The 72,089-nt window shown below is 45.2% G+C and overlaps 1 long non-coding RNA gene across 1 annotated transcript; it reads right to left on the minus strand.

Annotated features, from left to right (window-relative positions):
* Positions 1-41,979: 41,979 nt before the first annotated feature.
* LOC134074661 (uncharacterized) lies at positions 41,980-44,378 on the minus strand. The gene is made up of 5 exons (XR_009937873.1): positions 44,238-44,378; positions 44,014-44,104; positions 43,845-43,924; positions 43,541-43,636; positions 41,980-42,564 (listed from the first exon to the last, which is right to left on the minus strand). It is a non-coding gene; the product is annotated as an uncharacterized LOC134074661 (long non-coding RNA).
* Positions 44,379-72,089: the final 27,711 nt, after the last annotated feature.

Consider the following 72,089-nt stretch of genomic DNA (forward strand, 5'->3'; position numbering starts at 1 on the left):
TTCTAAGACCTTCCAATTTCAAGCTATGAAGGAAAAGTGAAGACACGTTTACTTTTCATATTTCATGACAGTTGGCTGAGACGGCCAAAACATGCGCTCGTGGAAACTTTTTTCAAAATCCACTTTGGGCTTGTAAGATGTTGTAAAGTGACTTTCTGTCACAATGCAGTACATGCACCTCAACACCCAACTTCATGAACACCACATCAGAGTGAATGATGCGACTGAACCGCGTGCGCTGGAGCCACCAGTGAGCGGCCAGTACTCATTGAGGCCCTTTGTGTTGTATGCGCTTGGTTTCAAGCTTCTAAGACCTTCCAATTTCAAGCTATGAAGGAAAAGTGAAGACACGTTTACTTTTCATATTTCATGACAGTTGGCTGAGACGGCCAAAACATGCGCTCGTGGAAACTTTTTTCAAAATCCACTTTGGGCTTGTAAGATGTTGTAAAGTGACTTTCTGTCACAATGCAGTACATGCACCTCAACACCCAACTTCATGAACACCACATCAGAGTGAATGATGCGACTGAACCGCGTGCGCTGGAGCCACCAGTGAGCGGCCAGTAGCTCATTGAGGCCCTTTGTGTTGTATGCGCTTGGTTTCAAGCTTCTAAGACCTTCCAATTTCAAGCTATGAAGGAAAAGTGAAGACACGTTTACTTTTCATATTTTGTGACAGTTGGCTGAGACGGCCAAAACATGCGCTCGTGGAAACTTTTTTCAAAATCCACTTTGGGCTTGTAAGATGTTGTAAAGTGACTTTCTGTCACAATGCAGTACATGCACCTCAACACCCAACTTCATGAACACCACATCAGAGTGAATGATGCGACTGAACCGCGTGCGCTGGAGCCACCAGTGAGCGGCCAGTAGCTCATTGAGGCCCTTTGTGTTGTATGCGCTTGGTTTCAAGCTTCTAAGACCTTCCAATTTCAAGCTATGAAGGAAAAGTGAAGACACGTTTACTTTTCATATTTCATGACAGTTGGCTGAGACGGCCAAAACATGCGCTCGTGGAAACTTTTTTCAAAATCCACTTTGGGCTTGTAAGATGTTGTAAAGTGACTTTCTGTCACAATGCAGTACATGCACCTCAACACCCAACTTCATGAACACCACATCAGAGTGAATGATGCGACTGAACCGCGTGCGCTGGAGCCACCAGTGAGCGGCCAGTAGCTCATTGAGGCCCTTTGTGTTGTATGCGCTTGGTTTCAAGCTTCTAAGACCTTCCAATTTCAAGCTATGAAGGAAAAGTGAAGACACGTTTACTTTTCATATTTCGTGACAGTTGGCTGAGACGGCCAAAACATGCGCTCGTGGAAACTTTTTTCAAAATCCACTTTGGGCTTGTAAGATGTTGTAAAGTGACTTTCTGTCACAATGCAGTACATGCACCTCAACACCCAACTTCATGAACACCACATCAGAGTGAATGATGCGACTGAACCGCGTGCGCTGGAGCCACCAGTGAGCGGCCAGTAGCTCATTGAGGCCCTTTGTGTTGTATGCGCTTGGTTTCAAGCTTCTAAGACCTTCCAATTTCAAGCTATGAAGGAAAAGTGAAGACACGTTTACTTTTCATATTTCGTGACAGTTGGCTGAGACGGCCAAAACATGCGCTCGTGGAAACTTTTTTCAAAATCCACTTTGGGCTTGTAAGATGTTGTAAAGTGACTTTCTGTCACAATGCAGTACATGCACCTCAACACCCAACTTCATGAACACCACATCAGAGTGAATGATGCGACTGAACCGCGTGCGCTGGAGCCACCAGTGAGCGGCCAGTAGCTCATTGAGGCCCTTTGTGTTGTATGCGCTTGGTTTCAAGCTTCTAAGACCTTCCAATTTCAAGCTATGAAGGAAAAGTGAAGACACGTTTACTTTTCATATTTCGTGACAGTTGGCTGAGACGGCCAAAACATGCGCTCGTGGAAACTTTTTTCAAAATCCACTTTGGGCTTGTAAGATGTTGTAAAGTGACTTTCTGTCACAATGCAGTACATGCACCTCAACACCCAACTTCATGAACACCACATCAGAGTGAATGATGCGACTGAACCGCGTGCGCTGGAGCCACCAGTGAGCGGCCAGTAGCTCATTGAGGCCCTTTGTGTTGTATGCGCTTGGTTTCAAGCTTCTAAGACCTTCCAATTTCAAGCTATGAAGGAAAAGTGAAGACACGTTTACTTTTCATATTTCGTGACAGTTGGCTGAGACGGCCAAAACATGCGCTCGTGGAAACTTTTTTCAAAATCCACTTTGGGCTTGTAAGATGTTGTAAAGTGACTTTCTGTCACAATGCAGTACATGCACCTCAACACCCAACTTCATGAACACCACATCAGAGTGAATGATGCGACTGAACCGCGTGCGCTGGAGCCACCAGTGAGCGGCCAGTAGCTCATTGAGGCCCTTTGTGTTGTATGCGCTTGGTTTCAAGCTTCTAAGACCTTCCAATTTCAAGCTATGAAGGAAAAGTGAAGACACGTTTACTTTTCATATTTCATGACAGTTGGCTGAGACGGCCAAAACATGCGCTCGTGGAAACTTTTTTCAAAATCCACTTTGGGCTTGTAAGATGTTGTAAAGTGACTTTCTGTCACAATGCAGTACATGCACCTCAACACCCAACTTCATGAACACCACATCAGAGTGAATGATGCGACTGAACCGCGTGCGCTGGAGCCACCAGTGAGCGGCCAGTAGCTCATTGAGGCCCTTTGTGTTGTATGCGCTTGGTTTCAAGCTTCTAAGACCTTCCAATTTCAAGCTATGAAGGAAAAGTGAAGACACGTTTACTTTTCATATTTCGTGACAGTTGGCTGAGACGGCCAAAACATGCGCTCGTGGAAACTTTTTTCAAAATCCACTTTGGGCTTGTAAGATGTTGTAAAGTGACTTTCTGTCACAATGCAGTACATGCACCTCAACACCCAACTTCATGAACACCACATCAGAGTGAATGATGCGACTGAACCGCGTGCGCTGGAGCCACCAGTGAGCGGCCAGTAGCTCATTGAGGCCCTTTGTGTTGTATGCGCTTGGTTTCAAGCTTCTAAGACCTTCCAATTTCAAGCTATGAAGGAAAAGTGAAGACACGTTTACTTTTCATATTTCATGACAGTTGGCTGAGACGGCCAAAACATGCGCTCGTGGAAACTTTTTTCAAAATCCACTTTGGGCTTGTAAGATGTTGTAAAGTGACTTTCTGTCACAATGCAGTACATGCACCTCAACACCCAACTTCATGAACACCACATCAGAGTGAATGATGCGACTGAACCGCGTGCGCTGGAGCCACCAGTGAGCGGCCAGTAGCTCATTGAGGCCCTTTGTGTTGTATGCGCTTGGTTTCAAGCTTCTAAGACCTTCCAATTTCAAGCTATGAAGGAAAAGTGAAGACACGTTTACTTTTCATATTTCGTGACAGTTGGCTGAGACGGCCAAAACATGCGCTCGTGGAAACTTTTTTCAAAATCCACTTTGGGCTTGTAAGATGTTGTAAAGTGACTTTCTGTCACAATGCAGTACATGCACCTCAACACCCAACTTCATGAACACCACATCAGAGTGAATGATGCGACTGAACCGCGTGCGCTGGAGCCACCAGTGAGCGGCCAGTAGCTCATTGAGGCCCTTTGTGTTGTATGCGCTTGGTTTCAAGCTTCTAAGACCTTCCAATTTCAAGCTATGAAGGAAAAGTGAAGACACGTTTACTTTTCATATTTCGTGACAGTTGGCTGAGACGGCCAAAACATGCGCTCGTGGAAACTTTTTTCAAAATCCACTTTGGGCTTGTAAGATGTTGTAAAGTGACTTTCTGTCACAATGCAGTACATGCACCTCAACACCCAACTTCATGAACACCACATCAGAGTGAATGATGCGACTGAACCGCGTGCGCTGGAGCCACCAGTGAGCGGCCAGTAGCTCATTGAGGCCCTTTGTGTTGTATGCGCTTGGTTTCAAGCTTCTAAGACCTTCCAATTTCAAGCTATGAAGGAAAAGTGAAGACACGTTTACTTTTCATATTTCGTGACAGTTGGCTGAGACGGCCAAAACATGCGCTCGTGGAAACTTTTTTCAAAATCCACTTTGGGCTTGTAAGATGTTGTAAAGTGACTTTCTGTCACAATGCAGTACATGCACCTCAACACCCAACTTCATGAACACCACATCAGAGTGAATGATGCGACTGAACCGCGTGCGCTGGAGCCACCAGTGAGCGGCCAGTAGCTCATTGAGGCCCTTTGTGTTGTATGCGCTTGGTTTCAAGCTTCTAAGACCTTCCAATTTCAAGCTATGAAGGAAAAGTGAAGACACGTTTACTTTTCATATTTCATGACAGTTGGCTGAGACGGCCAAAACATGCGCTCGTGGAAACTTTTTTCAAAATCCACTTTGGGCTTGTAAGATGTTGTAAAGTGACTTTCTGTCACAATGCAGTACATGCACCTCAACACCCAACTTCATGAACACCACATCAGAGTGAATGATGCGACTGAACCGCGTGCGCTGGAGCCACCAGTGAGCGGCCAGTAGCTCATTGAGGCCCTTTGTGTTGTATGCGCTTGGTTTCAAGCTTCTAAGACCTTCCAATTTCAAGCTATGAAGGAAAAGTGAAGACACGTTTACTTTTCATATTTCATGACAGTTGGCTGAGACGGCCAAAACATGCGCTCGTGGAAACTTTTTTCAAAATCCACTTTGGGCTTGTAAGATGTTGTAAAGTGACTTTCTGTCACAATGCAGTACATGCACCTCAACACCCAACTTCATGAACACCACATCAGAGTGAATGATGCGACTGAACCGCGTGCGCTGGAGCCACCAGTGAGCGGCCAGTAGCTCATTGAGGCCCTTTGTGTTGTATGCGCTTGGTTTCAAGCTTCTAAGACCTTCCAATTTCAAGCTATGAAGGAAAAGTGAAGACACGTTTACTTTTCATATTTCATGACAGTTGGCTGAGACGGCCAAAACATGCGCTCGTGGAAACTTTTTTCAAAATCCACTTTGGGCTTGTAAGATGTTGTAAAGTGACTTTCTGTCACAATGCAGTACATGCACCTCAACACCCAACTTCATGAACACCACATCAGATGTGAATGATGCGACTGAACCGCGTGCGCTGGAGCCACCAGTGAGCGGCCAGTAGCTCATTGAGGCCCTTTGTGTTGTATGCGCTTGGTTTCAAGCTTCTAAGACCTTCCAATTTCAAGCTATGAAGGAAAAGTGAAGACACGTTTACTTTTCATATTTCATGACAGTTGGCTGAGACGGCCAAAACATGCGCTCGTGGAAACTTTTTTCAAAATCCACTTTGGGCTTGTAAGATGTTGTAAAGTGACTTTCTGTCACAATGCAGTACATGCACCTCAACACCCAACTTCATGAACACCACATCAGAGTGAATGATGCGACTGAACCGCGTGCGCTGGAGCCACCAGTGAGCGGCCAGTAGCTCATTGAGGCCCTTTGTGTTGTATGCGCTTGGTTTCAAGCTTCTAAGACCTTCCAATTTCAAGCTATGAAGGAAAAGTGAAGACACGTTTACTTTTCATATTTCATGACAGTTGGCTGAGACGGCCAAAACATGCGCTCGTGGAAACTTTTTTCAAAATCCACTTTGGGCTTGTAAGATGTTGTAAAGTGACTTTCTGTCACAATGCAGTACATGCACCTCAACACCCAACTTCATGAACACCACATCAGAGTGAATGATGCGACTGAACCGCGTGCGCTGGAGCCACCAGTGAGCGGCCAGTAGCTCATTGAGGCCCTTTGTGTTGTATGCGCTTGGTTTCAAGCTTCTAAGACCTTCCAATTTCAAGCTATGAAGGAAAAGTGAAGACACGTTTACTTTTCATATTTCATGACAGTTGGCTGAGACGGCCAAAACATGCGCTCGTGGAAACTTTTTTCAAAATCCACTTTGGGCTTGTAAGATGTTGTAAAGTGACTTTCTGTCACAATGCAGTACATGCACCTCAACACCCAACTTCATGAACACCACATCAGAGTGAATGATGCGACTGAACCGCGTGCGCTGGAGCCACCAGTGAGCGGCCAGTAGCTCATTGAGGCCCTTTGTGTTGTATGCGCTTGGTTTCAAGCTTCTAAGACCTTCCAATTTCAAGCTATGAAGGAAAAGTGAAGACACGTTTACTTTTCATATTTCATGACAGTTGGCTGAGACGGCCAAAACATGCGCTCGTGGAAACTTTTTTCAAAATCCACTTTGGGCTTGTAAGATGTTGTAAAGTGACTTTCTGTCACAATGCAGTACATGCACCTCAACACCCAACTTCATGAACACCACATCAGAGTGAATGATGCGACTGAACCGCGTGCGCTGGAGCCACCAGTGAGCGGCCAGTAGCTCATTGAGGCCCTTTGTGTTGTATGCGCTTGGTTTCAAGCTTCTAAGACCTTCCAATTTCAAGCTATGAAGGAAAAGTGAAGACACGTTTACTTTTCATATTTCATGACAGTTGGCTGAGACGGCCAAAACATGCGCTCGTGGAAACTTTTTTCAAAATCCACTTTGGGCTTGTAAGATGTTGTAAAGTGACTTTCTGTCACAATGCAGTACATGCACCTCAACACCCAACTTCATGAACACCACATCAGAGTGAATGATGCGACTGAACCGCGTGCGCTGGAGCCACCAGTGAGCGGCCAGTAGCTCATTGAGGCCCTTTGTGTTGTATGCGCTTGGTTTCAAGCTTCTAAGACCTTCCAATTTCAAGCTATGAAGGAAAAGTGAAGACACGTTTACTTTTCATATTTCATGACAGTTGGCTGAGACGGCCAAAACATGCGCTCGTGGAAACTTTTTTCAAAATCCACTTTGGGCTTGTAAGATGTTGTAAAGTGACTTTCTGTCACAATGCAGTACATGCACCTCAACACCCAACTTCATGAACACCACATCAGAGTGAATGATGCGACTGAACCGCGTGCGCTGGAGCCACCAGTGAGCGGCCAGTAGCTCATTGAGGCCCTTTGTGTTGTATGCGCTTGGTTTCAAGCTTCTAAGACCTTCCAATTTCAAGCTATGAAGGAAAAGTGAAGACACGTTTACTTTTCATATTTCATGACAGTTGGCTGAGACGGCCAAAACATGCGCTCGTGGAAACTTTTTTCAAAATCCACTTTGGGCTTGTAAGATGTTGTAAAGTGACTTTCTGTCACAATGCAGTACATGCACCTCAACACCCAACTTCATGAACACCACATCAGAGTGAATGATGCGACTGAACCGCGTGCGCTGGAGCCACCAGTGAGCGGCCAGTAGCTCATTGAGGCCCTTTGTGTTGTATGCGCTTGGTTTCAAGCTTCTAAGACCTTCCAATTTCAAGCTATGAAGGAAAAGTGAAGACACGTTTACTTTTCATATTTCATGACAGTTGGCTGAGACGGCCAAAACATGCGCTCGTGGAAACTTTTTTCAAAATCCACTTTGGGCTTGTAAGATGTTGTAAAGTGACTTTCTGTCACAATGCAGTACATGCACCTCAACACCCAACTTCATGAACACCACATCAGAGTGAATGATGCGACTGAACCGCGTGCGCTGGAGCCACCAGTGAGCGGCCAGTAGCTCATTGAGGCCCTTTGTGTTGTATGCGCTTGGTTTCAAGCTTCTAAGACCTTCCAATTTCAAGCTATGAAGGAAAAGTGAAGACACGTTTACTTTTCATATTTCATGACAGTTGGCTGAGACGGCCAAAACATGCGCTCGTGGAAACTTTTTTCAAAATCCACTTTGGGCTTGTAAGATGTTGTAAAGTGACTTTCTGTCACAATGCAGTACATGCACCTCAACACCCAACTTCATGAACACCACATCAGAGTGAATGATGCGACTGAACCGCGTGCGCTGGAGCCACCAGTGAGCGGCCAGTAGCTCATTGAGGCCCTTTGTGTTGTATGCGCTTGGTTTCAAGCTTCTAAGACCTTCCAATTTCAAGCTATGAAGGAAAAGTGAAGACACGTTTACTTTTCATATTTCATGACAGTTGGCTGAGACGGCCAAAACATGCGCTCGTGGAAACTTTTTTCAAAATCCACTTTGGGCTTGTAAGATGTTGTAAAGTGACTTTCTGTCACAATGCAGTACATGCACCTCAACACCCAACTTCATGAACACCACATCAGAGTGAATGATGCGACTGAACCGCGTGCGCTGGAGCCACCAGTGAGCGGCCAGTAGCTCATTGAGGCCCTTTGTGTTGTATGCGCTTGGTTTCAAGCTTCTAAGACCTTCCAATTTCAAGCTATGAAGGAAAAGTGAAGACACGTTTACTTTTCATATTTCATGACAGTTGGCTGAGACGGCCAAAACATGCGCTCGTGGAAACTTTTTTCAAAATCCACTTTGGGCTTGTAAGATGTTGTAAAGTGACTTTCTGTCACAATGCAGTACATGCACCTCAACACCCAACTTCATGAACACCACATCAGAGTGAATGATGCGACTGAACCGCGTGCGCTGGAGCCACCAGTGAGCGGCCAGTAGCTCATTGAGGCCCTTTGTGTTGTATGCGCTTGGTTTCAAGCTTCTAAGACCTTCCAATTTCAAGCTATGAAGGAAAAGTGAAGACACGTTTACTTTTCATATTTCATGACAGTTGGCTGAGACGGCCAAAACATGCGCTCGTGGAAACTTTTTTCAAAATCCACTTTGGGCTTGTAAGATGTTGTAAAGTGACTTTCTGTCACAATGCAGTACATGCACCTCAACACCCAACTTCATGAACACCACATCAGAGTGAATGATGCGACTGAACCGCGTGCGCTGGAGCCACCATGTGAGCGGCCAGTAGCTCATTGAGGCCCTTTGTGTTGTATGCGCTTGGTTTCAAGCTTCTAAGACCTTCCAATTTCAAGCTATGAAGGAAAAGTGAAGACACGTTTACTTTTCATATTTCATGACAGTTGGCTGAGACGGCCAAAACATGCGCTCGTGGAAACTTTTTTCAAAATCCACTTTGGGCTTGTAAGATGTTGTAAAGTGACTTTCTGTCACAATGCAGTACATGCACCTCAACACCCAACTTCATGAACACCACATCAGAGTGAATGATGCGACTGAACCGCGTGCGCTGGAGCCACCAGTGAGCGGCCAGTAGCTCATTGAGGCCCTTTGTGTTGTATGCGCTTGGTTTCAAGCTTCTAAGACCTTCCAATTTCAAGCTATGAAGGAAAAGTGAAGACACGTTTACTTTTCATATTTCATGACAGTTGGCTGAGACGGCCAAAACATGCGCTCGTGGAAACTTTTTTCAAAATCCACTTTGGGCTTGTAAGATGTTGTAAAGTGACTTTCTGTCACAATGCAGTACATGCACCTCAACACCCAACTTCATGAACACCACATCAGAGTGAATGATGCGACTGAACCGCGTGCGCTGGAGCCACCAGTGAGCGGCCAGTAGCTCATTGAGGCCCTTTGTGTTGTATGCGCTTGGTTTCAAGCTTCTAAGACCTTCCAATTTCAAGCTATGAAGGAAAAGTGAAGACACGTTTACTTTTCATATTTCATGACAGTTGGCTGAGACGGCCAAAACATGCGCTCGTGGAAACTTTTTTCAAAATCCACTTTGGGCTTGTAAGATGTTGTAAAGTGACTTTCTGTCACAATGCAGTACATGCACCTCAACACCCAACTTCATGAACACCACATCAGAGTGAATGATGCGACTGAACCGCGTGCGCTGGAGCCACCAGTGAGCGGCCAGTAGCTCATTGAGGCCCTTTGTGTTGTATGCGCTTGGTTTCAAGCTTCTAAGACCTTCCAATTTCAAGCTATGAAGGAAAAGTGAAGACACGTTTACTTTTCATATTTCATGACAGTTGGCTGAGACGGCCAAAACATGCGCTCGTGGAAACTTTTTTCAAAATCCACTTTGGGCTTGTAAGATGTTGTAAAGTGACTTTCTGTCACAATGCAGTACATGCACCTCAACACCCAACTTCATGAACACCACATCAGAGTGAATGATGCGACTGAACCGCGTGCGCTGGAGCCACCAGTGAGCGGCCAGTAGCTCATTGAGGCCCTTTGTGTTGTATGCGCTTGGTTTCAAGCTTCTAAGACCTTCCAATTTCAAGCTATGAAGGAAAAGTGAAGACACGTTTACTTTTCATATTTCATGACAGTTGGCTGAGACGGCCAAAACATGCGCTCGTGGAAACTTTTTTCAAAATCCACTTTGGGCTTGTAAGATGTTGTAAAGTGACTTTCTGTCACAATGCAGTACATGCACCTCAACACCCAACTTCATGAACACCACATCAGAGTGAATGATGCGACTGAACCGCGTGCGCTGGAGCCACCAGTGAGCGGCCAGTAGCTCATTGAGGCCCTTTGTGTTGTATGCGCTTGGTTTCAAGCTTCTAAGACCTTCCAATTTCAAGCTATGAAGGAAAAGTGAAGACACGTTTACTTTTCATATTTCATGACAGTTGGCTGAGACGGCCAAAACATGCGCTCGTGGAAACTTTTTTCAAAATCCACTTTGGGCTTGTAAGATGTTGTAAAGTGACTTTCTGTCACAATGCAGTACATGCACCTCAACACCCAACTTCATGAACACCACATCAGAGTGAATGATGCGACTGAACCGCGTGCGCTGGAGCCACCAGTGAGCGGCCAGTAGCTCATTGAGGCCCTTTGTGTTGTATGCGCTTGGTTTCAAGCTTCTAAGACCTTCCAATTTCAAGCTATGAAGGAAAAGTGAAGACACGTTTACTTTTCATATTTCATGACAGTTGGCTGAGACGGCCAAAACATGCGCTCGTGGAAACTTTTTTCAAAATCCACTTTGGGCTTGTAAGATGTTGTAAAGTGACTTTCTGTCACAATGCAGTACATGCACCTCAACACCCAACTTCATGAACACCACATCAGAGTGAATGATGCGACTGAACCGCGTGCGCTGGAGCCACCAGTGAGCGGCCAGTAGCTCATTGAGGCCCTTTGTGTTGTATGCGCTTGGTTTCAAGCTTCTAAGACCTTCCAATTTCAAGCTATGAAGGAAAAGTGAAGACACGTTTACTTTTCATATTTCATGACAGTTGGCTGAGACGGCCAAAACATGCGCTCGTGGAAACTTTTTTCAAAATCCACTTTGGGCTTGTAAGATGTTGTAAAGTGACTTTCTGTCACAATGCAGTACATGCACCTCAACACCCAACTTCATGAACACCACATCAGAGTGAATGATGCGACTGAACCGCGTGCGCTGGAGCCACCAGTGAGCGGCCAGTAGCTCATTGAGGCCCTTTGTGTTGTATGCGCTTGGTTTCAAGCTTCTAAGACCTTCCAATTTCAAGCTATGAAGGAAAAGTGAAGACACGTTTACTTTTCATATTTCATGACAGTTGGCTGAGACGGCCAAAACATGCGCTCGTGGAAACTTTTTTCAAAATCCTCCACTTTGGGCTTGTAAGATGTTGTAAAGTGACTTTCTGTCACAATGCAGTACATGCACCTCAACACCCAACTTCATGAACACCACATCAGAGTGAATGATGCGACTGAACCGCGTGCGCTGGAGCCACCAGTGAGCGGCCAGTAGCTCATTGAGGCCCTTTGTGTTGTATGCGCTTGGTTTCAAGCTTCTAAGACCTTCCAATTTCAAGCTATGAAGGAAAAGTGAAGACACGTTTACTTTTCATATTTCATGACAGTTGGCTGAGACGGCCAAAACATGCGCTCGTGGAAACTTTTTTCAAAATCCACTTTGGGCTTGTAAGATGTTGTAAAGTGACTTTCTGTCACAATGCAGTACATGCACCTCAACACCCAACTTCATGAACACCACATCAGAGTGAATGATGCGACTGAACCGCGTGCGCTGGAGCCACCAGTGAGCGGCCAGTAGCTCATTGAGGCCCTTTGTGTTGTATGCGCTTGGTTTCAAGCTTCTAAGACCTTCCAATTTCAAGCTATGAAGGAAAAGTGAAGACACGTTTACTTTTCATATTTCATGACAGTTGGCTGAGACGGCCAAAACATGCGCTCGTGGAAACTTTTTTCAAAATCCACTTTGGGCTTGTAAGATGTTGTAAAGTGACTTTCTGTCACAATGCAGTACATGCACCTCAACACCCAACTTCATGAACACCACATCAGAGTGAATGATGCGACTGAACCGCGTGCGCTGGAGCCACCAGTGAGCGGCCAGTAGCTCATTGAGGCCCTTTGTGTTGTATGCGCTTGGTTTCAAGCTTCTAAGACCTTCCAATTTCAAGCTATGAAGGAAAAGTGAAGACACGTATACTTTTCATATTTCATGACAGTTGGCTGAGACGGCCAAAACATGCGCTCGTGGAAACTTTTTTCAAAATCCACTTTGGGCTTGTAAGATGTTGTAAAGTGACTTTCTGTCACAATGCAGTACATGCACCTCAACACCCAACTTCATGAACACCACATCAGAGTGAATGATGCGACTGAACCGCGTGCGCTGGAGCCACCAGTGAGCGGCCAGTAGCTCATTGAGGCCCTTTGTGTTGTATGCGCTTGGTTTCAAGCTTCTAAGACCTTCCAATTTCAAGCTATGAAGGAAAAGTGAAGACACGTTTACTTTTCATATTTCATGACAGTTGGCTGAGACGGCCAAAACATGCGCTCGTGGAAACTTTTTTCAAAATCCACTTTGGGCTTGTAAGATGTTGTAAAGTGACTTTCTGTCACAATGCAGTACATGCACCTCAACACCCAACTTCATGAACACCACATCAGAGTGAATGATGCGACTGAACCGCGTGCGCTGGAGCCACCAGTGAGCGGCCAGTAGCTCATTGAGGCCCTTTGTGTTGTATGCGCTTGGTTTCAAGCTTCTAAGACCTTCCAATTTCAAGCTATGAAGGAAAAGTGAAGACACGTTTACTTTTCATATTTCATGACAGTTGGCTGAGACGGCCAAAACATGCGCTCGTGGAAACTTTTTTCAAAATCCACTTTGGGCTTGTAAGATGTTGTAAAGTGACTTTCTGTCACAATGCAGTACATGCACCTCAACACCCAACTTCATGAACACCACATCAGAGTGAATGATGCGACTGAACCGCGTGCGCTGGAGCCACCAGTGAGCGGCCAGTAGCTCATTGAGGCCCTTTGTGTTGTATGCGCTTGGTTTCAAGCTTCTAAGACCTTCCAATTTCAAGCTATGAAGGAAAAGTGAAGACACGTTTACTTTTCATATTTCATGACAGTTGGCTGAGACGGCCAAAACATGCGCTCGTGGAAACTTTTTTCAAAATCCACTTTGGGCTTGTAAGATGTTGTAAAGTGACTTTCTGTCACAATGCAGTACATGCACCTCAACACCCAACTTCATGAACACCACATCAGAGTGAATGATGCGACTGAACCGCGTGCGCTGGAGCCACCAGTGAGCGGCCAGTAGCTCATTGAGGCCCTTTGTGTTGTATGCGCTTGGTTTCAAGCTTCTAAGACCTTCCAATTTCAAGCTATGAAGGAAAAGTGAAGACACGTTTACTTTTCATATTTCATGACAGTTGGCTGAGACGGCCAAAACATGCGCTCGTGGAAACTTTTTTCAAAATCCACTTTGGGCTTGTAAGATGTTGTAAAGTGACTTTCTGTCACAATGCAGTACATGCACCTCAACACCCAACTTCATGAACACCACATCAGAGTGAATGATGCGACTGAACCGCGTGCGCTGGAGCCACCAGTGAGCGGCCAGTAGCTCATTGAGGCCCTTTGTGTTGTATGCGCTTGGTTTCAAGCTTCTAAGACCTTCCAATTTCAAGCTATGAAGGAAAAGTGAAGACACGTTTACTTTTCATATTTCATGACAGTTGGCTGAGACGGCCAAAACATGCGCTCGTGGAAACTTTTTTCAAAATCCACTTTGGGCTTGTAAGATGTTGTAAAGTGACTTTCTGTCACAATGCAGTACATGCACCTCAACACCCAACTTCATGAACACCACATCAGAGTGAATGATGCGACTGAACCGCGTGCGCTGGAGCCACCAGTGAGCGGCCAGTAGCTCATTGAGGCCCTTTGTGTTGTATGCGCTTGGTTTCAAGCTTCTAAGACCTTCCAATTTCAAGCTATGAAGGAAAAGTGAAGACACGTTTACTTTTCATATTTCATGACAGTTGGCTGAGACGGCCAAAACATGCGCTCGTGGAAACTTTTTTCAAAATCCACTTTGGGCTTGTAAGATGTTGTAAAGTGACTTTCTGTCACAATGCAGTACATGCACCTCAACACCCAACTTCATGAACACCACATCAGAGTGAATGATGCGACTGAACCGCGTGCGCTGGAGCCACCAGTGAGCGGCCAGTAGCTCATTGAGGCCCTTTGTGTTGTATGCGCTTGGTTTCAAGCTTCTAAGACCTTCCAATTTCAAGCTATGAAGGAAAAGTGAAGACACGTTTACTTTTCATATTTCATGACAGTTGGCTGAGACGGCCAAAACATGCGCTCGTGGAAACTTTTTTCAAAATCCACTTTGGGCTTGTAAGATGTTGTAAAGTGACTTTCTGTCACAATGCAGTACATGCACCTCAACACCCAACTTCATGAACACCACATCAGAGTGAATGATGCGACTGAACCGCGTGCGCTGGAGCCACCAGTGAGCGGCCAGTAGCTCATTGAGGCCCTTTGTGTTGTATGCGCTTGGTTTCAAGCTTCTAAGACCTTCCAATTTCAAGCTATGAAGGAAAAGTGAAGACACGTTTACTTTTCATATTTCATGACAGTTGGCTGAGACGGCCAAAACATGCGCTCGTGGAAACTTTTTTCAAAATCCACTTTGGGCTTGTAAGATGTTGTAAAGTGACTTTCTGTCACAATGCAGTACATGCACCTCAACACCCAACTTCATGAACACCACATCAGAGTGAATGATGCGACTGAACCGCGTGCGCTGGAGCCACCAGTGAGCGGCCAGTAGCTCATTGAGGCCCTTTGTGTTGTATGCGCTTGGTTTCAAGCTTCTAAGACCTTCCAATTTCAAGCTATGAAGGAAAAGTGAAGACACGTTTACTTTTCATATTTCATGACAGTTGGCTGAGACGGCCAAAACATGCGCTCGTGGAAACTTTTTTCAAAATCCACTTTGGGCTTGTAAGATGTTGTAAAGTGACTTTCTGTCACAATGCAGTACATGCACCTCAACACCCAACTTCATGAACACCACATCAGAGTGAATGATGCGACTGAACCGCGTGCGCTGGAGCCACCAGTGAGCGGCCAGTAGCTCATTGAGGCCCTTTGTGTTGTATGCGCTTGGTTTCAAGCTTCTAAGACCTTCCAATTTCAAGCTATGAAGGAAAAGTGAAGACACGTTTACTTTTCATATTTCATGACAGTTGGCTGAGACGGCCAAAACATGCGCTCGTGGAAACTTTTTTCAAAATCCACTTTGGGCTTGTAAGATGTTGTAAAGTGACTTTCTGTCACAATGCAGTACATGCACCTCAACACCCAACTTCATGAACACCACATCAGAGTGAATGATGCGACTGAACCGCGTGCGCTGGAGCCACCAGTGAGCGGCCAGTAGCTCATTGAGGCCCTTTGTGTTGTATGCGCTTGGTTTCAAGCTTCTAAGACCTTCCAATTTCAAGCTATGAAGGAAAAGTGAAGACACGTTTACTTTTCATATTTCATGACAGTTGGCTGAGACGGCCAAAACATGCGCTCGTGGAAACTTTTTTCAAAATCCACTTTGGGCTTGTAAGATGTTGTAAAGTGACTTTCTGTCACAATGCAGTACATGCACCTCAACACCCAACTTCATGAACACCACATCAGAGTGAATGATGCGACTGAACCGCGTGCGCTGGAGCCACCAGTGAGCGGCCAGTAGCTCATTGAGGCCCTTTGTGTTGTATGCGCTTGGTTTCAAGCTTCTAAGACCTTCCAATTTCAAGCTATGAAGGAAAAGTGAAGACACGTTTACTTTTCATATTTCATGACAGTTGGCTGAGACGGCCAAAACATGCGCTCGTGGAAACTTTTTTCAAAATCCACTTTGGGCTTGTAAGATGTTGTAAAGTGACTTTCTGTCACAATGCAGTACATGCACCTCAACACCCAACTTCATGAACACCACATCAGAGTGAATGATGCGACTGAACCGCGTGCGCTGGAGCCACCAGTGAGCGGCCAGTAGCTCATTGAGGCCCTTTGTGTTGTATGCGCTTGGTTTCAAGCTTCTAAGACCTTCCAATTTCAAGCTATGAAGGAAAAGTGAAGACACGTTTACTTTTCATATTTCATGACAGTTGGCTGAGACGGCCAAAACATGCGCTCGTGGAAACTTTTTTCAAAATCCACTTTGGGCTTGTAAGATGTTGTAAAGTGACTTTCTGTCACAATGCAGTACATGCACCTCAACACCCAACTTCATGAACACCACATCAGAGTGAATGATGCGACTGAACCGCGTGCGCTGGAGCCACCAGTGAGCGGCCAGTAGCTCATTGAGGCCCTTTGTGTTGTATGCGCTTGGTTTCAAGCTTCTAAGACCTTCCAATTTCAAGCTATGAAGGAAAAGTGAAGACACGTTTACTTTTCATATTTCATGACAGTTGGCTGAGACGGCCAAAACATGCGCTCGTGGAAACTTTTTTCAAAATCCACTTTGGGCTTGTAAGATGTTGTAAAGTGACTTTCTGTCACAATGCAGTACATGCACCTCAACACCCAACTTCATGAACACCACATCAGAGTGAATGATGCGACTGAACCGCGTGCGCTGGAGCCACCAGTGAGCGGCCAGTAGCTCATTGAGGCCCTTTGTGTTGTATGCGCTTGGTTTCAAGCTTCTAAGACCTTCCAATTTCAAGCTATGAAGGAAAAGTGAAGACACGTTTACTTTTCATATTTCATGACAGTTGGCTGAGACGGCCAAAACATGCGCTCGTGGAAACTTTTTTCAAAATCCACTTTGGGCTTGTAAGATGTTGTAAAGTGACTTTCTGTCACAATGCAGTACATGCACCTCAACACCCAACTTCATGAACACCACATCAGAGTGAATGATGCGACTGAACCGCGTGCGCTGGAGCCACCAGTGAGCGGCCAGTAGCTCATTGAGGCCCTTTGTGTTGTATGCGCTTGGTTTCAAGCTTCTAAGACCTTCCAATTTCAAGCTATGAAGGAAAAGTGAAGACACGTTTACTTTTCATATTTCATGACAGTTGGCTGAGACGGCCAAAACATGCGCTCGTGGAAACTTTTTTCAAAATCCACTTTGGGCTTGTAAGATGTTGTAAAGTGACTTTCTGTCACAATGCAGTACATGCACCTCACACCCAACTTCATGAACACCACATCAGAGTGAATGATGCGACTGAACCGTCGTGCGCTGGAGCCACCAGTGAGCGGCCAGTAGCTCATTGAGGCCCTTTGTGTTGTATGCGCTTGGTTTCAAGCTTCTAAGACCTTCCAATTTCAAGCTATGAAGGAAAAGTGAAGACACGTTTACTTTTCATATTTCATGACAGTTGGCTGAGACGGCCAAAACATGCGCTCGTGGAAACTTTTTTCAAAATCCACTTTGGGCTTGTAAGATGTTGTAAAGTGACTTTCTGTCACAATGCAGTACATGCACCTCAACACCCAACTTCATGAACACCACATCAGAGTGAATGATGCGACTGAACCGCGTGCGCTGGAGCCACCAGTGAGCGGCCAGTAGCTCATTGAGGCCCTTTGTGTTGTATGCGCTTGGTTTCAAGCTTCTAAGACCTTCCAATTTCAAGCTATGAAGGAAAAGTGAAGACACGTTTACTTTTCATATTTCATGACAGTTGGCTGAGACGGCCAAAACATGCGCTCGTGGAAACTTTTTTCAAAATCCACTTTGGGCTTGTAAGATGTTGTAAAGTGACTTTCTGTCACAATGCAGTACATGCACCTCAACACCCAACTTCATGAACACCACATCAGAGTGAATGATGCGACTGAACCGCGTGCGCTGGAGCCACCAGTGAGCGGCCAGTAGCTCATTGAGGCCCTTTGTGTTGTATGCGCTTGGTTTCAAGCTTCTAAGACCTTCCAATTTCAAGCTATGAAGGAAAAGTGAAGACACGTTTACTTTTCATATTTCATGACAGTTGGCTGAGACGGCCAAAACATGCGCTCGTGGAAACTTTTTTCAAAATCCACTTTGGGCTTGTAAGATGTTGTAAAGTGACTTTCTGTCACAATGCAGTACATGCACCTCAACACCCAACTTCATGAACACCACATCAGAGTGAATGATGCGACTGAACCGCGTGCGCTGGAGCCACCAGTGAGCGGCCAGTAGCTCATTGAGGCCCTTTGTGTTGTATGCGCTTGGTTTCAAGCTTCTAAGACCTTCCAATTTCAAGCTATGAAGGAAAAGTGAAGACACGTTTACTTTTCATATTTCATGACAGTTGGCTGAGACGGCCAAAACATGCGCTCGTGGAAACTTTTTTCAAAATCCACTTTGGGCTTGTAAGATGTTGTAAAGTGACTTTCTGTCACAATGCAGTACATGCACCTCAACACCCAACTTCATGAACACCACATCAGAGTGAATGATGCGACTGAACCGCGTGCGCTGGAGCCACCAGTGAGCGGCCAGTAGCTCATTGAGGCCCTTTGTGTTGTATGCGCTTGGTTTCAAGCTTCTAAGACCTTCCAATTTCAAGCTATGAAGGAAAAGTGAAGACACGTTTACTTTTCATATTTCATGACAGTTGGCTGAGACGGCCAAAACATGCGCTCGTGGAAACTTTTTTCAAAATCCACTTTGGGCTTGTAAGATGTTGTAAAGTGACTTTCTGTCACAATGCAGTACATGCACCTCAACACCCAACTTCATGAACACCACATCAGAGTGAATGATGCGACTGAACCGCGTGCGCTGGAGCCACCAGTGAGCGGCCAGTAGCTCATTGAGGCCCTTTGTGTTGTATGCGCTTGGTTTCAAGCTTCTAAGACCTTCCAATTTCAAGCTATGAAGGAAAAGTGAAGACACGTTTACTTTTCATATTTCATGACAGTTGGCTGAGACGGCCAAAACATGCGCTCGTGGAAACTTTTTTCAAAATCCACTTTGGGCTTGTAAGATGTTGTAAAGTGACTTTCTGTCACAATGCAGTACATGCACCTCAACACCCAACTTCATGAACACCACATCAGAGTGAATGATGCGACTGAACCGCGTGCGCTGGAGCCACCAGTGAGCGGCCAGTAGCTCATTGAGGCCCTTTGTGTTGTATGCGCTTGGTTTCAAGCTTCTAAGACCTTCCAATTTCAAGCTATGAAGGAAAAGTGAAGACACGTTTACTTTTCATATTTCATGACAGTTGGCTGAGACGGCCAAAACATGCGCTCGTGGAAACTTTTTTCAAAATCCACTTTGGGCTTGTAAGATGTTGTAAAGTGACTTTCTGTCACAATGCAGTACATGCACCTCAACACCCAACTTCATGAACACCACATCAGAGTGAATGATGCGACTGAACCGCGTGCGCTGGAGCCACCAGTGAGCGGCCAGTAGCTCATTGAGGCCCTTTGTGTTGTATGCGCTTGGTTTCAAGCTTCTAAGACCTTCCAATTTCAAGCTATGAAGGAAAAGTGAAGACACGTTTACTTTTCATATTTCATGACAGTTGGCTGAGACGGCCAAAACATGCGCTCGTGGAAACTTTTTTCAAAATCCACTTTGGGCTTGTAAGATGTTGTAAAGTGACTTTCTGTCACAATGCAGTACATGCACCTCAACACCCAACTTCATGAACACCACATCAGAGTGAATGATGCGACTGAACCGCGTGCGCTGGAGCCACCAGTGAGCGGCCAGTAGCTCATTGAGGCCCTTTGTGTTGTATGCGCTTGGTTTCAAGCTTCTAAGACCTTCCAATTTCAAGCTATGAAGGAAAAGTGAAGACACGTTTACTTTTCATATTTCATGACAGTTGGCTGAGACGGCCAAAACATGCGCTCGTGGAAACTTTTTTCAAAATCCACTTTGGGCTTGTAAGATGTTGTAAAGTGACTTTCTGTCACAATGCAGTACATGCACCTCAACACCCAACTTCATGAACACCACATCAGAGTGAATGATGCGACTGAACCGCGTGCGCTGGAGCCACCAGTGAGCGGCCAGTAGCTCATTGAGGCCCTTTGTGTTGTATGCGCTTGGTTTCAAGCTTCTAAGACCTTCCAATTTCAAGCTATGAAGGAAAAGTGAAGACACGTTTACTTTTCATATTTCATGACAGTTGGCTGAGACGGCCAAAACATGCGCTCGTGGAAACTTTTTTCAAAATCCACTTTGGGCTTGTAAGATGTTGTAAAGTGACTTTCTGTCACAATGCAGTACATGCACCTCAACACCCAACTTCATGAACACCACATCAGAGTGAATGATGCGACTGAACCGCGTGCGCTGGAGCCACCAGTGAGCGGCCAGTAGCTCATTGAGGCCCTTTGTGTTGTATGCGCTTGGTTTCAAGCTTCTAAGACCTTCCAATTTCAAGCTATGAAGGAAAAGTGAAGACACGTTTACTTTTCATATTTCATGACAGTTGGCTGAGACGGCCAAAACATGCGCTCGTGGAAACTTTTTTCAAAATCCACTTTGGGCTTGTAAGATGTTGTAAAGTGACTTTCTGTCACAATGCAGTACATGCACCTCAACACCCAACTTCATGAACACCACATCAGAGTGAATGATGCGACTGAACCGCGTGCGCTGGAGCCACCAGTGAGCGGCCAGTAGCTCATTGAGGCCCTTTGTGTTGTATGCGCTTGGTTTCAAGCTTCTAAGACCTTCCAATTTCAAGCTATGAAGGAAAAGTGAAGACACGTTTACTTTTCATATTTCATGACAGTTGGCTGAGACGGCCAAAACATGCGCTCGTGGAAACTTTTTTCAAAATCCACTTTGGGCTTGTAAGATGTTGTAAAGTGACTTTCTGTCACAATGCAGTACATGCACCTCAACACCCAACTTCATGAACACCACATCAGAGTGAATGATGCGACTGAACCGCGTGCGCTGGAGCCACCAGTGAGCGGCCAGTAGCTCATTGAGGCCCTTTGTGTTGTATGCGCTTGGTTTCAAGCTTCTAAGACCTTCCAATTTCAAGCTATGAAGGAAAAGTGAAGACACGTTTACTTTTCATATTTCATGACAGTTGGCTGAGACGGCCAAAACATGCGCTCGTGGAAACTTTTTTCAAAATCCACTTTGGGCTTGTAAGATGTTGTAAAGTGACTTTCTGTCACAATGCAGTACATGCACCTCAACACCCAACTTCATGAACACCACATCAGAGTGAATGATGCGACTGAACCGCGTGCGCTGGAGCCACCAGTGAGCGGCCAGTAGCTCATTGAGGCCCTTTGTGTTGTATGCGCTTGGTTTCAAGCTTCTAAGACCTTCCAATTTCAAGCTATGAAGGAAAAGTGAAGACACGTTTACTTTTCATATTTCATGACAGTTGGCTGAGACGGCCAAAACATGCGCTCGTGGAAACTTTTTTCAAAATCCACTTTGGGCTTGTAAGATGTTGTAAAGTGACTTTCTGTCACAATGCAGTACATGCACCTCAACACCCAACTTCATGAACACCACATCAGAGTGAATGATGCGACTGAACCGCGTGCGCTGGAGCCACCAGTGAGCGGCCAGTAGCTCATTGAGGCCCTTTGTGTTGTATGCGCTTGGTTTCAAGCTTCTAAGACCTTCCAATTTCAAGCTATGAAGGAAAAGTGAAGACACGTTTACTTTTCATATTTCATGACAGTTGGCTGAGACGGCCAAAACATGCGCTCGTGGAAACTTTTTTCAAAATCCACTTTGGGCTTGTAAGATGTTGTAAAGTGACTTTCTGTCACAATGCAGTACATGCACCTCAACACCCAACTTCATGAACACCACATCAGAGTGAATGATGCGACTGAACCGCGTGCGCTGGAGCCACCAGTGAGCGGCCAGTAGCTCATTGAGGCCCTTTGTGTTGTATGCGCTTGGTTTCAAGCTTCTAAGACCTTCCAATTTCAAGCTATGAAGGAAAAGTGAAGACACGTTTACTTTTCATATTTCATGACAGTTGGCTGAGACGGCCAAAACATGCGCTCGTGGAAACTTTTTTCAAAATCCACTTTGGGCTTGTAAGATGTTGTAAAGTGACTTTCTGTCACAATGCAGTACATGCACCTCAACACCCAACTTCATGAACACCACATCAGAGTGAATGATGCGACTGAACCGCGTGCGCTGGAGCCACCAGTGAGCGGCCAGTAGCTCATTGAGGCCCTTTGTGTTGTATGCGCTTGGTTTCAAGCTTCTAAGACCTTCCAATTTCAAGCTATGAAGGAAAAGTGAAGACACGTTTACTTTTCATATTTCATGACAGTTGGCTGAGACGGCCAAAACATGCGCTCGTGGAAACTTTTTTCAAAATCCACTTTGGGCTTGTAAGATGTTGTAAAGTGACTTTCTGTCACAATGCAGTACATGCACCTCAACACCCAACTTCATGAACACCACATCAGAGTGAATGATGCGACTGAACCGCGTGCGCTGGAGCCACCAGTGAGCGGCCAGTAGCTCATTGAGGCCCTTTGTGTTGTATGCGCTTGGTTTCAAGCTTCTAAGACCTTCCAATTTCAAGCTATGAAGGAAAAGTGAAGACACGTTTACTTTTCATATTTCATGACAGTTGGCTGAGACGGCCAAAACATGCGCTCGTGGAAACTTTTTTCAAAATCCACTTTGGGCTTGTAAGATGTTGTAAAGTGACTTTCTGTCACAATGCAGTACATGCACCTCAACACCCAACTTCATGAACACCACATCAGAGTGAATGATGCGACTGAACCGCGTGCGCTGGAGCCACCAGTGAGCGGCCAGTAGCTCATTGAGGCCCTTTGTGTTGTATGCGCTTGGTTTCAAGCTTCTAAGACCTTCCAATTTCAAGCTATGAAGGAAAAGTGAAGACACGTTTACTTTTCATATTTCATGACAGTTGGCTGAGACGGCCAAAACATGCGCTCGTGGAAACTTTTTTCAAAATCCACTTTGGGCTTGTAAGATGTTGTAAAGTGACTTTCTGTCACAATGCAGTACATGCACCTCAACACCCAACTTCATGAACACCACATCAGAGTGAATGATGCGACTGAACCGCGTGCGCTGGAGCCACCAGTGAGCGGCCAGTAGCTCATTGAGGCCCTTTGTGTTGTATGCGCTTGGTTTCAAGCTTCTAAGACCTTCCAATTTCAAGCTATGAAGGAAAAGTGAAGACACGTTTACTTTTCATATTTCATGACAGTTGGCTGAGACGGCCAAAACATGCGCTCGTGGAAACTTTTTTCAAAATCCACTTTGGGCTTGTAAGATGTTGTAAAGTGACTTTCTGTCACAATGCAGTACATGCACCTCAACACCCAACTTCATGAACACCACATCAGAGTGAATGATGCGACTGAACCGCGTGCGCTGGAGCCACCAGTGAGCGGCCAGTAGCTCATTGAGGCCCTTTGTGTTGTATGCGCTTGGTTTCAAGCTTCTAAGACCTTCCAATTTCAAGCTATGAAGGAAAAGTGAAGACACGTTTACTTTTCATATTTCATGACAGTTGGCTGAGACGGCCAAAACATGCGCTCGTGGAAACTTTTTTCAAAATCCACTTTGGGCTTGTAAGATGTTGTAAAGTGACTTTCTGTCACAATGCAGTACATGCACCTCAACACCCAACTTCATGAACACCACATCAGAGTGAATGATGCGACTGAACCGCGTGCGCTGGAGCCACCAGTGAGCGGCCAGTAGCTCATTGAGGCCCTTTGTGTTGTATGCGCTTGGTTTCAAGCTTCTAAGACCTTCCAATTTCAAGCTATGAAGGAAAAGTGAAGACACGTTTACTTTTCATATTTCATGACAGTTGGCTGAGACGGCCAAAACATGCGCTCGTGGAAACTTTTTTCAAAATCCACTTTGGGCTTGTAAGATGTTGTAAAGTGACTTTCTGTCACAATGCAGTACATGCACCTCAACACCCAACTTCATGAACACCACATCAGAGTGAATGATGCGACTGAACCGCGTGCGCTGGAGCCACCAGTGAGCGGCCAGTAGCTCATTGAGGCCCTTTGTGTTGTATGCGCTTGGTTTCAAGCTTCTAAGACCTTCCAATTTCAAGCTATGAAGGAAAAGTGAAGACACGTTTACTTTTCATATCTCATGACAGTTGGCTGAGACGGCCAAAACATGCGCTCGTGGAAACTTTTTTCAAAATCCACTTTGGGCTTGTAAGATGTTGTAAAGTGACTTTCTGTCACAATGCAGTACATGCACCTCAACACCCAACTTCATGAACACCACATCAGAGTGAATGATGCGACTGAACCGCGTGCGCTGGAGCCACCAGTGAGCGGCCAGTAGCTCATTGAGGCCCTTTGTGTTGTATGCGCTTGGTTTCAAGCTTCTAAGACCTTCCAATTTCAAGCTATGAAGGAAAAGTGAAGACACGTTTACTTTTCATATTTCATGACAGTTGGCTGAGACGGCCAAAACATGCGCTCGTGGAAACTTTTTTCAAAATCCACTTTGGGCTTGTAAGATGTTGTAAAGTGACTTTCTGTCACAATGCAGTACATGCACCTCAACACCCAACTTCATGAACACCACATCAGAGTGAATGATGCGACTGAACCGCGTGCGCTGGAGCCACCAGTGAGCGGCCAGTAGCTCATTGAGGCCCTTTGTGTTGTATGCGCTTGGTTTCAAGCTTCTAAGACCTTCCAATTTCAAGCTATGAAGGAAAAGTGAAGACACGTTTACTTTTCATATTTCATGACAGTTGGCTGAGACGGCCAAAACATGCGCTCGTGGAAACTTTTTTCAAAATCCACTTTGGGCTTGTAAGATGTTGTAAAGTGACTTTCTGTCACAATGCAGTACATGCACCTCAACACCCAACTTCATGAACACCACATCAGAGTGAATGATGCGACTGAACCGCGTGCGCTGGAGCCACCAGTGAGCGGCCAGTAGCTCATTGAGGCCCTTTGTGTTGTATGCGCTTGGTTTCAAGCTTCTAAGACCTTCCAATTTCAAGCTATGAAGGAAAAGTGAAGACACGTTTACTTTTCATATTTCATGACAGTTGGCTGAGACGGCCAAAACATGCGCTCGTGGAAACTTTTTTCAAAATCCACTTTGGGCTTGTAAGATGTTGTAAAGTGACTTTCTGTCACAATGCAGTACATGCACCTCAACACCCAACTTCATGAACACCACATCAGAGTGAATGATGCGACTGAACCGCGTGCGCTGGAGCCACCAGTGAGCGGCCAGTAGCTCATTGAGGCCCTTTGTGTTGTATGCGCTTGGTTTCAAGCTTCTAAGACCTTCCAATTTCAAGCTATGAAGGAAAAGTGAAGACACGTTTACTTTTCATATTTCATGACAGTTGGCTGAGACGGCCAAAACATGCGCTCGTGGAAACTTTTTTCAAAATCCACTTTGGGCTTGTAAGATGTTGTAAAGTGACTTTCTGTCACAATGCAGTACATGCACCTCAACACCCAACTTCATGAACACCACATCAGAGTGAATGATGCGACTGAACCGCGTGCGCTGGAGCCACCAGTGAGCGGCCAGTAGCTCATTGAGGCCCTTTGTGTTGTATGCGCTTGGTTTCAAGCTTCTAAGACCTTCCAATTTCAAGCTATGAAGGAAAAGTGAAGACACGTTTACTTTTCATATTTCATGACAGTTGGCTGAGACGGCCAAAACATGCGCTCGTGGAAACTTTTTTCAAAATCCACTTTGGGCTTGTAAGATGTTGTAAAGTGACTTTCTGTCACAATGCAGTACATGCACCTCAACACCCAACTTCATGAACACCACATCAGAGTGAATGATGCGACTGAACCGCGTGCGCTGGAGCCACCAGTGAGCGGCCAGTAGCTCATTGAGGCCCTTTGTGTTGTATGCGCTTGGTTTCAAGCTTCTAAGACCTTCCAATTTCAAGCTATGAAGGAAAAGTGAAGACACGTTTACTTTTCATATTTCATGACAGTTGGCTGAGACGGCCAAAACATGCGCTCGTGGAAACTTTTTTCAAAATCCACTTTGGGCTTGTAAGATGTTGTAAAGTGACTTTCTGTCACAATGCAGTACATGCACCTCAACACCCAACTTCATGAACACCACATCAGAGTGAATGATGCGACTGAACCGCGTGCGCTGGAGCCACCAGTGAGCGGCCAGTAGCTCATTGAGGCCCTTTGTGTTGTATGCGCTTGGTTTCAAGCTTCTAAGACCTTCCAATTTCAAGCTATGAAGGAAAAGTGAAGACACGTTTACTTTTCATATTTCATGACAGTTGGCTGAGACGGCCAAAACATGCGCTCGTGGAAACTTTTTTCAAAATCCACTTTGGGCTTGTAAGATGTTGTAAAGTGACTTTCTGTCACAATGCAGTACATGCACCTCAACACCCAACTTCATGAACACCACATCAGAGTGAATGATGCGACTGAACCGCGTGCGCTGGAGCCACCAGTGAGCGGCCAGTAGCTCATTGAGGCCCTTTGTGTTGTATGCGCTTGGTTTCAAGCTTCTAAGACCTTCCAATTTCAAGCTATGAAGGAAAAGTGAAGACACGTTTACTTTTCATATTTCATGACAGTTGGCTGAGACGGCCAAAACATGCGCTCGTGGAAACTTTTTTCAAAATCCACTTTGGGCTTGTAAGATGTTGTAAAGTGACTTTCTGTCACAATGCAGTACATGCACCTCAACACCCAACTTCATGAACACCACATCAGAGTGAATGATGCGACTGAACCGCGTGCGCTGGAGCCACCAGTGAGCGGCCAGTAGCTCATTGAGGCCCTTTGTGTTGTATGCGCTTGGTTTCAAGCTTCTAAGACCTTCCAATTTCAAGCTATGAAGGAAAAGTGAAGACACGTTTACTTTTCATATTTCATGACAGTTGGCTGAGACGGCCAAAACATGCGCTCGTGGAAACTTTTTTCAAAATCCACTTTGGGCTTGTAAGATGTTGTAAAGTGACTTTCTGTCACAATGCAGTACATGCACCTCAACACCCAACTTCATGAACACCACATCAGAGTGAATGATGCGACTGAACCGCGTGCGCTGGAGCCACCAGTGAGCGGCCAGTAGCTCATTGAGGCCCTTTGTGTTGTATGCGCTTGGTTTCAAGCTTCTAAGACCTTCCAATTTCAAGCTATGAAGGAAAAGTGAAGACACGTTTACTTTTCATATTTCATGACAGTTGGCTGAGACGGCCAAAACATGCGCTCGTGGAAACTTTTTTCAAAATCCACTTTGGGCTTGTAAGATGTTGTAAAGTGACTTTCTGTCACAATGCAGTACATGCACCTCAACACCCAACTTCATGAACACCACATCAGAGTGAATGATGCGACTGAACCGCGTGCGCTGGAGCCACCAGTGAGCGGCCAGTAGCTCATTGAGGCCCTTTGTGTTGTATGCGCTTGGTTTCAAGCTTCTAAGACCTTCCAATTTCAAGCTATGAAGGAAAAGTGAAGACACGTTTACTTTTCATATTTCATGACAGTTGGCTGAGACGGCCAAAACATGCGCTCGTGGAAACTTTTTTCAAAATCCACTTTGGGCTTGTAAGATGTTGTAAAGTGACTTTCTGTCACAATGCAGTACATGCACCTCAACACCCAACTTCATGAACACCACATCAGAGTGAATGATGCGACTGAACCGCGTGCGCTGGAGCCACCAGTGAGCGGCCAGTAGCTCATTGAGGCCCTTTGTGTTGTATGCGCTTGGTTTCAAGCTTCTAAGACCTTCCAATTTCAAGCTATGAAGGAAAAGTGAAGACACGTTTACTTTTCATATTTCATGACAGTTGGCTGAGACGGCCAAAACATGCGCTCGTGGAAACTTTTTTCAAAATCCACTTTGGGCTTGTAAGATGTTGTAAAGTGACTTTCTGTCACAATGCAGTACATGCACCTCAACACCCAACTTCATGAACACCACATCAGAGTGAATGATGCGACTGAACCGCGTGCGCTGGAGCCACCAGTGAGCGGCCAGTAGCTCATTGAGGCCCTTTGTGTTGTATGCGCTTGGTTTCAAGCTTCTAAGACCTTCCAATTTCAAGCTATGAAGGAAAAGTGAAGACACGTTTACTTTTCATATTTCATGACAGTTGGCTGAGACGGCCAAAACATGCGCTCGTGGAAACTTTTTTCAAAATCCACTTTGGGCTTGTAAGATGTTGTAAAGTGACTTTCTGTCACAATGCAGTACATGCACCTCAACACCCAACTTCATGAACACCACATCAGAGTGAATGATGCGACTGAACCGCGTGCGCTGGAGCCACCAGTGAGCGGCCAGTAGCTCATTGAGGCCCTTTGTGTTGTATGCGCTTGGTTTCAAGCTTCTAAGACCTTCCAATTTCAAGCTATGAAGGAAAAGTGAAGACACGTTTACTTTTCATATTTCATGACAGTTGGCTGAGACGGCCAAAACATGCGCTCGTGGAAACTTTTTTCAAAATCCACTTTGGGCTTGTAAGATGTTGTAAAGTGACTTTCTGTCACAATGCAGTACATGCACCTCAACACCCAACTTCATGAACACCACATCAGAGTGAATGATGCGACTGAACCGCGTGCGCTGGAGCCACCAGTGAGCGGCCAGTAGCTCATTGAGGCCCTTTGTGTTGTATGCGCTTGGTTTCAAGCTTCTAAGACCTTCCAATTTCAAGCTATGAAGGAAAAGTGAAGACACGTTTACTTTTCATATTTCATGACAGTTGGCTGAGACGGCCAAAACATGCGCTCGTGGAAACTTTTTTCAAAATCCACTTTGGGCTTGTAAGATGTTGTAAAGTGACTTTCTGTCACAATGCAGTACATGCACCTCAACACCCAACTTCATGAACACCACATCAGAGTGAATGATGCGACTGAACCGCGTGCGCTGGAGCCACCAGTGAGCGGCCAGTAGCTCATTGAGGCCCTTTGTGTTGTATGCGCTTGGTTTCAAGCTTCTAAGACCTTCCAATTTCAAGCTATGAAGGAAAAGTGAAGACACGTTTACTTTTCATATTTCATGACAGTTGGCTGAGACGGCCAAAACATGCGCTCGTGGAAACTTTTTTCAAAATCCACTTTGGGCTTGTAAGATGTTGTAAAGTGACTTTCTGTCACAATGCAGTACATGCACCTCAACACCCAACTTCATGAACACCACATCAGAGTGAATGATGCGACTGAACCGCGTGCGCTGGAGCCACCAGTGAGCGGCCAGTAGCTCATTGAGGCCCTTTGTGTTGTATGCGCTTGGTTTCAAGCTTCTAAGACCTTCCAATTTCAAGCTATGAAGGAAAAGTGAAGACACGTTTACTTTTCATATTTCATGACAGTTGGCTGAGACGGCCAAAACATGCGCTCGTGGAAACTTTTTTCAAAATCCACTTTGGGCTTGTAAGATGTTGTAAAGTGACTTTCTGTCACAATGCAGTACATGCACCTCAACACCCAACTTCATGAACACCACATCAGAGTGAATGATGCGACTGAACCGCGTGCGCTGGAGCCACCAGTGAGCGGCCAGTAGCTCATTGAGGCCCTTTGTGTTGTATGCGCTTGGTTTCAAGCTTCTAAGACCTTCCAATTTCAAGCTATGAAGGAAAAGTGAAGACACGTTTACTTTTCATATTTCATGACAGTTGGCTGAGACGGCCAAAACATGCGCTCGTGGAAACTTTTTTCAAAATCCACTTTGGGCTTGTAAGATGTTGTAAAGTGACTTTCTGTCACAATGCAGTACATGCACCTCAACACCCAACTTCATGAACACCACATCAGAGTGAATGATGCGACTGAACCGCGTGCGCTGGAGCCACCAGTGAGCGGCCAGTAGCTCATTGAGGCCCTTTGTGTTGTATGCGCTTGGTTTCAAGCTTCTAAGACCTTCCAATTTCAAGCTATGAAGGAAAAGTGAAGACACGTTTACTTTTCATATTTCATGACAGTTGGCTGAGACGGCCAAAACATGCGCTCGTGGAAACTTTTTTCAAAATCCACTTTGGGCTTGTAAGATGTTGTAAAGTGACTTTCTGTCACAATGCAGTACATGCACCTCAACACCCAACTTCATGAACACCACATCAGAGTGAATGATGCGACTGAACCGCGTGCGCTGGAGCCACCAGTGAGCGGCCAGTAGCTCATTGAGGCCCTTTGTGTTGTATGCGCTTGGTTTCAAGCTTCTAAGACCTTCCAATTTCAAGCTATGAAGGAAAAGTGAAGACACGTTTACTTTTCATATTTCATGACAGTTGGCTGAGACGGCCAAAACATGCGCTCGTGGAAACTTTTTTCAAAATCCACTTTGGGCTTGTAAGATGTTGTAAAGTGACTTTCTGTCACAATGCAGTACATGCACCTCAACACCCAACTTCATGAACACCACATCAGAGTGAATGATGCGACTGAACCGCGTGCGCTGGAGCCACCAGTGAGCGGCCAGTAGCTCATTGAGGCCCTTTGTGTTGTATGCGCTTGGTTTCAAGCTTCTAAGACCTTCCAATTTCAAGCTATGAAGGAAAAGTGAAGACACGTTTACTTTTCATATTTCATGACAGTTGGCTGAGACGGCCAAAACATGCGCTCGTGGAAACTTTTTTCAAAATCCACTTTGGGCTTGTAAGATGTTGTAAAGTGACTTTCTGTCACAATGCAGTACATGCACCTCAACACCCAACTTCATGAACACCACATCAGAGTGAATGATGCGACTGAACCGCGTGCGCTGGAGCCACCAGTGAGCGGCCAGTAGCTCATTGAGGCCCTTTGTGTTGTATGCGCTTGATTTCAAGCTTCTAAGACCTTCCAATTTCAAGCTATGAAGGAAAAGTGAAGACACGTTTACTTTTCATATTTCATGACAGTTGGCTGAGACGGCCAAAACATGCGCTCGTGGAAACTTTTTTCAAAATCCACTTTGGGCTTGTAAGATGTTGTAAAGTGACTTTCTGTCACAATGCAGTACATGCACCTCAACACCCAACTTCATGAACACCACATCAGAGTGAATGATGCGACTGAACCGCGTGCGCTGGAGCCACCAGTGAGCGGCCAGTAGCTCATTGAGGCCCTTTGTGTTGTATGCGCTTGGTTTCAAGCTTCTAAGACCTTCCAATTTCAAGCTATGAAGGAAAAGTGAAGACACGTTTACTTTTCATATTTCATGACAGTTGGCTGAGACGGCCAAAACATGCGCTCGTGGAAACTTTTTTCAAAATCCACTTTGGGCTTGTAAGATGTTGTAAAGTGACTTTCTGTCACAATGCAGTACATGCACCTCAACACCCAACTTCATGAACACCACATCAGAGTGAATGATGCGACTGAACCGCGTGCGCTGGAGCCACCAGTGAGCGGCCAGTAGCTCATTGAGGCCCTTTGTGTTGTATGCGCTTGGTTTCAAGCTTCTAAGACCTTCCAATTTCAAGCTATGAAGGAAAAGTGAAGACACGTTTACTTTTCATATTTCATGACAGTTGGCTGAGACGGCCAAAACATGCGCTCGTGGAAACTTTTTTCAAAATCCACTTTGGGCTTGTAAGATGTTGTAAAGTGACTTTCTGTCACAATGCAGTACATGCACCTCAACACCCAACTTCATGAACACCACATCAGAGTGAATGATGCGACTGAACCGCGTGCGCTGGAGCCACCAGTGAGCGGCCAGTAGCTCATTGAGGCCCTTTGTGTTGTATGCGCTTGGTTTCAAGCTTCTAAGACCTTCCAATTTCAAGCTATGAAGGAAAAGTGAAGACACGTTTACTTTTCATATTTCATGACAGTTGGCTGAGACGGCCAAAACATGCGCTCGTGGAAACTTTTTTCAAAATCCACTTTGGGCTTGTAAGATGTTGTAAAGTGACTTTCTGTCACAATGCAGTACATGCACCTCAACACCCAACTTCATGAACACCACATCAGAGTGAATGATGCGACTGAACCGCGTGCGCTGGAGCCACCAGTGAGCGGCCAGTAGCTCATTGAGGCCCTTTGTGTTGTATGCGCTTGGTTTCAAGCTTCTAAGACCTTCCAATTTCAAGCTATGAAGGAAAAGTGAAGACACGTTTACTTTTCATATTTCATGACAGTTGGCTGAGACGGCCAAAACATGCGCTCGTGGAAACTTTTTTCAAAATCCACTTTGGGCTTGTAAGATGTTGTAAAGTGACTTTCTGTCACAATGCAGTACATGCACCTCAACACCCAACTTCATGAACACCACATCAGAGTGAATGATGCGACTGAACCGCGTGCGCTGGAGCCACCAGTGAGCGGCCAGTAGCTCATTGAGGCCCTTTGTGTTGTATGCGCTTGGTTTCAAGCTTCTAAGACCTTCCAATTTCAAGCTATGAAGGAAAAGTGAAGACACGTTTACTTTTCATATTTCATGACAGTTGGCTGAGACGGCCAAAACATGCGCTCGTGGAAACTTTTTTCAAAATCCACTTTGGGCTTGTAAGATGTTGTAAAGTGACTTTCTGTCACAATGCAGTACATGCACCTCAACACCCAACTTCATGAACACCACATCAGAGTGAATGAGCGACTGAACCGCGTGCGCTGGAGCCACCAGTGAGCGGCCAGTAGCTCATTGAGGCCCTTTGTGTTGTATGCGCTTGGTTTCAAGCTTCTAAGACCTTCCAATTTCAAGCTATGAAGGAAAAGTGAAGACACGTTTACTTTTCATATTTCATGACAGTTGGCTGAGACGGCCAAAACATGCGCTCGTGGAAACTTTTTTCAAAATCCACTTTGGGCTTGTAAGATGTTGTAAAGTGACTTTCTGTCACAATGCAGTACATGCACCTCAACACCCAACTTCATGAACACCACATCAGAGTGAATGATGCGACTGAACCGCGTGCGCTGGAGCCACCAGTGAGCGGCCAGTAGCTCATTGAGGCCCTTTGTGTTGTATGCGCTTGGTTTCAAGCTTCTAAGACCTTCCAATTTCAAGCTATGAAGGAAAAGTGAAGACACGTTTACTTTTCATATTTCATGACAGTTGGCTGAGACGGCCAAAACATGCGCTCGTGGAAACTTTTTTCAAAATCCACTTTGGGCTTGTAAGATGTTGTAAAGTGACTTTCTGTCACAATGCAGTACATGCACCTCAACACCCAACTTCATGAACACCACATCAGAGTGAATGATGCGACTGAACCGCGTGCGCTGGAGCCACCAGTGAGCGGCCAGTAGCTCATTGAGGCCCTTTGTGTTGTATGCGCTTGGTTTCAAGCTTCTAAGACCTTCCAATTTCAAGCTATGAAGGAAAAGTGAAGACACGTTTACTTTTCATATTTCATGACAGTTGGCTGAGACGGCCAAAACATGCGCTCGTGGAAACTTTTTTCAAAATCCACTTTGGGCTTGTAAGATGTTGTAAAGTGACTTTCTGTCACAATGCAGTACATGCACCTCAACACCCAACTTCATGAACACCACATCAGAGTGAATGATGCGACTGAACCGCGTGCGCTGGAGCCACCAGTGAGCGGCCAGTAGCTCATTGAGGCCCTTTGTGTTGTATGCGCTTGGTTTCAAGCTTCTAAGACCTTCCAATTTCAAGCTATGAAGGAAAAGTGAAGACACGTTTACTTTTCATATTTCATGACAGTTGGCTGAGACGGCCAAAACATGCGCTCGTGGAAACTTTTTTCAAAATCCACTTTGGGCTTGTAAGATGTTGTAAAGTGACTTTCTGTCACAATGCAGTACATGCACCTCAACACCCAACTTCATGAACACCACATCAGAGTGAATGATGCGACTGAACCGCGTGCGCTGGAGCCACCAGTGAGCGGCCAGTAGCTCATTGAGGCCCTTTGTGTTGTATGCGCTTGGTTTCAAGCTTCTAAGACCTTCCAATTTCAAGCTATGAAGGAAAAGTGAAGACACGTTTACTTTTCATATTTCATGACAGTTGGCTGAGACGGCCAAAACATGCGCTCGTGGAAACTTTTTTCAAAATCCACTTTGGGCTTGTAAGATGTTGTAAAGTGACTTTCTGTCACAATGCAGTACATGCACCTCAACACCCAACTTCATGAACACCACATCAGAGTGAATGATGCGACTGAACCGCGTGCGCTGGAGCCACCAGTGAGCGGCCAGTAGCTCATTGAGGCCCTTTGTGTTGTATGCGCTTGGTTTCAAGCTTCTAAGACCTTCCAATTTCAAGCTATGAAGGAAAAGTGAAGACACGTTTACTTTTCATATTTCATGACAGTTGGCTGAGACGGCCAAAACATGCGCTCGTGGAAACTTTTTTCAAAATCCACTTTGGGCTTGTAAGATGTTGTAAAGTGACTTTCTGTCACAATGCAGTACATGCACCTCAACACCCAACTTCATGAACACCACATCAGACGTGAATGATGCGACTGAACCGCGTGCGCTGGAGCCACCAGTGAGCGGCCAGTAGCTCATTGAGGCCCTTTGTGTTGTATGCGCTTGGTTTCAAGCTTCTAAGACCTTCCAATTTCAAGCTATGAAGGAAAAGTGAAGACACGTTTACTTTTCATATTTCATGACAGTTGGCTGAGACGGCCAAAACATGCGCTCGTGGAAACTTTTTTCAAAATCCACTTTGGGCTTGTAAGATGTTGTAAAGTGACTTTCTGTCACAATGCAGTACATGCACCTCAACACCCAACTTCATGAACACCACATCAGAGTGAATGATGCGACTGAACCGCGTGCGCTGGAGCCACCAGTGAGCGGCCAGTAGCTCATTGAGGCCCTTTGTGTTGTATGCGCTTGGTTTCAAGCTTCTAAGACCTTCCAATTTCAAGCTATGAAGGAAAAGTGAAGACACGTTTACTTTTCATATTTCATGACAGTTGGCTGAGACGGCCAAAACATGCGCTCGTGGAAACTTTTTTCAAAATCCACTTTGGGCTTGTAAGATGTTGTAAAGTGACTTTCTGTCACAATGCAGTACATGCACCTCAACACCCAACTTCATGAACACCACATCAGAGTGAATGATGCGACTGAACCGCGTGCGCTGGAGCCACCAGTGAGCGGCCAGTAGCTCATTGAGGCCCTTTGTGTTGTATGCGCTTGGTTTCAAGCTTCTAAGACCTTCCAATTTCAAGCTATGAAGGAAAAGTGAAGACACGTTTACTTTTCATATTTCATGACAGTTGGCTGAGACGGCCAAAACATGCGCTCGTGGAAACTTTTTTCAAAATCCACTTTGGGCTTGTAAGATGTTGTAAAGTGACTTTCTGTCACAATGCAGTACATGCACCTCAACACCCAACTTCATGAACACCACATCAGAGTGAATGATGCGACTGAACCGCGTGCGCTGGAGCCACCAGTGAGCGGCCAGTAGCTCATTGAGGCCCTTTGTGTTGTATGCGCTTGGTTTCAAGCTTCTAAGACCTTCCAATTTCAAGCTATGAAGGAAAAGTGAAGACACGTTTACTTTTCATATTTCATGACAGTTGGCTGAGACGGCCAAAACATGCGCTCGTGGAAACTTTTTTCAAAATCCACTTTGGGCTTGTAAGATGTTGTAAAGTGACTTTCTGTCACAATGCAGTACATGCACCTCAACACCCAACTTCATGAACACCACATCAGAGTGAATGATGCGACTGAACCGCGTGCGCTGGAGCCACCAGTGAGCGGCCAGTAGCTCATTGAGGCCCTTTGTGTTGTATGCGCTTGGTTTCAAGCTTCTAAGACCTTCCAATTTCAAGCTATGAAGGAAAAGTGAAGACACGTTTACTTTTCATATTTCATGACAGTTGGCTGAGACGGCCAAAACATGCGCTCGTGGAAACTTTTTTCAAAATCCACTTTGGGCTTGTAAGATGTTGTAAAGTGACTTTCTGTCACAATGCAGTACATGCACCTCAACACCCAACTTCATGAACACCACATCAGAGTGAATGATGCGACTGAACCGCGTGCGCTGGAGCCACCAGTGAGCGGCCAGTAGCTCATTGAGGCCCTTTGTGTTGTATGCGCTTGGTTTCAAGCTTCTAAGACCTTCCAATTTCAAGCTATGAAGGAAAAGTGAAGACACGTTTACTTTTCATATTTCATGACAGTTGGCTGAGACGGCCAAAACATGCGCTCGTGGAAACTTTTTTCAAAATCCACTTTGGGCTTGTAAGATGTTGTAAAGTGACTTTCTGTCACAATGCAGTACATGCACCTCAACACCCAACTTCATGAACACCACATCAGAGTGAATGATGCGACTGAACCGCGTGCGCTGGAGCCACCAGTGAGCGGCCAGTAGCTCATTGAGGCCCTTTGTGTTGTATGCGCTTGGTTTCAAGCTTCTAAGACCTTCCAATTTCAAGCTATGAAGGAAAAGTGAAGACACGTTTACTTTTCATATTTCATGACAGTTGGCTGAGACGGCCAAAACATGCGCTCGTGGAAACTTTTTTCAAAATCCACTTTGGGCTTGTAAGATGTTGTAAAGTGACTTTCTGTCACAATGCAGTACATGCACCTCAACACCCAACTTCATGAACACCACATCAGAGTGAATGATGCGACTGAACCGCGTGCGCTGGAGCCACCAGTGAGCGGCCAGTAGCTCATTGAGGCCCTTTGTGTTGTATGCGCTTGGTTTCAAGCTTCTAAGACCTTCCAATTTCAAGCTATGAAGGAAAAGTGAAGACACGTTTACTTTTCATATTTCATGACAGTTGGCTGAGACGGCCAAAACATGCGCTCGTGGAAACTTTTTTCAAAATCCACTTTGGGCTTGTAAGATGTTGTAAAGTGACTTTCTGTCACAATGCAGTACATGCACCTCAACACCCAACTTCATGAACACCACATCAGAGTGAATGATGCGACTGAACCGCGTGCGCTGGAGCCACCAGTGAGCGGCCAGTAGCTCATTGAGGCCCTTTGTGTTGTATGCGCTTGGTTTCAAGCTTCTAAGACCTTCCAATTTCAAGCTATGAAGGAAAAGTGAAGACACGTTTACTTTTCATATTTCATGACAGTTGGCTGAGACGGCCAAAACATGCGCTCGTGGAAACTTTTTTCAAAATCCACTTTGGGCTTGTAAGATGTTGTAAAGTGACTTTCTGTCACAATGCAGTACATGCACCTCAACACCCAACTTCATGAACACCACATCAGAGTGAATGATGCGACTGAACCGCGTGCGCTGGAGCCACCAGTGAGCGGCCAGTAGCTCATTGAGGCCCTTTGTGTTGTATGCGCTTGGCTTCAAGCTTCTAAGACCTTCCAATTTCAAGCTATGAAGGAAAAGTGAAGACACGTTTACTTTTCATATTTCATGACAGTTGGCTGAGACGGCCAAAACATGCGCTCGTGGAAACTTTTTTCAAAATCCACTTTGGGCTTGTAAGATGTTGTAAAGTGACTTTCTGTCACAATGCAGTACATGCACCTCAACACCCAACTTCATGAACACCACATCAGAGTGAATGATGCGACTGAACCGCGTGCGCTGGAGCCACCAGTGAGCGGCCAGTAGCTCATTGAGGCCCTTTGTGTTGTATGCGCTTGGTTTCAAGCTTCTAAGACCTTCCAATTTCAAGCTATGAAGGAAAAGTGAAGACACGTTTACTTTTCATATTTCATGACAGTTGGCTGAGACGGCCAAAACATGCGCTCGTGGAAACTTTTTTCAAAATCCACTTTGGGCTTGTAAGATGTTGTAAAGTGACTTTCTGTCACAATGCAGTACATGCACCTCAACACCCAACTTCATGAACACCACATCAGAGTGAATGATGCGACTGAACCGCGTGCGCTGGAGCCACCAGTGAGCGGCCAGTAGCTCATTGAGGCCCTTTGTGTTGTATGCGCTTGGTTTCAAGCTTCTAAGACCTTCCAATTTCAAGCTATGAAGGAAAAGTGAAGACACGTTTACTTTTCATATTTCATGACAGTTGGCTGAGACGGCCAAAACATGCGCTCGTGGAAACTTTTTTCAAAATCCACTTTGGGCTTGTAAGATGTTGTAAAGTGACTTTCTGTCACAATGCAGTACATGCACCTCAACACCCAACTTCATGAACACCACATCAGAGTGAATGATGCGACTGAACCGCGTGCGCTGGAGCCACCAGTGAGCGGCCAGTAGCTCATTGAGGCCCTTTGTGTTGTATGCGCTTGGTTTCAAGCTTCTAAGACCTTCCAATTTCAAGCTATGAAGGAAAAGTGAAGACACGTTTACTTTTCATATTTCATGACAGTTGGCTGAGACGGCCAAAACATGCGCTCGTGGAAACTTTTTTCAAAATCCACTTTGGGCTTGTAAGATGTTGTAAAGTGACTTTCTGTCACAATGCAGTACATGCACCTCAACACCCAACTTCATGAACACCACATCAGAGTGAATGATGCGACTGAACCGCGTGCGCTGGAGCCACCAGTGAGCGGCCAGTAGCTCATTGAGGCCCTTTGTGTTGTATGCGCTTGGTTTCAAGCTTCTAAGACCTTCCAATTTCAAGCTATGAAGGAAAAGTGAAGACACGTTTACTTTTCATATTTCATGACAGTTGGCTGAGACGGCCAAAACATGCGCTCGTGGAAACTTTTTTCAAAATCCACTTTGGGCTTGTAAGATGTTGTAAAGTGACTTTCTGTCACAATGCAGTACATGCACCTCAACACCCAACTTCATGAACACCACATCAGAGTGAATGATGCGACTGAACCGCGTGCGCTGGAGCCACCAGTGAGCGGCCAGTAGCTCATTGAGGCCCTTTGTGTTGTATGCGCTTGGTTTCAAGCTTCTAAGACCTTCCAATTTCAAGCTATGAAGGAAAAGTGAAGACACGTTTACTTTTCATATTTCATGACAGTTGGCTGAGACGGCCAAAACATGCGCTCGTGGAAACTTTTTTCAAAATCCACTTTGGGCTTGTAAGATGTTGTAAAGTGACTTTCTGTCACAATGCAGTACATGCACCTCAACACCCAACTTCATGAACACCACATCAGAGTGAATGATGCGACTGAACCGCGTGCGCTGGAGCCACCAGTGAGCGGCCAGTAGCTCATTGAGGCCCTTTGTGTTGTATGCGCTTGGTTTCAAGCTTCTAAGACCTTCCAATTTCAAGCTATGAAGGAAAAGTGAAGACACGTTTACTTTTCATATTTCATGACAGTTGGCTGAGACGGCCAAAACATGCGCTCGTGGAAACTTTTTTCAAAATCCACTTTGGGCTTGTAAGATGTTGTAAAGTGACTTTCTGTCACAATGCAGTACATGCACCTCAACACCCAACTTCATGAACACCACATCAGAGTGAATGATGCGACTGAACCGCGTGCGCTGGAGCCACCAGTGAGCGGCCAGTAGCTCATTGAGGCCCTTTGTGTTGTATGCGCTTGGTTTCAAGCTTCTAAGACCTTCCAATTTCAAGCTATGAAGGAAAAGTGAAGACACGTTTACTTTTCATATTTCATGACAGTTGGCTGAGACGGCCAAAACATGCGCTCGTGGAAACTTTTTTCAAAATCCACTTTGGGCTTGTAAGATGTTGTAAAGTGACTTTCTGTCACAATGCAGTACATGCACCTCAACACCCAACTTCATGAACACCACATCAGAGTGAATGATGCGACTGAACCGCGTGCGCTGGAGCCACCAGTGAGCGGCCAGTAGCTCATTGAGGCCCTTTGTGTTGTATGCGCTTGGTTTCAAGCTTCTAAGACCTTCCAATTTCAAGCTATGAAGGAAAAGTGAAGACACGTTTACTTTTCATATTTCATGACAGTTGGCTGAGACGGCCAAAACATGCGCTCGTGGAAACTTTTTTCAAAATCCACTTTGGGCTTGTAAGATGTTGTAAAGTGACTTTCTGTCACAATGCAGTACATGCACCTCAACACCCAACTTCATGAACACCACATCAGAGTGAATGATGCGACTGAACCGCGTGCGCTGGAGCCACCAGTGAGCGGCCAGTAGCTCATTGAGGCCCTTTGTGTTGTATGCGCTTGGCTTCAAGCTTCTAAGACCTTCCAATTTCAAGCTATGAAGGAAAAGTGAAGACACGTTTACTTTTCATATTTCATGACAGTTGGCTGAGACGGCCAAAACATGCGCTCGTGGAAACTTTTTTCAAAATCCACTTTGGGCTTGTAAGATGTTGTAAAGTGACTTTCTGTCACAATGCAGTACATGCACCTCAACACCCAACTTCATGAACACCACATCAGAGTGAATGATGCGACTGAACCGCGTGCGCTGGAGCCACCAGTGAGCGGCCAGTAGCTCATTGAGGCCCTTTGTGTTGTATGCGCTTGGCTTCAAGCTTCTAAGACCTTCCAATTTCAAGCTATGAAGGAAAAGTGAAGACACGTTTACTTTTCATATTTCATGACAGTTGGCTGAGACGGCCAAAACATGCGCTCGTGGAAACTTTTTTCAAAATCCACTTTGGGCTTGTAAGATGTTGTAAAGTGACTTTCTGTCACAATGCAGTACATGCACCTCAACACCCAACTTCATGAACACCACATCAGAGTGAATGATGCGACTGAACCGCGTGCGCTGGAGCCACCAGTGAGCGGCCAGTAGCTCATTGAGGCCCTTTGTGTTGTATGCGCTTGGTTTCAAGCTTCTAAGACCTTCCAATTTCAAGCTATGAAGGAAAAGTGAAGACACGTTTACTTTTCATATTTCATGACAGTTGGCTGAGACGGCCAAAACATGCGCTCGTGGAAACTTTTTTCAAAATCCACTTTGGGCTTGTAAGATGTTGTAAAGTGACTTTCTGTCACAATGCAGTACATGCACCTCAACACCCAACTTCATGAACACCACATCAGAGTGAATGATGCGACTGAACCGCGTGCGCTGGAGCCACCAGTGAGCGGCCAGTAGCTCATTGAGGCCCTTTGTGTTGTATGCGCTTGGTTTCAAGCTTCTAAGACCTTCCAATTTCAAGCTATGAAGGAAAAGTGAAGACACGTTTACTTTTCATATTTCATGACAGTTGGCTGAGACGGCCAAAACATGCCCTCGTGGAAACTTTTTTCAAAATCCACTTTGGGCTTGTAAGATGTTGTAAAGTGACTTTCTGTCACAATGCAGTACATGCACCTCAACACCCAACTTCATGAACACCACATCAGAGTGAATGATGCGACTGAACCGCGTGCGCTGGAGCCACCAGTGAGCGGCCAGTAGCTCATTGAGGCCCTTTGTGTTGTATGCGCTTGGTTTCAAGCTTCTAAGACCTTCCAATTTCAAGCTATGAAGGAAAAGTGAAGACACGTTTACTTTTCATATTTCATGACAGTTGGCTGAGACGGCCAAAACATGCCCTCGTGGAAACTTTTTTCAAAATCCACTTTGGGCTTGTAAGATGTTGTAAAGTGACTTTCTGTCACAATGCAGTACATGCACCTCAACACCCAACTTCATGAACACCACATCAGAGTGAATGATGCGACTGAACCGCGTGCGCTGGAGCCACCAGTGAGCGGCCAGTAGCTCATTGAGGCCCTTTGTGTTGTATGCGCTTGGTTTCAAGCTTCTAAGACCTTCCAATTTCAAGCTATGAAGGAAAAGTGAAGACACGTTTACTTTTCATATTTCATGACAGTTGGCTGAGACGGCCAAAACATGCGCTCGTGGAAACTTTTTTCAAAATCCACTTTGGGCTTGCACTCAAAAAAAGGATTAGTTGAATTTACTTAAAAAAATCATGGAAAGTATTTCCACATGATTAAATAACTTACTTTCAACATTAAGCAATATCTTTGGTCCAACTTAAGGTACTTTGGTTAGTTCAACTTTATTTGTTAGGGTCCATTAAACTTGTTTGCAAGGTTTGGGGCCCACATAATTTACTTAGGTTGGGTTAACACAATCTATTTAAGTTGATTTAACTTATTGAAAACTACTTCAAATTAAGTTGCACAAACCCAAGTAAATCAAGTTGGTTCAAATGAATTACTTCATGCTGAAAGAGAGCAATTGAATCACATGGAAATACTTTCCATGATTTAATTAACTCTGTTCAAAGTATTACATTTAAGTTAACACCAAAAGGGGTAAACATTATGCAATGACAGGCCTAAAAGATAAAACAAATAACAGACAAAGATGTTTTTTGATATACAAACTGTATTTCAAGCCTTATATTCACATTAAGGTTTAAGTGCACAACATTCAACTTTTATATTGAAAGAGCCTAACATACAAAAAACCCATCACAATATTGTAAAGCTATATTGCATGTTAAGGGTTCAAGTGCACATTTAAATGCTCACTGAAGTGCATATCGTGTGTTTTCACATAACAGATACAATTAAACATTGTTTAGAAAGTAGAAACTGTAGCTGCTCATATAAGTAAACACAGTCCAAAAGCAAATGGTACGTTACGTAGCTCCTATGATCCAAACGTCCTCGGGGGGGGGGATATGCCATCTGATGCCATATATGGTCTCTACCGTGTGACTACGAACCCCTGGCTGTAACAAAACAAGAGATTTTTTAAAGTGCTCATTATCTGTTATACACTATATTGCCAAAAGTATTGGGTCACCTGCCTTGACCCCCACATGAACTTCAGTCACATCCTATTCTTAATCCATATAGGGCTCAATATGACATAAGTCCACCCTTTGCAGCTATAACAGCTTCAACTCCTCTGGGAAGGCTTTCCACAAGGTTTAGGAGTGTTTATGGGACTTTTTGCCCATTCTTTCAGCATATTTGTGAAGTCATACACTGATGTTGGACGAGGAGACTGGCTCTCAGTCTCTGCTTTAATTCATCCCAAAGGTGTTCTATTGGGTTGAGGTCAGGACTCTGTGGAGGCCAGTCAAGTTCATCCACACCAAACTCTGTCATCCATGTCTGTATGGACCTTGCTTGGTGCACTGGTACAGTCATGTTGGAACAGGAAGTGGTCATCCCCAAACTGTTCCACAAAGTTGGGAGCATGGAATTGTCTAAAATCTCTTGGTTAATGCTGAAGCATTCAGAGTTTTCACTGGAACTTAGAGGCCAAGCCCAGGATGGCCTGTTCCTGGATGACAGAGTTTGGTGTAGATGAACTTGACTGGCCTGCACAGAGTCCTGACCTCAACCCAACAGAACACCTTTGAGATGAATTAGAGCGCAGACTGAGAACCAGTCTCCTCATCCAACATCAGTGTGACCTCACATGCGCTTCTGGGAGAATGCTCAAAATTCTCTTCAACACACTCTTGTGGAAAGCCTTCCCAGAAGAGTTGAAGCTGTTATAGCTGCAAAGGGTGGACCGACATCATATTAAACCCTATGGATTAAGGATAGGATGTGACTGAAGTTCATATGGGGGTCAAGGCAGGTGACCCAATACTTTTAGCAATATAATAAACACATTCTATACTATTAAAAGACATTCTGTACTATTAAAATTTGATTAGTAAAATAAATCAAATTAACTTGTGGAATACATACCATGTATTCCTTCACGACGCTCTAAGGGTCTTCATTCATATAGGCACAGTCCCTTGAGAGGAGAGCACATTCGTGGCAGACATCAATGCCAGAATCCTGTATATCAGAGAATAAAACAAACACACCTTGCAACAACCACACCATGGTACCTCATGCTGGCTATGGCAATTATTGATAGCACTTTTAATTTGCAAAAAATAAATGATCAAAACATTATCTCCCCATGGAAAGTACGAAGAATTTATCTGACCATGTTCCAAATCTCTAATGCCTGGTTGAACACTCATTTACAAGGTTATCATACCTCAGTCATAGATACTAAATGCCTTCATCAGGTTTGCAGATGGAGCATCCATCCAGTGATCCCTTGAATTCCGCACACAGCTATGGAAAAAAAAAAACAACAACAAAAGTCATGTCATCAATTTTTAATTGTAGATTATGTAAAACAGAAAGGATTTTGCTTCACTTACCTCACGCACATTGAAAATGCTGGCCACCTCGTCTTAATTCAGCCATCATGGGTGCATCTCAGACTACTTCTTGATGTCGGTGGGCAAAAATCTGATCAACAATAACACCTGATCCTCATTATTCATTTTCTCCACCTCTGATAGGAGCACTATTTGTTTATTAACTTGCACTTTTCTTGACTTTTAGGCTAAGTAATGAAAAAGTTAAAATCACAAGAGTGCACCTTTAACTTGTGGTCACTGGTAGCCTGGCACGCCCTCCCAGTGACGTAACACCTTCGGCGTTGCTGTCGCTGGTCTGGTCAACTGCTAATCGGGAAGGATTTCTGAATTCCCGAAATCTGCGGAACTGCCCCCTTTGGTCGAGAACCAATCAGCTCCAACGGCTCTGGGTAGAGGCATGTTCAAGGCAGAGGAAAGAGTGTTGTTATTGGTTTAAACTCGGCAAACCGCTTTCTGACATCGACCAGTAGCAAATCGAGGCACTTAAATGAGGCGGGTCAACCAGCGCTGGGAGAAACCGTGTTAGCACAGGCTCTTGGTCAGACTGAAGTCTCGCAGAGCCTTTCAAGTCGATGGCAATCAGGCTAGGTCACTGGTACAGCTCTACTTCAGATAGGTGCAGTTGGAGGAACACTTGCAGTCGGACAGCAGATCAGCATACCTTGGCAGTGACCTTGATGTAATGGAGAAAGATGAATTAAAATCTTGAAAACTGATATCTTGAATGATCTCATAATTAGACTCAACATAGAGAGAGGTGGATAGCCTTCATCCTAGCTTAATAGGTCAGCCTCTAAACAAGAATGAATCTCAATCAGTGATACATATGGCTTGGGCGAGAAGCATTTTTAAGGTACCATTTTTCCACTCTTTATTGTGCTACAGCTTAATTTTCGCGGTCAAAAGACTTACTTTTAATTCCTCTTGTTTGCATCTATGTGCCCAACAATGCACTACATTGTTTGATACAATCAACAAGCAGAGACTCACATGTATCCACTTCAGCAATGTTAGTTAGTACATTGAACATTCCGAGGCTGCATCTATATTTTTATCAGGGGTTTACCTTCACTGAGGCGCACACACATCCACTCACACCCACACAACCAAACCAACCTTAGGTAAACCTAAAACCTTTCACACTTCTTGACCTGTCGCCACGCCACCTCTAATTACGTTCCACTAACTTGTGAAAAAAATAAATAATTGCTACTCATGGATTCTCTCAAACACAACCAGAGAACTAAGCTTCAGAAAATGTCTAAAAAACACATTAGCATAGATACTGCTAGACTAGAGCAACATTTTTTGATAGCTAGCTGCTAACTTTAAAGCCGTTTGGTTTAGCTGTTGGTTGAAAAAAATATTTATCAACACCTAATAGAATACACACTGTATAAAAACTAAGAGTGGAATTCCCGTCTTATATAACATGAACACACATCATAACTACAGTTGATATAATTACCTTTTAGAGCTTAAAAAGCAGACTCTTCACCAGCACAGCACAGCCAGGACATTCAAAAGATGCATCGGCATTTCTTCGTGTATTTCAGGTGTTGGCATCCAGCCCGATCGCACACTCACGCCATCTAATGGTCAGGAGCAGGCTAAACTACATTCTTATTTTTTAAATTGATTGTTTCATGTTATTCTAACTTAATTGAATCGATTAAAATCTATACAGTTGAACTAAAGGCAAATGTAACATGATTTATTTAAGTAAATGTTGTAACACAAAATTATTTAGTAGGAAATGCATGTTATACTTAAGTAAATGTTACAATCAGCTAATTTCCTTTTTTTGAGTGTGTAAGATGTTGTAAAGTGACTTTCTGTCACAATGCAGTACATGCACCTCAACACCCAACTTCATGAACACCACATCAGAGTGAATGATGCGACTGAACCGCGTGCGCTGGAGCCACCAGTGAGCGGCCAGTAGCTCATTGAGGCCCTTTGTGTTGTATGCGCTTGGTTTCAAGCTTCTAAGACCTTCCAATTTCAAGCTATGAAGGAAAAGTGAAGACACGTTTACTTTTCATATTTCATGACAGTTGGCTGAGACGGCCAAAACATGCGCTCGTGGAAACTTTTTTCAAAATCCACTTTGGGCTTGTAAGATGTTGTAAAGTGACTTTCTGTCACAATGCAGTACATGCACCTCAACACCCAACTTCATGAACACCACATCAGAGTGAATGATGCGACTGAACCGCGTGCGCTGGAGCCACCAGTGAGCGGCCAGTAGCTCATTGAGGCCCTTTGTGTTGTATGCGCTTGGCTTCAAGCTTCTAAGACCTTCCAATTTCAAGCTATGAAGGAAAAGTGAAGACACGTTTACTTTTCATATTTCATGACAGTTGGCTGAGACGGCCAAAACATGCGCTCGTGGAAACTTTTTTCAAAATCCACTTTGGGCTTGTAAGATGTTGTAAAGTGACTTTCTGTCACAATGCAGTACATGCACCTCAACACCCAACTTCATGAACACCACATCAGAGTGAATGATGCGACTGAACCGCGTGCGCTGGAGCCACCAGTGAGCGGCCAGTAGCTCATTGAGGCCCTTTGTGTTGTATGCGCTTGGTTTCAAGCTTCTAAGACCTTCCAATTTCAAGCTATGAAGGAAAAGTGAAGACACGTTTACTTTTCATATTTCATGACAGTTGGCTGAGACGGCCAAAACATGCGCTCGTGGAAACTTTTTTCAAAATCCACTTTGGGCTTGTAAGATGTTGTAAAGTGACTTTCTGTCACAATGCAGTACATGCACCTCAACACCCAACTTCATGAACACCACATCAGAGTGAATGATGCGACTGAACCGCGTGCGCTGGAGCCACCAGTGAGCGGCCAGTAGCTCATTGAGGCCCTTTGTGTTGTATGCGCTTGGTTTCAAGCTTCTAAGACCTTCCAATTTCAAGCTATGAAGGAAAAGTGAAGACACGTTTACTTTTCATATTTCATGACAGTTGGCTGAGACGGCCAAAACATGCGCTCGTGGAAACTTTTTTCAAAATCCACTTTGGGCTTGTAAGATGTTGTAAAGTGACTTTCTGTCACAATGCAGTACATGCACCTCAACACCCAACTTCATGAACACCACATCAGAGTGAATGATGCGACTGAACCGCGTGCGCTGGAGCCACCAGTGAGCGGCCAGTAGCTCATTGAGGCCCTTTGTGTTGTATGCGCTTGGCTTCAAGCTTCTAAGACCTTCCAATTTCAAGCTATGAAGGAAAAGTGAAGACACGTTTACTTTTCATATTTCATGACAGTTGGCTGAGACGGCCAAAACATGCGCTCGTGGAAACTTTTTTCAAAATCCACTTTGGGCTTGTAAGATGTTGTAAAGTGACTTTCTGTCACAATGCAGTACATGCACCTCAACACCCAACTTCATGAACACCACATCAGAGTGAATGATGCGACTGAACCGCGTGCGCTGGAGCCACCAGTGAGCGGCCAGTAGCTCATTGAGGCCCTTTGTGTTGTATGCGCTTGGTTTCAAGCTTCTAAGACCTTCCAATTTCAAGCTATGAAGGAAAAGTGAAGACACGTTTACTTTTCATATTTCATGACAGTTGGCTGAGACGGCCAAAACATGCGCTCGTGGAAACTTTTTTCAAAATCCACTTTGGGCTTGTAAGATGTTGTAAAGTGACTTTCTGTCACAATGCAGTACATGCACCTCAACACCCAACTTCATGAACACCACATCAGAGTGAATGATGCGACTGAACCGCGTGCGCTGGAGCCACCAGTGAGCGGCCAGTAGCTCATTGAGGCCCTTTGTGTTGTATGCGCTTGGTTTCAAGCTTCTAAGACCTTCCAATTTCAAGCTATGAAGGAAAAGTGAAGACACGTTTACTTTTCATATTTCATGACAGTTGGCTGAGACGGCCAAAACATGCGCTCGTGGAAACTTTTTTCAAAATCCACTTTGGGCTTGTAAGATGTTGTAAAGTGACTTTCTGTCACAATGCAGTACATGCACCTCAACACCCAACTTCATGAACACCACATCAGAGTGAATGATGCGACTGAACCGCGTGCGCTGGAGCCACCAGTGAGCGGCCAGTAGCTCATTGAGGCCCTTTGTGTTGTATGCGCTTGGTTTCAAGCTTCTAAGACCTTCCAATTTCAAGCTATGAAGGAAAAGTGAAGACACGTTTACTTTTCATATTTCATGACAGTTGGCTGAGACGGCCAAAACATGCCCTCGTGGAAACTTTTTTCAAAATCCACTTTGGGCTTGTAAGATGTTGTAAAGTGACTTTCTGTCACAATGCAGTACATGCACCTCAACACCCAACTTCATGAACACCACATCAGAGTGAATGATGCGACTGAACCGCGTGCGCTGGAGCCACCAGTGAGCGGCCAGTAGCTCATTGAGGCCCTTTGTGTTGTATGCGCTTGGTTTCAAGCTTCTAAGACCTTCCAATTTCAAGCTATGAAGGAAAAGTGAAGACACGTTTACTTTTCATATTTCATGACAGTTGGCTGAGACGGCCAAAACATGCGCTCGTGGAAACTTTTTTCAAAATCCACTTTGGGCTTGTAAGATGTTGTAAAGTGACTTTCTGTCACAATGCAGTACATGCACCTCAACACCCAACTTCATGAACACCACATCAGAGTGAATGATGCGACTGAACCGCGTGCGCTGGAGCCACCAGTGAGCGGCCAGTAGCTCATTGAGGCCCTTTGTGTTGTATGCGCTTGGTTTCAAGCTTCTAAGACCTTCCAATTTCAAGCTATGAAGGAAAAGTGAAGACACGTTTACTTTTCATATTTCATGACAGTTGGCTGAGACGGCCAAAACATGCGCTCGTGGAAACTTTTTTCAAAATCCACTTTGGGCTTGTAAGATGTTGTAAAGTGACTTTCTGTCACAATGCAGTACATGCACCTCAACACCCAACTTCATGAACACCACATCAGAGTGAATGATGCGACTGAACCGCGTGCGCTGGAGCCACCAGTGAGCGGCCAGTAGCTCATTGAGGCCCTTTGTGTTGTATGCGCTTGGCTTCAAGCTTCTAAGACCTTCCAATTTCAAGCTATGAAGGAAAAGTGAAGACACGTTTACTTTTCATATTTCATGACAGTTGGCTGAGACGGCCAAAACATGCGCTCGTGGAAACTTTTTTCAAAATCCACTTTGGGCTTGTAAGATGTTGTAAAGTGACTTTCTGTCACAATGCAGTACATGCACCTCAACACCCAACTTCATGAACACCACATCAGAGTGAATGATGCGACTGAACCGCGTGCGCTGGAGCCACCAGTGAGCGGCCAGTAGCTCATTGAGGCCCTTTGTGTTGTATGCGCTTGGTTTCAAGCTTCTAAGACCTTCCAATTTCAAGCTATGAAGGAAAAGTGAAGACACGTTTACTTTTCATATTTCATGACAGTTGGCTGAGACGGCCAAAACATGCGCTCGTGGAAACTTTTTTCAAAATCCACTTTGGGCTTGTAAGATGTTGTAAAGTGACTTTCTGTCACAATGCAGTACATGCACCTCAACACCCAACTTCATGAACACCACATCAGAGTGAATGATGCGACTGAACCGCGTGCGCTGGAGCCACCAGTGAGCGGCCAGTAGCTCATTGAGGCCCTTTGTGTTGTATGCGCTTGGTTTCAAGCTTCTAAGACCTTCCAATTTCAAGCTATGAAGGAAAAGTGAAGACACGTTTACTTTTCATATTTCATGACAGTTGGCTGAGACGGCCAAAACATGCGCTCGTGGAAACTTTTTTCAAAATCCACTTTGGGCTTGTAAGATGTTGTAAAGTGACTTTCTGTCACAATGCAGTACATGCACCTCAACACCCAACTTCATGAACACCACATCAGAGTGAATGATGCGACTGAACCGCGTGCGCTGGAGCCACCAGTGAGCGGCCAGTAGCTCATTGAGGCCCTTTGTGTTGTATGCGCTTGGTTTCAAGCTTCTAAGACCTTCCAATTTCAAGCTATGAAGGAAAAGTGAAGACACGTTTACTTTTCATATTTCATGACAGTTGGCTGAGACGGCCAAAACATGCGCTCGTGGAAACTTTTTTCAAAATCCACTTTGGGCTTGTAAGATGTTGTAAAGTGACTTTCTGTCACAATGCAGTACATGCACCTCAACACCCAACTTCATGAACACCACATCAGAGTGAATGATGCGACTGAACCGCGTGCGCTGGAGCCACCAGTGAGCGGCCAGTAGCTCATTGAGGCCCTTTGTGTTGTATGCGCTTGGTTTCAAGCTTCTAAGACCTTCCAATTTCAAGCTATGAAGGAAAAGTGAAGACACGTTTACTTTTCATATTTCATGACAGTTGGCTGAGACGGCCAAAACATGCGCTCGTGGAAACTTTTTTCAAAATCCACTTTGGGCTTGTAAGATGTTGTAAAGTGACTTTCTGTCACAATGCAGTACATGCACCTCAACACCCAACTTCATGAACACCACATCAGAGTGAATGATGCGACTGAACCGCGTGCGCTGGAGCCACCAGTGAGCGGCCAGTAGCTCATTGAGGCCCTTTGTGTTGTATGCGCTTGGTTTCAAGCTTCTAAGACCTTCCAATTTCAAGCTATGAAGGAAAAGTGAAGACACGTTTACTTTTCATATTTCATGACAGTTGGCTGAGACGGCCAAAACATGCGCTCGTGGAAACTTTTTTCAAAATCCACTTTGGGCTTGTAAGATGTTGTAAAGTGACTTTCTGTCACAATGCAGTACATGCACCTCAACACCCAACTTCATGAACACCACATCAGAGTGAATGATGCGACTGAACCGCGTGCGCTGGAGCCACCAGTGAGCGGCCAGTAGCTCATTGAGGCCCTTTGTGTTGTATGCGCTTGGTTTCAAGCTTCTAAGACCTTCCAATTTCAAGCTATGAAGGAAAAGTGAAGACACGTTTACTTTTCATATTTCATGACAGTTGGCTGAGACGGCCAAAACATGCGCTCGTGGAAACTTTTTTCAAAATCCACTTTGGGCTTGTAAGATGTTGTAAAGTGACTTTCTGTCACAATGCAGTACATGCACCTCAACACCCAACTTCATGAACACCACATCAGAGTGAATGATGCGACTGAACCGCGTGCGCTGGAGCCACCAGTGAGCGGCCAGTAGCTCATTGAGGCCCTTTGTGTTGTATGCGCTTGGTTTCAAGCTTCTAAGACCTTCCAATTTCAAGCTATGAAGGAAAAGTGAAGACACGTTTACTTTTCATATTTCATGACAGTTGGCTGAGACGGCCAAAACATGCGCTCGTGGAAACTTTTTTCAAAATCCACTTTGGGCTTGTAAGATGTTGTAAAGTGACTTTCTGTCACAATGCAGTACATGCACCTCAACACCCAACTTCATGAACACCACATCAGAGTGAATGATGCGACTGAACCGCGTGCGCTGGAGCCACCAGTGAGCGGCCAGTAGCTCATTGAGGCCCTTTGTGTTGTATGCGCTTGGTTTCAAGCTTCTAACACCTTCCAATTTCAAGCTATGAAGGAAAAGTGAAGACACGTTTACTTTTCATATTTCATGACAGTTGGCTGAGACGGCCAAAACATGCGCTCGTGGAAACTTTTTTCAAAATCCACTTTGGGCTTGTAAGATGTTGTAAAGTGACTTTCTGTCACAATGCAGTACATGCACCTCAACACCCAACTTCATGAACACCACATCAGAGTGAATGATGCGACTGAACCGCGTGCGCTGGAGCCACCAGTGAGCGGCCAGTAGCTCATTGAGGCCCTTTGTGTTGTATGCGCTTGGTTTCAAGCTTCTAAGACCTTCCAATTTCAAGCTATGAAGGAAAAGTGAAGACACGTTTACTTTTCATATTTCATGACAGTTGGCTGAGACGGCCAAAACATGCGCTCGTGGAAACTTTTTTCAAAATCCACTTTGGGCTTGTAAGATGTTGTAAAGTGACTTTCTGTCACAATGCAGTACATGCACCTCAACACCCAACTTCATGAACACCACATCAGAGTGAATGATGCGACTGAACCGCGTGCGCTGGAGCCACCAGTGAGCGGCCAGTAGCTCATTGAGGCCCTTTGTGTTGTATGCGCTTGGTTTCAAGCTTCTAAGACCTTCCAATTTCAAGCTATGAAGGAAAAGTGAAGACACGTTTACTTTTCATATTTCATGACAGTTGGCTGAGACGGCCAAAACATGCGCTCGTGGAAACTTTTTTCAAAATCCACTTTGGGCTTGTAAGATGTTGTAAAGTGACTTTCTGTCACAATGCAGTACATGCACCTCAACACCCAACTTCATGAACCCACATCAGAGTGAATGATGCGACTGAACCGCGTGCGCTGGAGCCACCAGTGAGCGGCCAGTAGCTCATTGAGGCCCTTTGTGTTGTATGCGCTTGGTTTCAAGCTTCTAAGACCTTCCAATTTCAAGCTATGAAGGAAAAGTGAAGACACGTTTACTTTTCATATTTCATGACAGTTGGCTGAGACGGCCAAAACATGCGCTCGTGGAAACTTTTTTCAAAATCCACTTTGGGCTTGTAAGATGTTGTAAAGTGACTTTCTGTCACAATGCAGTACATGCACCTCAACACCCAACTTCATGAACACCACATCAGAGTGAATGATGCGACTGAACCGCGTGCGCTGGAGCCACCAGTGAGCGGCCAGTAGCTCATTGAGGCCCTTTGTGTTGTATGCGCTTGGTTTCAAGCTTCTAAGACCTTCCAATTTCAAGCTATGAAGGAAAAGTGAAGACACGTTTACTTTTCATATTTCATGACAGTTGGCTGAGACGGCCAAAACATGCGCTCGTGGAAACTTTTTTCAAAATCCACTTTGGGCTTGTAAGATGTTGTAAAGTGACTTTCTGTCACAATGCAGTACATGCACCTCAACACCCAACTTCATGAACACCACATCAGAGTGAATGATGCGACTGAACCGCGTGCGCTGGAGCCACCAGTGAGCGGCCAGTAGCTCATTGAGGCCCTTTGTGTTGTATGCGCTTGGTTTCAAGCTTCTAAGACCTTCCAATTTCAAGCTATGAAGGAAAAGTGAAGACACGTTTACTTTTCATATTTCATGACAGTTGGCTGAGACGGCCAAAACATGCGCTCGTGGAAACTTTTTTCAAAATCCACTTTGGGCTTGTAAGATGTTGTAAAGTGACTTTCTGTCACAATGCAGTACATGCACCTCAACACCCAACTTCATGAACACCACATCAGAGTGAATGATGCGACTGAACCGCGTGCGCTGGAGCCACCAGTGAGCGGCCAGTAGCTCATTGAGGCCCTTTGTGTTGTATGCGCTTGGTTTCAAGCTTCTAAGACCTTCCAATTTCAAGCTATGAAGGAAAAGTGAAGACACGTTTACTTTTCATATTTCATGACAGTTGGCTGAGACGGCCAAAACATGCGCTCGTGGAAACTTTTTTCAAAATCCACTTTGGGCTTGTAAGATGTTGTAAAGTGACTTTCTGTCACAATGCAGTACATGCACCTCAACACCCAACTTCATGAACACCACATCAGAGTGAATGATGCGACTGAACCGCGTGCGCTGGAGCCACCAGTGAGCGGCCAGTAGCTCATTGAGGCCCTTTGTGTTGTATGCGCTTGGTTTCAAGCTTCTAAGACCTTCCAATTTCAAGCTATGAAGGAAAAGTGAAGACACGTTTACTTTTCATATTTCATGACAGTTGGCTGAGACGGCCAAAACATGCGCTCGTGGAAACTTTTTTCAAAATCCACTTTGGGCTTGTAAGATGTTGTAAAGTGACTTTCTGTCACAATGCAGTACATGCACCTCAACACCCAACTTCATGAACACCACATCAGAGTGAATGATGCGACTGAACCGCGTGCGCTGGAGCCACCAGTGAGCGGCCAGTAGCTCATTGAGGCCCTTTGTGTTGTATGCGCTTGGTTTCAAGCTTCTAAGACCTTCCAATTTCAAGCTATGAAGGAAAAGTGAAGACACGTTTACTTTTCATATTTCATGACAGTTGGCTGAGACGGCCAAAACATGCGCTCGTGGAAACTTTTTTCAAAATCCACTTTGGGCTTGTAAGATGTTGTAAAGTGACTTTCTGTCACAATGCAGTACATGCACCTCAACACCCAACTTCATGAACACCACATCAGAGTGAATGATGCGACTGAACCGCGTGCGCTGGAGCCACCAGTGAGCGGCCAGTAGCTCATTGAGGCCCTTTGTGTTGTATGCGCTTGGTTTCAAGCTTCTAAGACCTTCCAATTTCAAGCTATGAAGGAAAAGTGAAGACACGTTTACTTTTCATATTTCATGACAGTTGGCTGAGACGGCCAAAACATGCGCTCGTGGAAACTTTTTTCAAAATCCACTTTGGGCTTGTAAGATGTTGTAAAGTGACTTTCTGTCACAATGCAGTACATGCACCTCAACACCCAACTTCATGAACACCACATCAGAGTGAATGATGCGACTGAACCGCGTGCGCTGGAGCCACCAGTGAGCGGCCAGTAGCTCATTGAGGCCCTTTGTGTTGTATGCGCTTGGTTTCAAGCTTCTAAGACCTTCCAATTTCAAGCATTTCAAGCTATGAAGGAAAAGTGAAGACACGTTTACTTTTCATATTTCATGACAGTTGGCTGAGACGGCCAAAACATGCGCTCGTGGAAACTTTTTTCAAAATCCACTTTGGGCTTGTAAGATGTTGTAAAGTGACTTTCTGTCACAATGCAGTACATGCACCTCAACACCCAACTTCACGAACACCACATCAGAGTGAATGATGCGACTGAACCGCGTGCGCTGGAGCCACCAGTGAGCGGCCAGTAGCTCATTGAGGCCCTTTGTGTTGTATGCGCTTGGTTTCAAGCTTCTAAGACCTTCCAATTTCAAGCTATGAAGGAAAAGTGAAGACACGTTTACTTTTCATATTTCATGACAGTTGGCTGAGACGGCCAAAACATGCGCTCGTGGAAACTTTTTTCAAAATCCACTTTGGGCTTGTAAGATGTTGTAAAGTGACTTTCTGTCACAATGCAGTACATGCACCTCAACACCCAACTTCACGAACACCACATCAGAGTGAATGATGCGACTGAACCGCGTGCGCTGGAGCCACCAGTGAGCGGCCAGTAGCTGATTGAGGCCCTTTGTGTTGTATGCGCTTGGTTTCAAGCTTCTAAGACCTTCCAATTTCAAGCTATGAAGGAAAAGTGAAGACACGTTTACTTTTCATATTTCATGACAGTTGGCTGAGACGGCCAAAACATGCGCTCGTGGAAACTTTTTTCAAAATCCACTTTGGGCTTGTAAGATGTTGTAAAGTGACTTTCTGTCACAATGCAGTACATGCACCTCAACACCCAACTTCACGAACACCACATCAGAGTGAATGATGCGACTGAACCGCGTGCGCTGGAGCCACCAGTGAGCGGCCAGTAGCTCATTGAGGCCCTTTGTGTTGTATGCGCTTGGTTTCAAGCTTCTAAGACCTTCCAATTTCAAGCTATGAAGGAAAAGTGAAGACACGTTTACTTTTCATATTTCATGACAGTTGGCTGAGACGGCCAAAACATGCGCTCGTGGAAACTTTTTTCAAAATCCACTTTGGGCTTGTAAGATGTTGTAAAGTGACTTTCTGTCACAATGCAGTACATGCACCTCAACACCCAACTTCACGAACACCACATCAGAGTGAATGATGCGACTGAACCGCGTGCGCTGGAGCCACCAGTGAGCGGCCAGTAGCTCATTGAGGCCCTTTGTGTTGTATGCGCTTGGTTTCAAGCTTCTAAGACCTTCCAATTTCAAGCTATGAAGGAAAAGTGAAGACACGTTTACTTTTCATATTTCATGACAGTTGGCTGAGACGGCCAAAACATGCGCTCGTGGAAACTTTTTTCAAAATCCACTTTGGGCTTGTAAGATGTTGTAAAGTGACTTTCTGTCACAATGCAGTACATGCACCTCAACACCCAACTTCACGAACACCACATCAGAGTGAATGATGCGACTGAACCGCGTGCGCTGGAGCCACCAGTGAGCGGCCAGTAGCTCATTGAGGCCCTTTGTGTTGTATGCGCTTGGTTTCAAGCTTCTAAGACCTTCCAATTTCAAGCTATGAAGGAAAAGTGAAGACACGTTTACTTTTCATATTTCATGACAGTTGGCTGAGACGGCCAAAACATGCGCTCGTGGAAACTTTTTTCAAAATCCACTTTGGGCTTGTAAGATGTTGTAAAGTGACTTTCTGTCACAATGCAGTACATGCACCTCAACACCCAACTTCACGAACACCACATCAGAGTGAATGATGCGACTGAACCGCGTGCGCTGGAGCCACCAGTGAGCGGCCAGTAGCTCATTGGTTTGTGTTGTATGCGCTTGGTTTCAAGCTTCTAAGACCTTCCAATTTCAAGCTATGAAGGAAAAGTGAAGACACGTTTACTTTTCATATTTCATGACAGTTGGCTGAGACGGCCAAAACATGCGCTCGTGGAAACTTTTTTCAAAATCCACTTTGGGCTTGTAAGATGTTGTAAAGTGACTTTCTGTCACAATGCAGTACATGCACCTCAACACCCAACTTCACGAACACCACATCAGAGTGAATGATGCGACTGAACCGCGTGCGCTGGAGCCACCAGTGAGCGGCCAGTAGCTGATTGAGGCCCTTTGTGTTGTATGCGCTTGGTTTCAAGCTTCTAAGACCTTCCAATTTCAAGCTATGAAGGAAAAGTGAAGACACGTTTACTTTTCATATTTCATGACAGTTGGCTGAGACGGCCAAAACATGCGCTCGTGGAAACTTTTTTCAAAATCCACTTTGGGCTTGTAAGATGTTGTAAAGTGACTTTCTGTCACAATGCAGTACATGCACCTCAACACCCAACTTCACGAACACCACATCAGAGTGAATGATGCGACTGAACCGCGTGCGCTGGAGCCACCAGTGAGCGGCCAGTAGCTCATTGAGGCCCTTTGTGTTGTATGCGCTTGGTTTCAAGCTTCTAAGACCTTCCAATTTCAAGCTATGAAGGAAAAGTGAAGACACGTTTACTTTTCATATTTCATGACAGTTGGCTGAGACGGCCAAAACATGCGCTCGTGGAAACTTTTTTCAAAATCCACTTTGGGCTTGTAAGATGTTGTAAAGTGACTTTCTGTCACAATGCAGTACATGCACCTCAACACCCAACTTCACGAACACCACATCAGAGTGAATGATGCGACTGAACCGCGTGCGCTGGAGCCACCAGTGAGCGGCCAGTAGCTCATTGAGGCCCTTTGTGTTGTATGCGCTTGGTTTCAAGCTTCTAAGACCTTCCAATTTCAAGCTATGAAGGAAAAGTGAAGACACGTTTACTTTTCATATTTCATGACAGTTGGCTGAGACGGCCAAAACATGCGCTCGTGGAAACTTTTTTCAAAATCCACTTTGGGCTTGTAAGATGTTGTAAAGTGACTTTCTGTCACAATGCAGTACATGCACCTCAACACCCAACTTCACGAACACCACATCAGAGTGAATGATGCGACTGAACCGCGTGCGCTGGAGCCACCAGTGAGCGGCCAGTAGCTGATTGAGGCCCTTTGTGTTGTATGCGCTTGGTTTCAAGCTTCTAAGACCTTCCAATTTCAAGCTATGAAGGAAAAGTGAAGACACGTTTACTTTTCATATTTCATGACAGTTGGCTGAGACGGCCAAAACATGCGCTCGTGGAAACTTTTTTCAAAATCCACTTTGGGCTTGTAAGATGTTGTAAAGTGACTTTCTGTCACAATGCAGTACATGCACCTCAACACCCAACTTCACGAACACCACATCAGAGTGAATGATGCGACTGAACCGCGTGCGCTGGAGCCACCAGTGAGCGGCCAGTAGCTCATTGAGGCCCTTTGTGTTGTATGCGCTTGGTTTCAAGCTTCTAAGACCTTCCAATTTCAAGCTATGAAGGAAAAGTGAAGACACGTTTACTTTTCATATTTCATGACAGTTGGCTGAGACGGCCAAAACATGCGCTCGTGGAAACTTTTTTCAAAATCCACTTTGGGCTTGTAAGATGTTGTAAAGTGACTTTCTGTCACAATGCAGTACATGCACCTCAACACCCAACTTCACGAACACCACATCAGAGTGAATGATGCGACTGAACCGCGTGCGCTGGAGCCACCAGTGAGCGGCCAGTAGCTCATTGAGGCCCTTTGTGTTGTATGCGCTTGGTTTCAAGCTTCTAAGACCTTCCAATTTCAAGCTATGAAGGAAAAGTGAAGACACGTTTACTTTTCATATTTCATGACAGTTGGCTGAGACGGCCAAAACATGCGCTCGTGGAAACTTTTTTCAAAATCCACTTTGGGCTTGTAAGATGTTGTAAAGTGACTTTCTGTCACAATGCAGTACATGCACCTCAACACCCAACTTCACGAACACCACATCAGAGTGAATGATGCGACTGAACCGCGTGCGCTGGAGCCACCAGTGAGCGGCCAGTAGCTCATTGAGGCCCTTTGTGTTGTATGCGCTTGGTTTCAAGCTTCTAAGACCTTCCAATTTCAAGCTATGAAGGAAAAGTGAAGACACGTTTACTTTTCATATTTCATGACAGTTGGCTGAGACGGCCAAAACATGCGCTCGTGGAAACTTTTTTCAAAATCCACTTTGGGCTTGTAAGATGTTGTAAAGTGACTTTCTGTCACAATGCAGTACATGCACCTCAACACCCAACTTCACGAACACCACATCAGAGTGAATGATGCGACTGAACCGCGTGCGCTGGAGCCACCAGTGAGCGGCCAGTAGCTCATTGAGGCCCTTTGTGTTGTATGCGCTTGGTTTCAAGCTTCTAAGACCTTCCAATTTCAAGCTATGAAGGAAAAGTGAAGACACGTTTACTTTTCATATTTCATGACAGTTGGCTGAGACGGCCAAAACATGCGCTCGTGGAAACTTTTTTCAAAATCCACTCTGGGCTTGTAAGATGTTGTAAATTGACTTTTTGTCACAATGCAGTACATGCACCTCAACACCCAACTTCACGAACACCACATCAGAGTGAATGATGCGACTGAACCGCGTGCGCTGGAGCCACCAGTGAGCGGCCAGTAGCTCATTGAGGCCCTTTGTGTTGTATGCGCTTGGTTTCAAGCTTCTAAGACCTTCCAATTTCAAGCTATGAAGGAAAAGTGAAGACACGTTTACTTTTCATATTTCATGACAGTTGGCTGAGACGGCCAAAACATGCGCTCGTGGAAACTTTTTTCAAAATCCACTTTGGGCTTGTAAGATGTTGTAAAGTGACTTTCTGTCACAATGCAGTACATGCACCTCAACACCCAACTTCACGAACACCACATCAGAGTGAATGATGCGACTGAACCGCGTGCGCTGGAGCCACCAGTGAGCGGCCAGTAGCTGATTGAGGCCCTTTGTGTTGTATGCGCTTGGTTTCAAGCTTCTAAGACCTTCCAATTTCAAGCTATGAAGGAAAAGTGAAGACACGTTTACTTTTCATATTTCATGACAGTTGGCTGAGACGGCCAAAACATGCGCTCGTGGAAACTTTTTTCAAAATCCACTTTGGGCTTGTAAGATGTTGTAAAGTGACTTTCTGTCACAATGCAGTACATGCACCTCAACACCCAACTTCACGAACACCACATCAGAGTGAATGATGCGACTGAACCGCGTGCGCTGGAGCCACCAGTGAGCGGCCAGTAGCTCATTGGTTTGTGTTGTATGCGCTTGGTTTCAAGCTTCTAAGACCTTCCAATTTCAAGCTATGAAGGAAAAGTGAAGACACGTTTACTTTTCATATTTCATGACAGTTGGCTGAGACGGCCAAAACATGCGCTCGTGGAAACTTTTTTCAAAATCCACTTTGGGCTTGTAAGATGTTGTAAAGTGACTTTCTGTCACAATGCAGTACATGCACCTCAACACCCAACTTCACGAACACCACATCAGAGTGAATGATGCGACTGAACCGCGTGCGCTGGAGCCACCAGTGAGCGGCCAGTAGCTCATTGAGGCCCTTTGTGTTGTATGCGCTTGGTTTCAAGCTTCTAAGACCTTCCAATTTCAAGCTATGAAGGAAAAGTGAAGACACGTTTACTTTTCATATTTCATGACAGTTGGCTGAGACGGCCAAAACATGCGCTCGTGGAAACTTTTTTCAAAATCCACTTTGGGCTTGTAAGATGTTGTAAAGTGACTTTCTGTCACAATGCAGTACATGCACCTCAACACCCAACTTCACGAACACCACATCAGAGTGAATGATGCGACTGAACCGCGTGCGCTGGAGCCACCAGTGAGCGGCCAGTAGCTCATTGAGGCCCTTTGTGTTGTATGCGCTTGGTTTCAAGCTTCTAAGACCTTCCAATTTCAAGCTATGAAGGAAAAGTGAAGACACGTTTACTTTTCATATTTCATGACAGTTGGCTGAGACGGCCAAAACATGCGCTCGTGGAAACTTTTTTCAAAATCCACTTTGGGCTTGTAAGATGTTGTAAAGTGACTTTCTGTCACAATGCAGTACATGCACCTCAACACCCAACTTCACGAACACCACATCAGAGTGAATGATGCGACTGAACCGCGTGCGCTGGAGCCACCAGTGAGCGGCCAGTAGCTCATTGAGGCCCTTTGTGTTGTATGCGCTTGTTTCAAGCTTCTAAGACCTTCCAATTTCAAGCTATGAAGGAAAAGTGAAGACACGTTTACTTTTCATATTTCATGACAGTTGGCTGAGACGGCCAAAACATGCGCTCGTGGAAACTTTTTCAAAATCCACTTTGGGCTTGTAAGATGTTGTAAAGTGACTTTCTGTCACAATGCAGTACATGCACCTCAACACCCAACTTCACGAACACCACATCAGAGTGAATGATGCGACTGAACCGCGTGCGCTGGAGCCACCAGTGAGCGGCCAGTAGCTCATTGAGGCCCTTTGTGTTGTATGCGCTTGGTTTCAAGCTTCTAAGACCTTCCAATTTCAAGCTATGAAGGAAAAGTGAAGACACGTTTACTTTTCATATTTCATGACAGTTGGCTGAGACGGCCAAAACATGCGCTCGTGGAAACTTTTTTCAAAATCCACTTTGGGCTTGTAAGATGTTGTAAAGTGACTTTCTGTCACAATGCAGTACATGCACCTCAACACCCAACTTCACGAACACCACATCAGAGTGAATGATGCGACTGAACCGCGTGCGCTGGAGCCACCAGTGAGCGGCCAGTAGCTCATTGAGGCCCTTTGTGTTGTATGCGCTTGGTTTCAAGCTTCTAAGACCTTCCAATTTCAAGCTATGAAGGAAAAGTGAAGACACGTTTACTTTTCATATTTCATGACAGTTGGCTGAGACGGCCAAAACATGCGCTCGTGGAAACTTTTTTCAAATCCACTTTGGGCTTGTAAGATGTTGTAAAGTGACTTTCTGTCACAATGCAGTACATGCACCTCAACACCCCAACTTCACGAACACCACATCAGAGTGAATGATGCGACTGAACCGCGTGCGCTGGAGCCACCAGTGAGCGGCCAGTAGCTCATTGAGGCCCTTTGTGTTGTATGCGCTTGGTTTCAAGCTTCTAAGACCTTCCAATTTCAAGCTATGAAGGAAAAGTGAAGACACGTTTACTTTTCATATTTCATGACAGTTGGCTGAGACGGCCAAAACATGCGCTCGTGGAAACTTTTTTCAAAATCCACTTTGGGCTTGTAAGATGTTGTAAAGTGACTTTCTGTCACAATGCAGTACATGCACCTCAACACCCAACTTCACGAACACCACATCAGAGTGAATGATGCGACTGAACCGCGTGCGCTGGAGCCACCAGTGAGCGGCCAGTAGCTCATTGAGGCCCCTTTGTGTTGTATGCGCTTGGTTTCAAGCTTCTAAGACCTTCCAATTTCAAGCTATGAAGGAAAAGTGAAGACACGTTTACTTTTCATATTTCATGACAGTTGGCTGAGACGGCCAAAACATGCGCTCGTGGAAACTTTTTTCAAAATCCACTTTGGGCTTGTAAGATGTTGTAAAGTGACTTTCTGTCACAATGCAGTACATGCACCTCAACACCCAACTTCACGAACACCACATCAGAGTGAATGATGCGACTGAACCGCGTGCGCTGGAGCCACCAGTGAGCGGCCAGTAGCTCATGAGGCCCTTTGTGTTGTATGCGCTTGGTTTCAAGCTTCTAAGACCTTCCAATTTCAAGCTATGAAGGAAAAGTGAAGACACGTTTACTTTTCATATTTCATGACAGTTGGCTGAGACGGCCAAAACATGCGCTCGTGGAAACTTTTTCAAAATCCACTTTGGCTTGTAAGATGTTGTAAAGTGACTTTCTGTCACAATGCAGTACATGCACCTCAACACCCAACTTCACGAACACCACATCAGAGTGAATGATGCGACTGAACCGCGTGCGCTGGAGCCACCAGTGAGCGGCCAGTAGCTCATTGAGGCCCTTTGTGTTGTATGCGCTTGGTTTCAAGCTTCTAAGACCTTCCAATTTCAAGCTATGAAGGAAAAGTGAAGACACGTTTACTTTTCATATTTCATGACAGTTGGCTGAGACGGCCAAAACATGCGCTCGTGGAAACTTTTTTCAAAATCCACTTTGGGCTTGTAAGATGTTGTAAAGTGACTTTCTGTCACAATGCAGTACATGCACCTCAACACCCAACTTCACGAACACCACATCAGAGTGAATGATGCGACTGAACCGCGTGCGCTGGAGCCACCAGTGAGCGGCCAGTAGCTCATTGAGGTCCGCCATTGTGTTGTAATGCGCTTGGTTTCAAGCTTCTAAGACCTTCCAATTTCAAGCTATGAAGGAAAAGTGAAGACACGTTTACTTTTCATATTTCATGACAGTTGGCTGAGACGGCCAAAACATGCGCTCGTGGAAACTTTTTTCAAAATCCACTTTGGGCTTGTAAGATGTTGTAAAGTGGACTTTCTGTCACAATGCAGTACATGCACCTCAACACCCAACTTCACGAACACCACATCAGAGTGAATGATGCGACTGAACCGCGTGCGCTGGAGCCACCAGTGAGCGGCCAGTAGCTCATTGAGGCCCTTTGTGTTGTATGCGCTTGGTTTCAAGCTTCTAAGACCTTCCAATTTCAAGCTATGAAGGAAAAGTGAAGACACGTTTACTTTTCATATTTCATGACAGTTGGCTGAGACGGCCAAAACATGCGCTCGTGGAAACTTTTTTCAAAATCCACTTTGGGCTTGTAAGATGTTGTAAAGTGACTTTCTGTCACAATGCAGTACATGCACCTCAACACCCAACTTCACGAACACCACATCAGAGTGAATGATGCGACTGAACCGCGTGCGCTGGAGCCACCAGTGAGCGGCCAGTAGCTGATTGAGGCCCTTTGTGTTGTATGCGCTTGGTTTTCAAGCTTCTAAGACCCAATTTCAAGCTATGAAGGAAAAGTGAAGACACGTTTACTTTTCATATTTCATGACAGTTGGCTGAGACGGCCAAAACATGCGCTCGTGGAAACTTTTTTCAAAATCCACTTTGGGCTTGTAAGATGTTGTAAAGTGACTTTCTGTCACAATGCAGTACATGCACCTCAACACCCAACTTCACGAACACCACATCAGAGTGAATGATGCGACTGAACCGCGTGCGCTGGAGCCACCAGTGAGCGGCCAGTAGCTCATTGAGGCCCTTTGTGTTGTATGCGCTTGGTTTCAAGCTTCTAAGACCTTCCAATTTCAAGCTATGAAGGAAAAGTGAAGACACGTTTACTTTTCATATTTCATGACAGTTGGCTGAGACGGCCAAAACATGCGCTCGTGGAAACTTTTTTCAAAATCCACTTTGGGCTTGTAAGATGTTGTAAAGTGACTTTCTGTCACAATGCAGTACATGCACCTCAACACCCAACTTCACGAACACCACATCAGAGTGAATGATGCGACTGAACCGCGTGCGCTGGAGCCACCAGTGAGCGGCCAGTAGCTCATTGAGGCCCTTTGTGTTGTATGCGCTTGGTTTCAAGCTTCTAAGACCTTCCAATTTCAAGCTAAGAAGGAAAAGTGAAGACACGTTTACTTTTCATATTTCATGACAGTTGGCTGAGACGGCCAAAACATGCGGTCGTGGAAACTTTTTTCAAAATCCACTTTGGGCTTGTAAGATGTTGTAAAGTGACTTTCTGTCACAATGCAGTACATGCACCTCAACACCCAACTTCACGAACACCACATCAGAGTGAATGATGCGACTGAACCGCGTGCGCTGGAGCCACCAGTGAGCGGCCAGTAGCTCATTGAGGCCCTTTGTGTTGTATGCGCTTGGTTTCAAGCTTCTAAGACCTTCCAATTTCAAGCTATGAAGGAAAAGTGAAGACACGTTTACTTTTCATATTTCATGACAGTTGGCTGAGACGGCCAAAACATGCGCTCGTGGAAACTTTTTTCAAAATCCACTTTGGGCTTGTAAGATGTTGTAAAGTGACTTTCTGTCACAATGCAGTACATGCACCTCAACACCCAACTTCACGAACACCACATCAGAGTGAATGATGCGACTGAACCGCGTGCGCTGGAGCCACCAGTGAGCGGCCAGTAGCTCATTGAGGCCCTTTGTGTTGTATGCGCTTGGTTTCAAGCTTCTAAGACCTTCCAATTTCAAGCTATGAAGGAAAAGTGAAGACACGTTTACTTTTCATATTTCATGACAGTTGGCTGAGACGGCCAAAACATGCGCTCGTGGAAACTTTTTTCAAAATCCACTTTGGGCTTGTAAGATGTTGTAAAGTGACTTTCTGTCACAATGCAGTACATGCACCTCAACACCCAACTTCACGAACACCACATCAGAGTGAATGATGCGACTGAACCGCGTGCGCTGGAGCCACCAGTGAGCGGCCAGTAGCTCATTGAGGCCCTTTGTGTTGTATGCGCTTGGTTTCAAGCTTCTAAGACCTTCCAATTTCAAGCTATGAAGGAAAAGTGAAGACACGTTTACTTTTCATATTTCATGACAGTTGGCTGAGACGGCCAAAACATGCGCTCGTGGAAACTTTTTTCAAAATCCACTTTGGGCTTGTAAGATGTTGTAAAGTGACTTTCTGTCACAATGCAGTACATGCACCTCAACACCCAACTTCACGAACACCACATCAGAGTGAATGATGCGACTGAACCGCGTGCGCTGGAGCCACCAGTGAGCGGCCAGTAGCTCATTGAGGCCCTTTGTGTTGTATGCGCTTGGTTTCAAGCTTCTAAGACCTTCCAATTTCAAGCTATGAAGGAAAAGTGAAGACACGTTTACTTTTCATATTTCATGACAGTTGGCTGAGACGGCCAAAACATGCGCTCGTGGAAACTTTTTTCAAAATCCACTTTGGGCTTGTAAGATGTTGTAAAGTGACTTTCTGTCACAATGCAGTACATGCACCTCAACACCCAACTTCACGAACACCACATCAGAGTGAATGATGCGACTGAACCGCGTGCGCTGGAGCCACCAGTGAGCGGCCAGTAGCTCATTGAGGCCCTTTGTGTTGTATGCGCTTGGTTTCAAGCTTCTAAGACCTTCCAATTTCAAGCTATGAAGGAAAAGTGAAGACACGTTTACTTTTCATATTTCATGACAGTTGGCTGAGACGGCCAAAACATGCGCTCGTGGAAACTTTTTTCAAAATCCACTTTGGGCTTGTAAGATGTTGTAAAGTGACTTTCTGTCACAATGCAGTACATGCACCTCAACACCCAACTTCACGAACACCACATCAGAGTGAATGATGCGACTGAACCGCGTGCGCTGGAGCCACCAGTGAGCGGCCAGTAGCTCATTGAGGCCCTTTGTGATGTATGCGCTTGGTTTCAAGCTTCTAAGACCTTCCAATTTCAAGCTATGAAGGAAAAGTGAAGACACGTTTACTTTTCATATTTCATGACAGTTGGCTGAGACGGCCAAAACATGCGCTCGTGGAAACTTTTTTCAAAATCCACTTTGGGCTTGTAAGATGTTGTAAATTGACTTTCTGTCACAATGCAGTACATGCACCTCAACACCCAACTTCACGAACACCACATCAGAGTGAATGATGCGACTGAACCGCGTGCGCTGGAGCCACCAGTGAGCGGCCAGTAGCTCATTGAGGCCCTTTGTGTTGTATGCGCTTGGTTTCAAGCTTCTAAGACCTTCCAATTTCAAGCTATGAAGGAAAAGTGAAGACACGTTTACTTTTCATATTTCATGACAGTTGGCTGAGACGGCCAAAACATGCGCTCGTGGAAACTTTTTTCAAAATCCACTTTGGGCTTGTAAGATGTTGTAAAGTGACTTTCTGTCACAATGCAGTACATGCACCTCAACACCCAACTTCACGAACACCACATCAGAGTGAATGATGCGACTGAACCGCGTGCGCTGGAGCCACCAGTGAGCGGCCAGTAGCTCATTGAGGCCCTTTGTGTTGTATGCGCTTGGTTTCAAGCTTCTAAGACCTTCCAATTTCAAGCTATGAAGGAAAAGTGAAGACACGTTTACTTTTCATATTTCATGACAGTTGGCTGAGACGGCCAAAACATGCGCTCGTGGAAACTTTTTTCAAAATCCACTTTGGGCTTGTAAGATGTTGTAAAGTGACTTTCTGTCACAATGCAGTACATGCACCTCAACACCCAACTTCACGAACACCACATCAGAGTGAATGATGCGACTGAACCGCGTGCGCTGGAGCCACCAGTGAGCGGCCAGTAGCTCATTGAGGCCCTTTGTGTTGTATGCGCTTGGTTTCAAGCTTCTAAGACCTTCCAATTTCAAGCTATGAAGGAAAAGTGAAGACACGTTTACTTTTCATATTTCATGACAGTTGGCTGAGACGGCCAAAACATGCGCTCGTGGAAACTTTTTTCAAAATCCACTTTGGGCTTGTAAGATGTTGTAAAGTGACTTTCTGTCACAATGCAGTACATGCACCTCAACACCCAACTTCACGAACACCACATCAGAGTGAATGATGCGACTGAACCGCGTGCGCTGGAGCCACCAGTGAGCGGCCAGTAGCTCATTGAGGCCCTTTGTGTTGTATGCGCTTGGTTTCAAGCTTCTAAGACCTTCCAATTTCAAGCTATGAAGGAAAAGTGAAGACACGTTTACTTTTCATATTTCATGACAGTTGGCTGAGACGGCCAAAACATGCGCTCGTGGAAACTTTTTTCAAAATCCACTTTGGGCTTGTAAGATGTTGTAAAGTGACTTTCTGTCACAATGCAGTACATGCACCTCAACACCCAACTTCACGAACACCACATCAGAGTGAATGATGCGACTGAACCGCGTGCGCTGGAGCCACCAGTGAGCGGCCAGTAGCTCATTGAGGCCCTTTGTGTTGTATGCGCTTGGTTTCAAGCTTCTAAGACCTTCCAATTTCAAGCTATGAAGGAAAAGTGAAGACACGTTTACTTTTCATATTTCATGACAGTTGGCTGAGACGGCCAAAACATGCGCTCGTGGAAACTTTTTTCAAAATCCACTTTGGGCTTGTAAGATGTTGTAAAGTGACTTTCTGTCACAATGCAGTACATGCACCTCAACACCCAACTTCACGAACACCACATCAGAGTGAATGATGCGACTGAACCGCGTGCGCTGGAGCCACCAGTGAGCGGCCAGTAGCTCATTGAGGCCCTTTGTGTTGTATGCGCTTGGTTTCAAGCTTCTAAGACCTTCCAATTTCAAGCTATGAAGGAAAAGTGAAGACACGTTTACTTTTCATATTTCATGACAGTTGGCTGAGACGGCCAAAACATTCGCTCGTGGAAACTTTTTTCAAAATCCACTTTGGGCTTGTAAGATGTTGTAAAGTGACTTTCTGTCACAATGCAGTACATGCACCTCAACACCCAACTTCACGAACACCACATCAGAGTGAATGATGCGACTGAACCGCGTGCGCTGGAGCCACCAGTGAGCGGCCAGTAGCTCATTGAGGCCCTTTGTGTTGTATGCGCTTGGTTTCAAGCTTCTAAGACCTTCCAATTTCAAGCTATGAAGGAAAAGTGAAGACACGTTTACTTTTCATATTTCATGACAGTTGGCTGAGACGGCCAAAACATGCGCTCGTGGAAACTTTTTTCAAAATCCACTTTGGGCTTGTAAGATGTTGTAAAGTGACTTTCTGTCACAATGCAGTACATGCACCTCAACACCCAACTTCACGAACACCACATCAGAGTGAATGATGCGACTGAACCGCGTGCGCTGGAGCCACCAGTGAGCGGCCAGTAGCTCATTGAGGCCCTTTGTGTTGTATGCGCTTGGTTTCAAGCTTCTAAGACCTTCCAATTTCAAGCTATGAAGGAAAAGTGAAGACACGTTTACTTTTCATATTTCATGACAGTTGGCTGAGACGGCCAAAACATGCGCTCGTGGAAACTTTTTTCAAAATCCACTTTGGGCTTGTAAGATGTTGTAAAGTGACTTTCTGTCACAATGCAGTACATGCACCTCAACACCCAACTTCACGAACACCACATCAGAGTGAATGATGCGACTGAACCGCGTGCGCTGGAGCCACCAGTGAGCGGCCAGTAGCTCATTGAGGCCCTTTGTGTTGTATGCGCTTGGTTTCAAGCTTCTAAGACCTTCCAATTTCAAGCTATGAAGGAAAAGTGAAGACACGTTTACTTTTCATATTTCATGACAGTTGGCTGAGACGGCCAAAACATGCGCTCGTGGAAACTTTTTTCAAAATCCACTTTGGGCTTGTAAGATGTTGTAAAGTGACTTTCTGTCACAATGCAGTACATGCACCTCAACACCCAACTTCACGAACACCACATCAGAGTGAATGATGCGACTGAACCGCGTGCGCTGGAGCCACCAGTGAGCGGCCAGTAGCTCATTGAGGCCCTTTGTGTTGTATGCGCTTGGTTTCAAGCTTCTAAGACCTTCCAATTTCAAGCTATGAAGGAAAAGTGAAGACACGTTTACTTTTCATATTTCATGACAGTTGGCTGAGACGGCCAAAACATGCGCTCGTGGAAACTTTTTTCAAAATCCACTTTGGGCTTGTAAGATGTTGTAAAGTGACTTTCTGTCACAATGCAGTACATGCACCTCAACACCCAACTTCACGAACACCACATCAGAGTGAATGATGCGACTGAACCGCGTGCGCTGGAGCCACCAGTGAGCGGCCAGTAGCTCATTGAGGCCCTTTGTGTTGTATGCGCTTGGTTTCAAGCTTCTAAGACCTTCCAATTTCAAGCTATGAAGGAAAAGTGAAGACACGTTTACTTTTCATATTTCATGACAGTTGGCTGAGACGGCCAAAACATGCGCTCGTGGAAACTTTTTTCAAAATCCACTTTGGGCTTGTAAGATGTTGTAAAGTGACTTTCTGTCACAATGCAGTACATGCACCTCAACACCCAACTTCACGAACACCACATCAGAGTGAATGATGCGACTGAACCGCGTGCGCTGGAGCCACCAGTGAGCGGCCAGTAGCTCATTGAGGCCCTTTGTGTTGTATGCGCTTGGTTTCAAGCTTCTAAGACCTTCCAATTTCAAGCTATGAAGGAAAAGTGAAGACACGTTTACTTTTCATATTTCATGACAGTTGGCTGAGACGGCCAAAACATGCGCTCGTGGAAACTTTTTTCAAAATCCACTTTGGGCTTGTAAGATGTTGTAAAGTGACTTTCTGTCACAATGCAGTACATGCACCTCAACACCCAACTTCACGAACACCACATCAGAGTGAATGATGCGACTGAACCGCGTGCGCTGGAGCCACCAGTGAGCGGCCAGTAGCTCATTGAGGCCCTTTGTGTTGTATGCGCTTGGTTTCAAGCTTCTAAGACCTTCCAATTTCAAGCTATGAAGGAAAAGTGAAGACACGTTTACTTTTCATATTTCATGACAGTTGGCTGAGACGGCCAAAACATGCGCTCGTGGAAACTTTTTTCAAAATCCACTTTGGGCTTGTAAGATGTTGTAAAGTGACTTTCTGTCACAATGCAGTACATGCACCTCAACACCCAACTTCACGAACACCACATCAGAGTGAATGATGCGACTGAACCGCGTGCGCTGGAGCCACCAGTGAGCGGCCAGTAGCTCATTGAGGCCCTTTGTGTTGTATGCGCTTGGTTTCAAGCTTCTAAGACCTTCCAATTTCAAGCTATGAAGGAAAAGTGAAGACACGTTTACTTTTCATATTTCATGACAGTTGGCTGAGACGGCCAAAACATGCGCTCGTGGAAACTTTTTTCAAAATCCACTTTGGGCTTGTAAGATGTTGTAAAGTGACTTTCTGTCACAATGCAGTACATGCACCTCAACACCCAACTTCACGAACACCACATCAGAGTGAATGATGCGACTGAACCGCGTGCGCTGGAGCCACCAGTGAGCGGCCAGTAGCTCATTGAGGCCCTTTGTGTTGTATGCGCTTGGTTTCAAGCTTCTAAGACCTTCCAATTTCAAGCTATGAAGGAAAAGTGAAGACACGTTTACTTTTCATATTTCATGACAGTTGGCTGAGACGGCCAAAACATGCGCTCGTGGAAACTTTTTTCAAAATCCACTTTGGGCTTGTAAGATGTTGTAAAGTGACTTTCTGTCACAATGCAGTACATGCACCTCAACACCCAACTTCACGAACACCACATCAGAGTGAATGATGCGACTGAACCGCGTGCGCTGGAGCCACCAGTGAGCGGCCAGTAGCTCATTGAGGCCCTTTGTGTTGTATGCGCTTGGTTTCAAGCTTCTAAGACCTTCCAATTTCAAGCTATGAAGGAAAAGTGAAGACACGTTTACTTTTCATATTTCATGACAGTTGGCTGAGACGGCCAAAACATGCGCTCGTGGAAACTTTTTTCAAAATCCACTTTGGGCTTGTAAGATGTTGTAAAGTGACTTTCTGTCACAATGCAGTACATGCACCTCAACACCCAACTTCACGAACACCACATCAGAGTGAATGATGCGACTGAACCGCGTGCGCTGGAGCCACCAGTGAGCGGCCAGTAGCTCATTGAGGCCCTTTGTGTTGTATGCGCTTGGTTTCAAGCTTCTAAGACCTTCCAATTTCAAGCTATGAAGGAAAAGTGAAGACACGTTTACTTTTCATATTTCATGACAGTTGGCTGAGACGGCCAAAACATGCGCTCGTGGAAACTTTTTTCAAAATCCACTTTGGGCTTGTAAGATGTTGTAAAGTGACTTTCTGTCACAATGCAGTACATGCACCTCAACACCCAACTTCACGAACACCACATCAGAGTGAATGATGCGACTGAACCGCGTGCGCTGGAGCCACCAGTGAGCGGCCAGTAGCTCATTGAGGCCCTTTGTGTTGTATGCGCTTGGTTTCAAGCTTCTAAGACCTTCCAATTTCAAGCTATGAAGGAAAAGTGAAGACACGTTTACTTTTCATATTTCATGACAGTTGGCTGAGACGGCCAAAACATGCGCTCGTGGAAACTTTTTTCAAAATCCACTTTGGGCTTGTAAGATGTTGTAAAGTGACTTTCTGTCACAATGCAGTACATGCACCTCAACACCCAACTTCACGAACACCACATCAGAGTGAATGATGCGACTGAACCGCGTGCGCTGGAGCCACCAGTGAGCGGCCAGTAGCTCATTGAGGCCCTTTGTGTTGTATGCGCTTGGTTTCAAGCTTCTAAGACCTTCCAATTTCAAGCTATGAAGGAAAAGTGAAGACACGTTTACTTTTCATATTTCATGACAGTTGGCTGAGACGGCCAAAACATGCGCTCGTGGAAACTTTTTTCAAAATCCACTTTGGGCTTGTAAGATGTTGTAAAGTGACTTTCTGTCACAATGCAGTACATGCACCTCAACACCCAACTTCACGAACACCACATCAGAGTGAATGATGCGACTGAACCGCGTGCGCTGGAGCCACCAGTGAGCGGCCAGTAGCTCATTGAGGCCCTTTGTGTTGTATGCGCTTGGTTTCAAGCTTCTAAGACCTTCCAATTTCAAGCTATGAAGGAAAAGTGAAGACACGTTTACTTTTCATATTTCATGACAGTTGGCTGAG

The sequence above is a fragment of the Sardina pilchardus genome, unplaced genomic scaffold, assembly GCF_963854185.1.
Source record: "Sardina pilchardus unplaced genomic scaffold, fSarPil1.1 HAP1_SCAFFOLD_81, whole genome shotgun sequence".
NCBI classification, from domain to species: Eukaryota; Metazoa; Chordata; class Actinopteri; order Clupeiformes; family Clupeidae; genus Sardina; species Sardina pilchardus.